Here is a 72,089-nt window from a genome sequence, read left to right on the forward strand (position 1 = left end):
GGATGGGAAACAGAGTGCCAGGTTAGAAAAAGGAGGGATGGTGAGGAAGGTAGATGTCAGGGCCAGCAAAAACAGGCAGGAGCAAAGTAATAGATATAACAGGATGGATAGTTTGAAGTGTGTGTATTTTAATGCTAAAAGATTTATGGATAAATGTGATGATCAGTACATGGAACTATGGTTTTGTTGTCATTACGGAAACTTGGTTGAGAGAGGAACAGGAATGGGTGCTTAATGTGCCAGTGTTTTTATGTTTTAGAAAAGATAGAGGGAGAGGTAAAAGAGGGGGTTGCTCTACTAATCAGAGGCAATATCACAGCCGCACTCAGAGGAAACATAATGGAAAATTCATCCACTGAGTCTACATGGGTAGAACTCAACAACAGATAGAGTGCAATCACTCAGATGGGATTGTATTACAGGTCCCCAAATAGACACTGGGACATAGAGGAACAGATCTGATGGCAAGTTAAGAAGAGGTGAAAAAACAGGTATGTTGTCATGGAGGACTTCAACTTACTTAATATAAACTGAGACCTTTTAGTGCAACTAGTTTAGATGGGGAAGAATTTGTTAGCTGCATCCAGGAGGGTTTCTTAAATGAATATGTAGATAGTCCAACAGGAGGAGGGGCTTTACTGAGTCTGGTGTTGTGTGATGAGCCTGGTCAGGTGACTGACATTTCAGTGGGTGAGCAGTTAGGGTACAGTGAAATTCTTAAGTTTTAAGATAGTTATAGATAAGGATAAGTATGGACATTGTGGGAGAATATTAAATGGGGTAAGGCATATTATGAGAGCCGTAGGCAGAAACAAGGAAGAGGTCATCGGGAACAGTCGTTTTTAAGCAAGTCCACTTCCGATATGCAGAGGGTGTTTAAAGACCAACTACACAAAATACAGGACAGGTATGTTCCAGTCAGAAGGAAGGACAAATATGGCAAGGTAAGATAACCTTGGATGTTGAGGGTGGTGATGACCTCAATGAGGAAGTAGAAGGATGGGTTAGCAAGTTTCCTGATGAAGATTAGGGGTGTTGTGGATAGTCTGGATGGTTGTCAGAGGTTACAGCGGGACAATGATAGGATGCAGAACTGCGCTGAAGAAGTGGCAGCTGTTCAACGCAGATAAGTGTGAAGTCGTTCATTTTGGTAGGTCAAATTTGAAGACAGACACTCAAAGCTGCTGGGCAAGTTGACAGTGTTGTTAAGAAGGCGTATGGTGTTTCAGCATTCATCAATCAGGGGATTTAGTTCAAGAGCCATGAGGTAATGTTACAGCTATATAAGACCTTAGTCAAACCCTACTTGAAGTACTCTGTTCAGTTCTGGCCATCTCTCTGCAGGAAGGATGTGGATACTCTAGAAATATTGCAGAGGAGATTTACAAGGATGTTGCATGGATTGGAGAGCTTGGTTGAGTGAACTTGGCCTTTTTTCCTTGGAGCGATGGAGAATGAGGGGTGACCTGATAGAGGTATATAAGATGATGAGAGGCATTGATTGTGTGGATAGCCAGAGGCCTTTTCCCAGGGATGAAATGTCTAACAAGAGGGGGCATAGTTTTAAGGTGCTTGGAAGTAGGTACAAGGGGGATGTCAGTGGTAAGTTTTTCACACAGTGTGGTGGATGTATGGAATGCACTGCTGGCAACGGTGGTGGAGGTGGATACAATAGGGTCTTTTAAGAGACTCTTAGATAGGTACATGGAGGTTAGAAAAACAGAGGGCTATGCAGTAGGGTAATTATGGGCAGTTTCTGGAGTAGGTTACATGATTGGCACAACATCATGGGCCTGTAATGTGCTATAGATTTCTACATTCTGTGTTCTATATTCTATGAACTTAATGAAGAAGAAAAAGGAAAAGTATGTAAAGCTTAGGAATCTGTCAGGCCTGCACAGACAGAAACCTCCCAGTCTCTACCCAGCTAACAGGTGTTACCTGCCTCTCATTTCTAACTCATTGCCTGCAGCCTATTTAAACCCAGCTCTCAGCCACATTCCTTTGTTCACTCATTGAACAAGTGAGCCTCAACCAGTTACTCCTAGCTTTCAGTTACCTTGTTGCCTTGTTCACGTTAAGTATCTCTTCTCTCTTGTTTTATGGTCCTTCGGTGTGTTTTATTGTGCAGTTTATTGGTAAAGTATTGTTTACTGCTAAAACCGCCTCTGCTGATCTGCTTTTGGATCAAACCTCCTCTACATTTCCTGACAGAAGCTAGAATCAAACAGAGCCCTTGGGGATTATAAAGCAGCCAGAAAATAACTCAAGACAGGAATTTAATCCCATGGCATTCTCTACATACACTAGGAACAAGACGATAACTAGAGAGAGGGTGGGACCACTCAAAGATAAAGGGTGGAATATTTGCTTGGATGCAAAGGATGTGGGTGAGGACCATAATGTGCACTATACATCAGTATTTACCGAGGAGGACATGGAGTATAGGCAGATCAGTGCTAAGCGTATTAATATGCTCGGGCATTTTGAGTTAAAGTTTGAATCTCTTAAAGAACATTAAGGTGGTAAGTCCTTAGGGCCTGATGGGATATACCACAGATTACTGAGCAAAGCAAGAGAAGAGATTATGAGGCCTTGACCAACATCTTTGTGTCCTCTCTACCCTCAGGTGTGGTCCCAGAAGACAGGTGAGTAGCTGATATTGATTCATTTTTCAGGAGGAACCAGTGTTAATTCTGGAAACTACAGACTGGCAACTCTCATGTCAACGGTTGGGAAGTTACTAGAGAAATTCTTAGGGATAGGATTTATAAGCATTCGGAAAACCATAGCCCAATTACAGAGAGCCAACATGGATTTGTGCGGAGCAATTGTGTCTTACTAACTTGATTTGTTTTTTGACAAGTGTGATTGATAAAGGTAGAACTGTGAATGTTGCCTACATAGATTTTACTAGGACATTTGACAAAATCCCTAATGGGAAGCTCAAAGAGAAGACTGAGATGCATGTGGGGATCAATGCTGAATTGGCTATTTGGATTCAGTACTGGCTTGCCCATAGATGACAGAGGGTGGTGTCCAAAGGGACTTATTCTAGCTGGAGGTCTGTGATTAGTGATGTTCTACAGGGATCTGTACTTAGATCAATCTCTGCTGCTTGTGATATATATAAATTACCTGAGTGAAAGTATACATGGGTGAGTTAGTAAATTTGCAAATGATGCAAAGATTGTTGGTGGTGTGGATAGTGCAGAAGACTGGCAGGATATAGTTCAGTTAGATATGGGTGGAGAAATGGCAGATAGTGTTTAACCTGGCCAAATGTGCAATGTTGCATTTTGGTAGGTCAAATATAAAAGGACAGTACCATGTTCAGTGCAACACCCTTAACAGTATGGATGAGCAGAGGGATCTTGCGGTCCAAGTTCATAACTCCCTGAAAATGGCTGCAGATTCATAGGGTGGTTAATAAGGCATAATATGGCATGCTTGCCTATACTAGTTGTGGCATTGTGTTCAAAAGTCAGGAAGTTTTGTTGCAGCTTTATAAAACTCTAATCGGGAATATTGCATACACTTCTGATCACCCCATTATAGGACAGATGGCAAGGCTTTGGAAAAGGTGCAGAAGTTTACCAAGATGTTGCCTGGATTAGAGGGCATATGCTATAACAAGAACTTGGACAAATTTAGGTTGTTTTCTCTGGAGCGGCAGAGGCTGAGAGAATTTCTGATAGAGATTTATAAGATAGAGAGGACAGACAATATCTTTTTCCCAGGGTTGAAGGTCTAATACCAGAGGACTTGCATTTCAGGTGAGAGGGTGTAAATTTAAAGGAGATGTTAGAAGCAGGTTTGTTACACAGAGTGGTGGGTGCCTGGAATGCACTGCCTGAGGTGGTGGTAGATGCAGATACATTAGGGACTTTAGGAGATGTTTAGGCAGACACACGGATATGAGGAAAATGAAGGGATATGGACATTGTGTCAGCATAAGGAAATAGTTTAGTTGGCCATTTCATTACTAATGTATTTGGCTTGGGCCAAAGAGCCTGTTCCTGTGCTGTACTCTTCCATGTTTTCTATGTTCTAAAACAGAAAAGACTCAACAATTCAGACAGCATCTGTACGGAGAGCAACAAGAGTTATGTTTCATATCAATTACCTTCATCAGAAATCGACAAAGGAAAAAAAGTATGGTTGTTAGTTTCCAATGGTCCATTTTCCACATTCAAATTGTAAACGCTGATTCTAACCTGATAATCCACATTCACAAAAGTAAATTCAAAGTTTTTACATTTGTATTATATCACTCAGACTAAAGAAGTCCTTCAAAAACTGGTCAAATTGGGCATAGGTTTCTGAATGACAGCTTGCAGAACATTAGCAGAGATTCATGAAAAGCTCATTTGTACCATATTTTAGCAAGAAACCATGGTACAGGTGATTTTATTAGAATTGAAGGGTTGATAATTGGACAGGGTATGGAATCAAATTTAGAATCTAATTTATTATCACAGACCAATGTCCTGAAATGCTTGTTTTGCAGCAGTAGAGTACAAAACATAAAAATTACCATAAGTTACAAATAAATAAATAGTGCACATTAATATATAAATACTTAGATTTTAGTACATAGATATTTAACTATTGCAGATTGAGTTATAAGCAGAATAGCAATACAATGTACGTTGTCAATAGAGTATATAGGAAGAGACCTTAATGCGAGGATTGGGTAAAAGGGAGAAGGTGCTGAATTATATTAAATATAATTATAAATAAATAGGGTAAATTACAAGGAACATAGTAATGTTACAATAGTCATGAGTGACTTCACGAGTTGGCTTTTTAGAGCAGCTTGTGGTCAAACCCACTAGAGAAAAGGAGATGAGAGCTGGCCAAAGTTGACTGGAATGGGACACTAGCAGGGATGATATTAGAGCAGCAATAGCTGGAATTCCTGGGAGCAATTCAGAATACCCATGATTGGTTCATTCCAAAGAAGAAGGAGCATTTGAAAGGGAAAATGCAACTGTGTCTAATAAGGTCAAAAACAGCATAAAAAGCAAAAGACAGACCATACTATATAACAAAACTTAATGGCAAGTAGGAGGATTAGAAAGCTTTTAGAAACCAATAGAAGGTAACTATAAAACAATCAGGAAGGAAAAGATAAAATATGAAGTTAACCAAGAGGATACCGAAGGATTTTTTTCAGGTATATAAAGACTAAAAGAGAGGCAAATATGGACTTTGGACTGCTGAAAAGTAATGCTAGAGAGGTAGAAACAGGAAATGGCGGACATACTCAATATGTATTTTGTGTTAGTTTTCTCTGTGGAAAATACCAGCAGCATGCTAGAAATTTGAGACTGTCAGGGTAGAAGTGAGTGTATCACTGAGAAGAAAGTGCTTGGAATTAGCTGACTGGCAGAAGGCAAAGTGTAGGAGTAAAAGGGTCCTTTACTCTGATCTGTTACTGGTGAATAATGGTGTTCCGCAGGAGTCATTATCGGGTCCACCACTTTTCACATTATATGTTAATGATCTGGATGACAGAAACTGAGGCTTTATGGCCAGGTTTGCAGATGACATAAAGATAGGTTGAGGGACAGGTAGTGCTGAAGAAGCAGGGAGTCTGTAGAAGAACTTGGGCAAATTAGGAGAACGGGCAAAGAAGCGGCAGATGGATTACAGCATTGGGAAATGTATGGTCATCCACTTTGACCGAAGGAATGAAGACATAGGCCATTTTATTTAACGGACAGCAAATTCAGAAATACAAGGTGCAAAGGAACTTGGGAGTCCTAGTGCAGGATTCACAAAACGCTAACTTGCAGATCGAGTCAGGAGTGAGGAAGGCAAATGCGATATCATTCATTTTGAGCAGATTAGTATATAATGGTAAGGCATTGGTCAGACCGCACTTGGAGTATTGAGTGCAATTTTGGGGCCTCTATCTAAGAAAGTATATGCTGACATTGGAGCTTTGAAGACTGAAGGGGGATTTCATTGAAACCTACTGAATTTTGAAAGGCCTAGATAGGATGGATGTGGAGAGGATATCTCTAATAGTGGGGGAGGCTAGCACCCAAAGGCACAGTCTCAGAATAGAGGAACGTCTATTTAGAATGGAGATGAGGAGGAATTTCTTTAGACAGAAGGTGGTGAATCTATGAAATATATTGCCATAGATGGCTGTGGAGGCCAAGTATTTGGGAATATTTAAAGCAGAGTTTTATAATCTATGGATTGGAAAAGGCATTAAAAGTTGCAGGAAAAAGGCATGAGAACGGGACTGAGAGGGAAAATAAGTCAACCATGATGTTAGAATAGCAAAGTAGTCTTGATAGGCTGGATAGTCTAATTCTTCTTCTAAATCTTATAACCTTTATTTTATTATTTCATTTAGAGATACAACGTGGAATAAGCACTTCTGACCCTTCGAGATGTGCTGCCAGCAACCCACCTATTTAACCCTGGTCTAATTACAGGGCCATTGACAATGACCAATTAACTACTAACTGGTATGTCTTTGGAGAGTGGGAGGAAACAAGAGTAGCCAGAGGAAACCCCCACATTCCCAGGGAGGAGATACAGACTCCTTACGTATTATGTCGGACCTGGACTCTGTATTCTGACAGCCAAGCTGTAATAGCATTGCACTAACCACTATGCTGTCATGGCACCCCAATCTAGTCATTAGTGAAGCAGGCATGTATTAAGGGTTAACCTAGAACAACTATCAACATTTTACCCTGTATTTTAATAGCAAAAGCTTCATAGGGATCATCATCACATGGAGGAAGGCTTTGATTAGATTTGAAATGAGATAAGAGCCTGGCAGCAGTTCCAGAAAAGGGAAGGGATAACCTTAAATCTTGAAATCAGGGTTTTGTTGCTGAGTCTGAAGATAAGGAGATATGTTTGATAAAGTTGAAAACATTATGTTAAGAAGGAAAAGTGTCTGGAAATCCTAATTATGTACACTCTACTTCCACAAGTCAATGGTTCAAAAAATAATCAAAGGTTCATTTATTATCAAAGCATGTATCCATATACAACTCTGAAATTTGTATTTCACAGATAGCCACGAAACAAAGAAAGAACGTGAGAGTCATTCAGAGAGGAACATCAAACCCACCCCCACCATACAAAAAAGAACAGCTTCCAAATCATCAACCCCTCCACCCAAAAAAACTTAGAAATAAAGGTAGTGAACTGAGGATACAGACAAATATTTGGGAGTAACATACACAAAATGCTGGGGGAGCTCAGCAGGCCAGACAGCATCTATGGAAAAGAGTAAACAGTCGACATTTCCGGCTGCAGCCCTTCATCAGGACATTTGGGAGTATGGTTTTGGAGCCTTTAGAGAAGCATAGTTTCAAGGTGGGTAAGAATGCCTGCTACATAGTTTTCAGATATGATAAAGAGGGGTTAAGGAAAAGGAGAGGGAGCAAAATTGTTTAAGCAAACAATTAAAGCTCTGAGGAGGGCTGATATGCTAGAAAGTTCAAGAAATAAGGCTCTATGGGTTGAAATGAGCAACAATTAAGTGGCAGTCACATTGCTGAGTGTGTACTTAGCCCCAACCATTCAGAGGGAGATAGAAGAGCAAATGTGTAGAAGTGTTTCTGAGAAGTGCAAAAATAACAAGATAACAGTAGGGGATAATAGTAGGGGATTTCAAACTACCTGACAATAATTGGGACTATCACAGGGGTAAGGATAAAAAAGATGCTGAATTCTTGAAATGCTTACAGAAAGAACTTACTTTTAAATCAGTACATAGCAAATGCAAAAGAGGGATGATACTTAATCTTTAAGGGATTGAATACAGGCAGGTGAAAAGGGTTGCAATGGAAGAATACTTAGGAGGCAGCAAACATAATTCATTTACACTCAGCATTATTAGAAAGGAATAACATGAAAAGCACTATGATATGATATGAAGTATTCAATATGATAGTGTTCTCTCATTCAGGGGTTAGCTTTAAAGTTGGATAAATTATTAAGCCCAGATAAAGTGTTTCCCATGCTCTTAACAGATGCAGGGAGAAAAAAGTTCACTTTCTGCCTAAAAATTTCCATTCTTCTTTAGTAACGTGCAAGGTATTTGAAGCAATAGGTGAGGTGCCAAAAGACTGGAGAGGGGACTAATGTTGTGTACTGATTTGATAAGGGATATAATGTCAGGGAACTACAGGCTAGTGAACCTAAAATCATTGATGGGAAAGTTATTGGAGGGGATTCTGAGAGACAAGTCCTACAAGTATTTGGAAAAACCAGCACGGATCTGTGTGTGGAAAATCAAGCCTTATGAATTTGATTGAGTTTGAAGAAGTAACCAAGAGAATTGATGAGAACAGGACACTAAACATTGGCTACATAGACTGTAGCAAGGCCTTTGATAGGTCCCGCACAGCTGGCTCATCCAGAAGGTTAGACGACCAAGGATCTGATCGCCTAGTCATAGGAAGGGTGTTATTAAAGCAGAACAGGTGTAGAAAAGAATGATGACAATACTATCAAGACTGGAGTTTGAGTTACATGGAGAGACTGCATAAGCTAGGACTTATTCCCCTGGTGTGTGAGGGGCTGAAGGGTAACCTTATAAAGCAGAGGTGGCAAGCCGTTTTGAGAAAGTGTGCCCAAATTGGCAATAACTTTCTAACAAATTCTCTAGTGAGCCATGGCAATTTTCAGCAGAGATTATCATTTATTAAAGAACTAGTAACAATAATTGTGGACATTTTTTTAAAAAGGAAAGGTCCTGTTGCTTATTATATGTAATCCATGTTTTACTATTAATAAATGTATAGCAAAGAAAAACCTGAAATAATTCTTTAATACATTCCACTGAGTCGTTTTCCATATTGAGCAACAATTTTTAAAACCTCAGAACCAGCAGCAACTAAGTTGAAACTACCAGAGATAAAAGCCATCAAAATATCTGACTGCATTTATTTTTGTTGTTGTTGTTGATTTCTCAAGAAATTTGTTCTTGCTCGCTTTTATTGCGAAACCATGTATGAATAGTTTCATAATGCCACACTTTGGAAGCTGTCCTACACACCATTGTTTCAGAACGTAAGATGCATAATGCTTTATCAATCTTTTTAATCATGCCAAATCTTTCACTCCACTACTTTGAAAATCTCTGCTGTTTCTCTCATAAATTGAATGTTGTTTCTTTGCCGTTGTATCTGACATTCTGAACAAGCTGAAATGGGTAAACACAATTTAAAAATATCTCACTGATGAACTTAAATAACATTGTTTTATTAATGTAAATCAGATATGTTTTTGCAAAAAAAATGTTCATGTAGAGTACATAGAGTATTTACTGTTATTATCACTGAATATCCAATATTCACTTGCAAACAGCAAAAATATATAAGACAGATAATTACAAGCAGAGAAAACTCAATGCCAACTGGCCCAACTGTTTGCTAACCAAATACTGATGTGTACACCAGAATCTGCAAGGATTTCCAAATGTATCATCCAATGTCACGTGTTCTCGCAACCATCTAACTGGCGCCAAGCTGGCGTGAGACATTTCCTGTGAAAACATCTCACTGCTCTTGGTTTGTAAAAAAAATCATTTGCTGTTTCATGTGGCAGTAAAGATGATCATTATGCATCTTTTTATTATGGAGGGGTTTAAAGAATCGGGGGCAGCACTGCATGCCATATGCCAACACAATTTTTGCGTGTGACGTACCATCTTGGGCACAGGTGCCATAGATTTGCCACCCCTGTAATCATGAGGGGCGTAGATAAAGTGGATGACCACAGTCTATTTTCTCAAAGTAAAGGGAGGGTAAAGAGTTAAAGGGGACATGGGCAGCAGGTTTTTCCCACACAGAGTGTAGTGGGTATTTGGAACAAGCTGTTAGAAGAAGTGATAGAGGCAGATACATTTTCAACATTTGAAAGATGTTTAGTGAGGTACATGGACACAAATAGTTCAAAGAAATTTGTCTAAATTCCAGGTGCAGAGGAAACTAACAAAAATGTTGTCAGTGCTGGAGATTGACATTTAAAGAAGAAATTGACTGGTCCTTGGTTGTTTTGTTTCAAATCAAAAACGCTGAGGGAAGAGTTAACACAGGACTACAAAATTGTGAAGGCCCAGCGAGAGTGAACAGAAAGGAATGATTTCCCCTGGCAGAGAGATTAACTAAAAAATATAGACTCTAATTAATTGGCAGAAAGATCAGGAGAGAGCTCAGGGAAAAGAATTTCAACTAGGGAACAGTGAAGTCTGAAACTCACAGCCAGATAGGTGACGGAAGCCCAAACACTTACATTATTTTAACTAGATCTTGATAAGCACTTTAAAATCCATAGCCCACAAAGTAACTGACCATGTGCTGGGAAACAGGAGTAATCTAAATATAGCTTGCCTCCATAGTCTGTTTAACTTGGACATGAGAGTCAAATGGAAAATTCACTGATTTAATTATGCTTTACTAAAATAGTATATATAAACAATAATGAAAAGTTAACCCATACGACTCTGTATGATTAGTTTCACAAAGTGTGAAATCATGTATTCCAATAATTTCATTTGTGATGCTACTATTAATGCAAAAGGTTATTTTCAAGTGTAGACTCACCCTAATCATTTTAGTAAACTTGTAATGGGAAAATTTAATGACCAGTCTTCCAACCACATTCCCAGTAGCCTGAAGACTGAAAGAGATGAGGAGTGTAATTTCAATTGAGGAAAGGATGCATTTCTATTCATAATATTCTTTTGAATGTGATGAGCATAATATAAGAAATAGCAAAGGAGTAAGTCATTCCACCTCTCATTGCTAATCATGAAATTAAACTCCAGATTTTTCACCGATCTCTATATGCATTTATACCTAAGGATTCCAAAAGTTAATCAAAATCATTATCTTTAGGAAAGGAGGGTGCTATGATACACACCAGCTTCCGGAATTCAGATGCTCTGATTCTCCGGAAAATAAATAGCTGGCACAGCCCCTTTAAAGATTTAGTCCCGCCCCACATGATGGGCCAAGTGGCCTAAATCTGCTCCGATGTCTTATGGTCTAACAACTGACTACCTATACCTCTGGGGCAGACAAATTCAAAGAATTACTGTCCTCTAATTGAAGCAAGTAATTATGTTAAGCAAGGTGGACTACAGGATTGTTAGACATATCTGAAAATGAAATGAAAATGTCTTTTTAAATTCCAATAATACCAAAGAAGCAAATTATTTTATCTTTTAAAATGCTGCTGTTTTAGGACTCCACCATAAATAGATTTGCTGTTGTTTTACCATATGTTACAATGGAAACAACAGTTCAAAATTGTGTTATTTGAAATGTTCTGAGGCCATTGAAAATCTGATTTTTTTTTACTTCCTGAAGTTCTTTGTTTGCAAAACATCAAGAACTATATATCGTGATTAGTAAGAAGCTCTTCCACAGTGTTACCTGCATGCAGGATATGAGGCATAATCAAGCAATTAAGTAGAATTTGTTGCTACAAAATTGCATTATTTAACAAAAATCATAAAAACAACATACGTGCAGTTTAACAAAATCAATATGCATTGAATGTGTGTTGATTTTTTCTCACTTGCTAGATTTATGTTCACAAATGTTAACTTAATGCTAAAATTATGAAACTAAATGCTTTAGTTATGTTCCAGTGACCCACATAACAAATCTGAGAAGTCATCCAGATGATTGGAAGTTTGCCACAGTGCATTCTCTCTTCAAATACAGAAGCAAACATGAATTCTAATTTAACTCATCTTTTTAAAAGAAAGTGCTGAATAGTTCCATTTTTTAAAAATCAAACTCGACAGGCATTAACAAACGTATTCCAGATAAAACTTTATACATACAGCACTAACTGCTCTCACCAACTAGGTTTACTCCCCCTTAGTATGGAACATAATAATGTCAATTTAGTTTATTTAAAAATCCCAATTAAGTGCATTACTTCATGATCAGGGGCATTCATTCAATTGGAGGTTGTGCTGCAAGTCAATTGAAAAATTTGGGAGACCAGCCCCAACTCATGATCTAAAATTCAACTACTTAATTCATGTGATTTCTTGTGATATCAGATCTTTTAAAAGAGCTTGATTCATTTTATTTAATCATCTCCAAATTTGCAAACTGGAGCAAAAATCTGATAACCCACTATTTCACTATTCTGAAATTTCACTGGCCCAGCAGTCCTCTTAAATACACTGGGCTTCTGTTCCTTTCCTCCCTTTAAGTCACAAGGACCCTAATTCACATGTGCCAATGAAACTCACCAGCGAACCTGTTCCAATGTACCATTTAAACTGACTAATTGACAGGAAATGTCTAACACCTTAAACAAAGTGAATTAAAAGATTGTTAGAGTACAAAAAGAAATAAGATCTAATCGTCCAGAAAATCTACCTGTTCAATACCACCAAGCTCCTGAGCATACAAGATTACTGGAACTGTACAGTATTCAATGAAGCAAATTGATGTCAAATGAAAAGAAAAATATATATCAAAGTTATGATGTTATAGCTATCAAGACATAATAGATGGTAAGTCAGAATTTTTAGATTAAGAAACAGGTGAGTTTCATAGGTCAGATTGTATTACCATTAAAATCCTGTACTGTTACATGTAAATGTATTATAAATTATAAATGTATGTCTGGTCATCAGCGTCCCACAGTAACATGTGGAAAACTTGAGTATGATAACTTAATTCCACAACAAGAGTCCAAAAGAATGACTCTCATCTGCAATGAGATGAATCTTTCTTGATGTACATTCTGCGCAACATGAATAACAACTTGTTGCAACTTAAAATGTTGATGTTTAATGTTATAGCTCTAATTGGAACACGAAATACAAAACTGATACATCTGAGCTGTAGGGTGACATTCCTCTAAGATGAAACTTATTCAGCTAACCTAACATTTAAGAAAATTATATAATAACGTGGGTTTTGTCTGAACAACGGAAAAGGACTTTTTTAAATAAAAATGTTTGTGTATTGTTTTGAAAATATTTGCAGTTCAAGAATAAGATTAAATGAATACTTATAATATTTACTTGACATTTACTATTATGAATTGACTATTGTAAATATTGATATAGTTTTTGAAAAAAATGTTGACTGCCTTACCTTAGAATTAAATCGTAAGCAATTGATTCATCAAGATTAACCAGAGAAGATATCACCTCAGATCAAATGTCACTGGATGAGCAATGCATGTATAAATGAATATTAGAAAGAATATTAAAGCAGGATGCCGGGATCATTGGATCAAGAACCTCATCATTAACAGGCCTGTTAACCTTCCTAGTTCTAGCTCGGGTTGGAATAATGGAGTTTAAGAACATAAAGCGCCATCAACTGCAGTAAAGCCAGACTAGGAATTTGAGCAGGTTACCATCCATATTAATCCACCCACTTCTTCTCTAACTTACTGATCACAACTGCATGGAGAAAGGAGTTCATGCATTGTGCTGTCAGAAAATCCCATTGCCTAATAACAAAATTAAAGACAGTTCATGCTTAAATCTTATTAAGAATTGCCTCTTGGTTTGGGAGACAGCTACAAACCTCCAACAATGTCTTCTGGCATCTCCAGAGTTCATTGGCAAATGTCACGCAGTTCTTTGGAAGACAAACAATCTCCATGTTCAATTGGGCACAGATTTCTGGATGCACAGTTAGTTCATTTATCCATAAAGATTAATAAAAAAAATCTATCCAATGATCAAGAAGTTATGTACTAATATCCCATATTTTTATTGTTTCATAATATTTCAATTTCTGTTTTTATCAAGACAGAATCTCATTTTTGTAGGTTTTGTTGCGTTCTCTATCAGAGTCATGATGTCAAAGCATCATCACAGTAAAGGCAGCCATTTGGCCCATCAAGTCCATGTATAAGCTCAGCACAGAAATCCAATGAGTCCTATTCTACTACCCTACTCTTCATAGCCCTGCAAGTTTCTTTCCTCAATTTTCTTTTTGAAATCATTAGTCCTTTTTGCTTTTACAAACTCATTTCATGGACTATTTAAGGTAGCATTGGATTTTTTTTCTCTAATTATTGCAGGCAAAGACACGTCTGGGAGAAAACCTTAAACAGAGTTAGGCCAGTCCGGACAATCATTGTTATTATTTCTGCTGCCTAATTTCACCCACTTGATCAGATCATAAGAGCAACTTTTTATTTCTCTTGTCTCACTCAAAAGATTGGCTAACTTCCCCTGGGATGTAATGAACTGCCAGCTGCATTTTAAGTTGTGTTTTAATTGTGCTTCATTCAATGCCTGTTGGAAGTAATGGGTGACATCTTCCTGGAGAAGTGTTGCTGGACTTAAGGACCTAACAAGATTCTCCCTCCATGTGTGTCAGATGTAAAGCTACTGTTTCTGCAGCTGTTTTGTTGGAGAGAAGGCATGGCAGCACCAGCTCATCTAATCAGTCTGAAATATTAACTCTGTTCCGCTCTTCTCCTGTGCTAAACATTTCCAGCAGTTTCATTTATATATATTAAAAATCCAGTATACACACACAAACTTAACTTTGCATTCATGACAATTGTTTCTTATTGTTTTTGGCTTCCTTTTGTTCAATTGAGTTTGATGTCTTTATGACCTTTCCAGAGTTGATGATCCTTATCAAATGCATATGGAGGGCAGGGTGCGAGGAAAATGTTCTTCGTTTGCACTGAGTTCACCACATTCTTGGGTTGTTAACCGTATCCTGCAAACTCCACTGGATAACACAGGATATGCCAGAAGGTTAGATCCTGCTGTAAAATAAAAATGCAGATTCGAAATAAATATTTTCGTGGAAGACTGGAATGATCCATAAGATCTTGTGAATTAAGGCCGGGGAGAAGCTCGAGCTCGCGGTTGACGCTCGCCGCTGGCAGAATTGGGCGCGTGGAAATTAGGCGGGAATCGACCAACACCGGGTTCCAATCACGCGCAGAACGTAGGGTGGAAAATGATTGGCTGCAGTGGCGCCTGGGATTGGACCATCTGGCTACAGCAGACCAAGGGTGTCCATGCGATTCAGGTGGAGGGGCTAGAACGTGATTGGACCGCGAGAGGCGCAGGTATTGTGTACTTGTGGGGCTCGCAAGTGGTGCCACGGGTGACCTGGAGAGAGGCGTGCACCTTGCAGCTTTACTCGTTGTAAATGTATTCTTTGCAAACGAACAACAGCCTGCTGTTGAATCAAATCATGCAAAATTGTATTCTGTTCCTATCAGTTCGAAATATTAATAATGAGGTTCTATTTCAATATTTCATTATTTTAAAATTTACATGCACAGTGACAAGGAAAGAAAAAGTTTATTGGCAAAGTTGCCCCCCCCACGAATAAAAATAAACAGAATCAGAATATGCAGAGGGCAATTGAAGCCAAGTGCACGTCGAGTATAGGCAAGTGAGTTATTAAGAGTAACCTCTCACCCGGAATCACTGGCAGGGAGATACAGAGCGACCGTGAATAAACACAGCAAGAAAATAAAATTACCCGCAACAACAGTATGGATTATCACTGCAGGCTTCTAACCAGCACCACATGGGCAATAAATCTTTATATCATATCGTTCTGGATTATGTATACTTAAAATCGCAGATAGCTATATAGAACAATTCCGTATCTATACCTGTTCTGCTTTTTCCTCCTGTCTGCATATTTGTACGAAATAATAATTTCCACCGTGTGTGTAAACGTTTCAACTAATTTGGTCGCAAATTCATAGACAAAAAGAAATGCTGTTCATAATTGAGCAATATGTTACTTGCTTATTTTATAACTTTTTAGTTAATAACAAGTGCCATCGCCGTAAGTGTTTAACTGGGCTCAGCATTAAAGCAATCTCCACATATACCGTTGTGAGGTTTCGTCATCGTGGTAGGAACTTCCTTAGCAACAAGCCCAAACTAAGCAATTTCGCAGTTTAAGCAATGCACCTCGCACTGGGAAATATATATGTTTTATACTTCGATTGTGAGTTTCCAGAGGATGTGCAAAATGTAGTCTATAGCAGACTGCGACCGCATAGTTGTATTTCAAAGACGTTTAATGCCAGTACAACACATAGTCAACAATATGAAAATGCAACATACGCAAATAAACATATACAAATAAAAATGCCTAACTCCGAAATAATTTAGTCGAAAATTCTGATGAATTGCTTCATGTTTATTTTTACATTACATGCAACTCGTCATTAATCAATCATGGAAAAATAACATTAAAAATCCTTGGTGCCTCACAATCTGTAATGTTCATTGCCTGATAGATTGGGGAGGGGGGGGGAGAGAGAGAGAGAGAGAGCGAGAGAGAGAGAGAGAAACAGCACAACAATTAACAGATTCGTCAGTCCTTTCACTATGGGTTGGATGTTCTGTTATGCGAAATTATTTTGCAGTTATTGCAATCGTCATATTTTCTGAATATATAACGATTAATAACAGTTTCTATTGTTTTCACCGACGACTACAATGCATATAAAATGAGTGCGTTTATAAATCACAAATTTCAATTAGCTACATAGTTACTGATTCCCTAACTGGTTTTTCAATAGCAGTTTGAAAAGTAGTGCAGTTTCTGTTTGTTGCTGTCTCGAGTTTCTGCAGGGGAAACAGTCTGAGAAAATGACTCTATACCAACGGTGATGCATAGTTTTGAAATTCGAACGTAGAGTTAAAGAAAAACGTAAATATATTCTTCCTGATATTCAGGCACTTGTGGGTAAACTTGTGTAGGTCTGCAAGGTGTTGCTTTTCGAAATTCTGGTTGGATACCCACAGAAGAGTAAAGCTGGATCTTTTAAAAATAAAGTATTCGTTATAAAGAACACAATCCATGTATATTTTAAAACAAGCGAAAATCTCCTTGGTGAATATAAGGGATTTTGTCATCACATCAGATTTTATAGGTTATTTCCATTATTAGGTTATGCGGATAAATAAGATGTTAAGGAATGCTTTAAACATTGTGCTTACGTCTGTATGCAATTTTTGGATATTTTAGTAAATATACAGTTCAATTACTAAAGACAATAAAATTGCTGCTGAAAATAGGATATTATAGCAGCATCAACTATTTTACCTCAGTCGGTAATAGCAATATTCATTCAACTTTATAACCGTCTGTTAATTTTTACATGCCGTATTTATTAGAGTTACAATTATTATTTTTAAATGTTTGCCTAATACAGGCGACAAACTACAACATTGTTTTATTGGGTATCGACTAATAGCTACTTTGGGACCAAAATCAGCTGCCGAAAAGTAAAGAAAAGCAACTCACGACGCCAACGTGATAAATAATTTTGTATTACCTCTAATTGATTCGAAATCCTGCCGAGGCAAACCCGCGGAAAATCCTACATTAAAATATCAAAACACCATAAATTCATCTTGCTTGCAGATTATTTACATGCGCTCCTGTTGTTGGCGTTCTATATTCTCAATATTTAGTAAAAAAAAACCGGTTTGTAATATTGTCTTTTTGATCACGGCAGCTCAAACGCAACCGATGTGTTTCAAAAGGTATTTCATATCTTCAATTTAAAAATCAATGTAAAATGCATATGTTCATTTACGTAAATCAACTGCTTAATGCACTTTGATTGTGTTGTCCATTGCCTAATAGATTAAGTGAGGAGAAAATGCAATGTAAGAAATCACAAATTGTCCAATCCTTTTATCATGAGTTGGACTTGCTTCTTTCTGCGAACTTACATTTATAGTTATAGCAATCGGCATATTTTTTGACCACGAAACAATTAATAATATAGTCCACCGTTTTCACTGAAATCCATGCTATAATAACATGGGAGCGTTTAGAAATCTCGACAACTAAAATGAAATATTTTTAATCGATGTTAGAATTATTAAATGGTTGTTATGAAAGCGAATGTAAGTTGACGTATTGCTTGGATTGGACCTAGTGAACAGTCAGATTGAATAGACCGGGAGATTATTTATTGTTCTGACATATGAACTGCAATAATTCCGTAAAATACCAATGATAATCGTATCATTATCGCATCATCATCGGCTATGTAAATACTCCTACGTACCCACAAACATGGTTAGATGCAGCAAGAATAATTTGGCTCACTATATGATTTAAAATTTCACTTTGTCTACCCCTCGATGACAGTAGTCATTATTTACATAGGAAATGTTGAGGTATCTATCCATCGTAGTTCTGCTTTAAAGTTGCAATTGTACATTTTGGAAACGTTTTATGAAATGCTGGTAAAGTCCAAATAAGCTCCCCGCGGACCCTTAAACTACAGACAGAATATGAACATTATCCCAACATGCTAAGAGATTTCAGGTCGGTGTTTTTGAATAGCTAAGTGACGTTCACATTTCTTGCACAAGACGGCTGAAAATGCTAAATGCGTATATCAATAAATTAAATATCTTGATTTGGCTAAATGTTGTACATCGAGGAAATGAGGAACGTAATTTAACATTTCAATGCTGCTTGCGTATCAATTGCTATTATAAATGTGTATGCGGGGACATTTAAAGTATCATAATTTATGCAGATTTAATTATTGTAGTATCGCATTAACCTGTATTAAAAGCTGCCATAAGTGACTGGCAACTAATTTGTCCTGTTCGGAATCAGTGGACAGCGTTTGCTGTAAGGTCAGTAGAAGGTGATTATAATAAATATTCACCAGCACGTGTAGCACTGTTGGCCATATCTCCACAAAGCGCACTGCGCATGTACTACCACTGGCTATTCCACAACTCACTGTTACTCCACCAGACAGAAGTATCAGATTTTTTTAAACAAACACAGATTTCTCTATGGTGCAAACAAAAGATCATTTGAGATAAAAAGCACGAAAGAATAATTTAAATATATAGCGGCAAACATATTTTTTTCTTTTCTTTTAACCACTACGTCGGTGAAACTGTAAACTGTTTGTCCCTCCTAGTTACCATGGCGGGATTTGTAACGTGAAATATAGCATGTTTTTGATACTAATTCCACTTAAACCTTCCTTTTTGTGCCGAGTGCGTCATCTGGAAACTCCGTGCGATGTCTCCGTGCTATCATTCTATCGCTGGAATAAATATTACAAATTGATGACAGCTTCCAGCTGCATGTTAAAAATAGCAGCGATATTCCACTGGCTGCTCGTGTTTCTTTATTGAACTGCACAGCTCTCGAGACCCCATGGCAGCCAACTTGCTTTCTTCGAGTAAATAAAAGGCAAAAGTTCGAAACTCCATTTTAAAGGCGGGTTGCGATTTACAATGTTTAGTGAGTGACCACAGAAAAAAAATATACATACCGAATTCTTTTTTTTACAAATACCTACCAATTATCTTATTTACCTGCATTGATTCTAGTTGTCGACAATGAAACAGGAGGCTCCTATGACTGGTGCTGTTTAGCAGAGATATGAGCTGATAAAATATGAACAGCGTGAACAACATCATAAGCCAGTGAAGAGTTCTTACAAACCGAACCCTCCTACTCCAAAACTATGCAGACCAATCAATCCATACAGACAAGGTTAGGACATAGCAATTATTAGTATCATGTGCCTTTGGTTACCTTGCCGCCCCCCCCCCCCATACAGGGACAGGAACCGTTAATTAGGAACACCGATGTATTCGCTTTATTAAGGACGCTACACGGAGATAAAGGTTTTCGGTGAAATTCCGACCCTTTTGTTAATTTTGCACCATTCCAATATTAGATCAATAACAATAAGGATTCGTGCAGGGAAACCGAAAATAAAGACACCACCAACACGGTCTCATGTTAGTAGAACACGTCTATTTTTGTTTTTTTTTAAGTCCTGTAGAAGAAAATGTATTGGGTACTTTCCGCATAGAGCAATAAATTGTACTTTCTAGTTACACCACACTTCAATCACAAATAGAGGTGGATGTATATTTTTCCGAAACAGACAATTGAGAATGTGATCCTCGGTTTCACTTTCATAGTGTTACAGAGCATTGAATATCAAATCCTCGCTCGCCTCAATAACTGATAAACCACGAAACAATAGCAATAACCATTTGAGTACATTTTGAATTTAAGCAATAAGATAATATACCATCGGCCAGTAAGGGTGCTCCTCTACACCCCAGGCCCATTTGTGATAGTCCGTACAATTAAAAACCTACTATTGTGTGCAGCTAATTGGCTATTGCTTGCAATGACTTGAAATTGAAACTATACTCGTTGGTGCTTAATTTCCATTTAGGGAAGTTATATGTGCCAAACTTTTGTTTCAATCTATTCGCCAAACAGACAACATACCAATGGGATTGGAGAAGCGGTGTAATAATATCGAATATCGTATTTGCAATAAAAATAATTTAAAGAACAAGTAAACTTAAGAATACAGGGAGTGAGTGGACAGTGCGTTTGACAGATGCCCTAAGTTGGAGCAGGAAGACACATTATCGTGCAGGGACAGCATTTCAACCTGCAGGCCAGATTCAAAACGCATTGCGCCTTTCACGCAACCTTTATCTTGCTAGTAGTGAGCTTCACACAGACACTAAATCATAAATTCTGCAAATTCGTTTCTTTTACTCACTTATCAGAAATTATTACGACAACATTTACATTTCTTACTGACAATGCTTTGTCTATTAACGGCAGTGCAACCAGTTAAAAATTGTTTACAAACAGTAAGCTCTCCTGTACGGCATAGCTAGGAGTTGGGGGAGGGGGCTTACAATGTTGTGCATTTACGTAACCCATATTAAATACTTCCATGGAACATCCATTGAAATGATATTTTAAATGGGCTAGATGTTTATTCGTGTATTTTAATTCAACACTCTGATTTCGATGTGCTCCCCCCCCCATGCTCCAGAAATGGGCAAATAAAAAAAAATGTAAATGCATCTATGCGTATGCATAAATGTGAATGGCCTTTTTTAATGTTATTGCTCTGTGAAGCTCCAGCCCACCGCCGCTTACTCTGCCTTCACAGTGCTTCTTCCTGCAAGGTGGCGCTCTATGATTTGCTTTTACTTTGAACACTGCTATGGCTGACTGTTATCGGCTGTTGTAAGATTATTTTCAAAAGTGCTATTATTCAGTAACATGCAACTCGGTTTTAAAAAAATGTCTTGAAGCTAATTAATTACTGAAAAAATACTGGACGAAACTTCTCATCGCTGGGCAAAATCAGTATTCGGCAAAATGCCTATTAACAAGTTAAGGCTATTGTGGTGTTATCAAATACAAACATCACATTTCAGAGTATGATTACTAAGCTAATGTTTACGAATCTAATTGCATTTAATGCTACATTACAATTCCTGGAACAGATGAAATTATATTTTTTTGTCTAACCCACCTACTTACCATATAGCACTGGTTCTACCAACCACAATCACTAAAAAAAACAGTTAAACTATCAATCTCATTTCCCGGAAGGTCAGTTTCTGTTGTGTACTCCGTGGACATCACGGGAATTCGTAACTTTAGCTAGCATCATGATTTGTGTTGTCTGTTGATATGTTGTCTGCTTAATGGGGCGGTCATGCAAGCTACAATGAAGAACAAAGCCTAACAGTTCCAACAAGCGTAGCTAAGTTAGTGGAAGCAATATAGCCTGCAAATCTATCAAAGTAAATAGCAAAGGAGACAATCTGATTTAGTGAAACAGGCGTTCGGCTACAGTCATTAAGCATAAGTAATTTAGATTTTTATTTTTTCCTCATTTAGTAATTTGCTATCAGAGTATCATCGAATGGAACGGAATTTTTTAGACTGGATGGGAATTAAATAAGTAAAGACGCATAAAGAAAATCAGATTACATAAAATAAATTGTCTTCTTGTAGATTTAATTTTGCACTAAGTGGTTGGGTTTAGAACCGTTGGTTATAATTCACTGTAAAGAACATAAATTAAGAATGATTTCAATTAATGCCAGCTATTAACGATTATAATCGCAAAGATATGAAGCTACAAAGGCCTTACTTAATTGTGAAAACACATGCATTCACCTTTGAAAAAAGTTTGAGAAATCTGTCATTATTGAATATTTAAAAGGTGTTTGTAATTATTATTGATATATTTTAAATACAGTGTTTTTTTAAAAAAAAATTTGCAACGTTGGTGGAAATATTTATCTACGTATTCCCAGAAACAACTGCGACCAAAAAAAGACACATTATTCTTTCGCTAATTTCCTGTGAAGTCAGGCGGTTGTTACTACATCACGCAACAAATAATATCTTGCGCCAATATTTATGTCGAATTGGGGTATTCTTTTATTGCCTCTAATAGTTTATGGCCCCGAAAGCAAGTATGGTAATGTTATTTCAAAATATTTTAAAATAGTGGTCCAAAACCTTGATTTCAAAAATTTAGGCATGAATATTAATTAAGTGATTTCAAGTGATCAGAGGGGGTGTTTTCATCCATCATTTTATCTCAAAATGCACTTTTGTTAGCGTTTAACAGAAAAGATTCCAGAAAATATCTTCCGATTACCCCATGTTTCCTCGATTGTTTTATTCTGTGACATGCAATATTTTGCCGAATGAATAAAAATTCTGAATGCAGCGCATTGGATTTTGGAATCTTTAATATTGTACGAAATGTTATGGAACAGTTTGTAAACTAGGTTTTACATACGAATGCATTTTTCATAAATATCGAATATCTGTAACACGTAATACCGGTAATTTACGTACATGCGGATAAATATGGAGATTGGGAATATATACATAAATTTATCGCAACTGCGAAGGCAATGGACAGATAAATTTCTTATTTTGCTTTAATATCAAGTCTTACATAAAACAAAGTTACATTTTAACACGAAGTTTCAAGCTTGCACTACGATATTTTTGACATAACAAGCAACACTTTGAACACTTCACTACTCTGACTGGACTTTGGGACGAAAGGTTTGCACTGGATACAAAAAGCACATTAATAACAATAGTATCTGCTAACTTTCTGACGCTCAGTTGAGACAAATACAAAGTAATTCACATTTTGGTACACATCGACTATAGTAACTTTTTGCCATCCATAAACAAATAATTGCATTTTTCCAACCGTCGCCCAGATATGCAAATACCACGTTGACAAATCCCCTGTGATATGTCTATGTACAGGAATCAAACATTAGACTCTTAAACTAGTAATTCTATATTTACAAAAAGGAAAGGAAAAAAGGCTGCTGCCATAGAACACATGCAATTTCAGAGCTTTATCAGATCGTTCTTTAAATCTAGCACTTGGCAATGGCTAGAAAATAGCATCGTCCTACATGCATTTTAAAGATTCGCTACTAAACCTTTGAAAGGTTTTGGTTTCTTCCTTTATTTTTCCTTTCGACGTCTATTGGCAGCTTTTTTTTGTCTTTGATTCCTCGCGATCGTAACTTTGGAGTCTTTTTTGAAAAGTTTTGTAATTTTTTTGTATTTTTATGTAGGTTTACTTAAACGTACCATTCGTTAAAGTTCGATGAAAGCGTGCTGTGGTTGGATGTGTGGTGAACTGCAGAAGATGTCGGGGACATTGAACTGTTGGTCTGGTTTTCTGTGGAGGGCGACACGATGGTAGGGGGTGTTGAGGATTCGTAGCCAGAACTTGCCGCAGGAGAAGGCTGTGACCCTTGGGAGGATGCTTCGTGGACCTACAAAAACCATCCACCATATAAAAAAAATGCCTTATAAACAACTATAGAGTTTTGTGTGAGGGTTTTCCATTAAACACGTAAAATGTATTTCCATATAATATATCGCTTAACATTTTGAGGCCTTTTCGAATTATTTATTTCAATAATGTTGTATTCACCAAAAGTTGCTATGTAAACAAATAAAGCAAAAATATCTGATAGATTTTTCATAACTGTAGGCGATATTTAAATTTGACCTATGAAAGAATAAAATATATTCACTATGCAAGGTTATAAAATGGATATTGCTCCATAATTTAATCTTCACCGAGCTGTCAGATATTCGAAATGACTATTCTGTTTCCTAATACCCCCAGAATATTGTATTTATTAAATACTTTGCAATGCAAATTGCGTATTTTTTAATTACCTTCATGTGTTTTCGTAGAGAGCTGGGATGAGTGTAGGACTTGTCGCACATTTTGCAGAGGTACGGCTTGTCAGAAGTGTGCACGTGCATGTGCTTTTTGCGATCGCTGCTGTTAGCAAAACGCCTGTCGCACCCTTCGAACTCACATTTGAATGGCTTCTCGCCTATCAACGATGACAATTTTTATTAATACCATTTTAGTTCTTTGGAAATTCATTATTTACATATATATTGTATATGCTATATTGTGTGGAGGGGTGTGTGGGTGTTTATGACTGAGTAAGTACGTGTGTATACATAAAAAAAAGTACTAAACTTATTTTTAAAAAAACAAAGAAAAGCAGCCATCATGAAAACAAATACGTATTTTTGGATCACCCTCCCTCACGAATTTACAACTATGCTTCTGAAATCCTAAATAACTGCGACATGTTTAGATTATGTCCCAATCCTCTGGGCTTGAAAATTTATGAAAGATGAATAACACTGATTAATAATGTTGATCATTTACTTCATTTATATTATCGACAGTGACTAGTTACAAGACGCTGCAGCTGCCGTAGCGGCCTTATATGCATATATACATGCTTATTGTTTTTGTTTTAAATTGCAACAATACCTCGAATAAAGTTGAAAATACCTGCCAGACTATTTTTAGGATTCTAATTCTTATTTAAAACACTGACTCTCCCTGATACAAGCATAGCTTCTCTGACAGACTGAAGCAGCCTTTGTAACGCAAATGCTGAAATAGCATTTTAAACAGACAACGGAAATGATTATTTGCTAATTCTATTTACATTTTCGCTTTAATTAAACCGTTTCCAATTCTGTTTATTTAAAATAAGAGTTAGTGGACATCTCATGCAGTGAAGTGAATTGTTGTTAAGTGCCCCTGGAGGTTTTACAGTCGAGAAAGTGTTAAATCTCGACTTTACTAAATCTTTACAACTACCTAACCATTATGTGCCATTAACATCGACATTGCTGTCGAGTGCATTTGCTTTCACAAACGCACATTGTGAACTACCGGTAAGTTTCAACAGGATTATAAACTCTGGAAAATGTATGTGTGTAAGGTGGGCACATATTATACCCGTATGGATTCGGACGCGCGCTCATACACATACACAAACACGCACATAATATTTACGCGCAAATATATTTACATGAGTGGAACGTCTGTATCTACGAAAGTTGATTTCGCAGATTTTGTACATCCACTTACAAACATGCATATATAGAGAAAAAATTATCAATGAAAAAGCCAAACTAGGGGGAGTGAAAGCACAAGTATATGCTCTTTTGGTTGTGAATTTGTAACGAAACTAAGCAACCGTGGCTATTCTACTGTTTAGATAAAAAAATAAGAATCGCTGATAATTTAATTGAAAATAAACCCGACCACGACATATATTAGGTTAATTGAATCTCTTTGAAATTTTGATTTTTTTAAAAGAGTAACATTTGATATCGCAGAACCGCGGTAAATATATATTTTCTTGTATTTTACAGAACAGCAAACATAACAAGGAGCATCAAGAGTTAAGGAACAGCAAAGTGCTAAACATGTGAATTTTATTCTGATATACATAATTATTTGCACATGTATTCATAAAACTGTTACCGAATAAACGAGTGACTGATTAAACGAGTTAAAAGATAGAAGCGGTTATAAACATTCCGTAATATTTCATTTCTCCTTGATTTTTTAAATACATTTGCCATACCTGTGTGAGTTCTTTTGTGGATCTTGAGATTTTCTGATCGGGCAAAGACTTTGCCGCAGCCAGGAAAAGGACAGGGAAATGGTTTCTCGCCAGTGTGGACTCTGATGTGATTTACAAGTTTATATTTGGCTTTGAAAGGCTTTCCCTCTCTTGAACACTCTTCCCAGAAGCAGACGTGGTTTGACTGCTCTGGTCCCCCAACGTGTTCCACTGTTACGTGAGTAACCAGTTCGTGCATCGTGCTAAAAGTTTTGTTGCAGGATTTTTTAGGATTCGTCAACTGTTCGGGCTCTATCCATTTACATATCAGTTCTTGCTTAATGGGCTGCCTCATATAACGAAAGAAGGCCCCGGCCCCATGGTGTGCCGCCATGTTCATATTCATGGGACCATAACTGTGTAGCTGGGTCGAAGCGTAGTGGTCCGATCTAGGACTAGTGACCTGGCTGTATTGGTCTGCTCTGCCATACATGTCCCCAGAAAAGCCTAAGCGCATTTGCCCGTTCATTACATGTGCATTGGGAGAAGCGTGAGTCGTCGCCTGTTCGTGAAGCCCCGGGAAGAGTAGATGCCCCGCAGCGTCGGTATGTCCATGGGGTCCCGCAAAACTGCCCGCAGCCGCGGCCGAAGCGAACAGGCTGTGCCCGGCGCTGGCTGCCGCCGCTTCCCCAAAGCCCCGATTGCGAAACAAAAAGTCCCGTGTCGAGTTGAACGCTGCGCTGCTGTACGAACTCACATGGCCGGGGTGATGACCCAGAGCCGCGGCGTAGCCTGGAGCCTGCGACGTGAAGGCAGTTTGACCCGATGCGAGATCGTGAGTGCTGGGGCTGATTTTAAAAGCACCCATCCCGTCAGCGAAAGGATTTATCCCCAGTCCCACTTCTCGGTCGTTGACATCGCCTGTTGAGTGATGTCGGGATGATCCGAAGGTAGTCACTCCTAGAGTAGGATATTGAGGTCCAGCGTCCAGAAGCATCGTCTGGCGATGGAAGTAGAGAAGAAATAATAATATATATAAAAGCAAGCTACAAACAATTCACAACGAAACTTGCTTAATATGAAATAGTCTCTGAGTCTGTTTGGAGGACTTGCAAAAACTCCTTATTTTTTCTCTCTTCTCTCTCTTCAGCGTGTGGGAATTTGCTGAAGATATTTTCCCCCTCTGCAAACGCAAATCATGCAATATTGTCTTTTGCGGTTTATCTTCCTGGGGAGAAACTTTCACCTCATCAGCCGGGCGGTGAGCTCGAGAATGATAGCGGCAATCATTCCTGCAGATAAATGAATTGAAAAGACAACACCATCCCCTTGATGAATGGGAGTTGGGGGAGGAGTCACGTGGCGCTTGGCGTCTGTGCCTATTGGCCAGGTTGGCGCTGCCCCGTTGTGCCCTGGCGCCAATCAACGGCTCGTGGCGCACATCCCGCCTCCTGATTGGCTCACTCGCCTCATCAATCCCAGGTATTGTGCGCGCGTGACAGTCGCTCCTGATAAATTATTGCCGTCCAGATTTTCTTTCTTTTTCTCTCCTCTCTTTTTTCATATATATAATATGGAAAGAGGAGGAGGGAAAGGGGGTGGGAGAGGGAACAGAAGAAAACTCTTGTCTTCTTCGACTTCACAATTCAGTCACCCCTTGTCAGACTGTTTGAAATTCGTTAATGTGCCACAACTCCAGACTAGAAAAAAAAGCGGGCGGCTTCCTTTGTTGTTCAGTAGCTTTTTGATCGCCGATGAAAATTCACTTACCCAGATGAGTGAGCAAAAAGAGAAAGAACACTCTATTGAATTGGGTTAGAAAAATGCATATGTTTGGATTCAGTACAAACATACAACACTTGGTTGTTTTCGAGACGAAACCCTTGATTAACCTGTCTTTCCACAAGTAAAAGGCGATTGAAAATATCTTGCTTGGGCCTTTTTTTTTACTATGGTGGCAATGAATTGCTCTATACATATCTATAGGTCCTCAAACAATTGCAGAATAGCTGCAATTTCTCCCATTTATATATCTAAAAACCGGTGCTCTTTTGATTTGATTACGGACAATGAAAGAGAAACTTGTTTATGAACATCGTCAGCGAAGCAAAATATAGCTTCTTTCCACATCATCTTTTAGTTTGCACTGTTCCATCCGCTGCCCAAATTTGTTAAAGTCCATTTACTGTGTCCCTGTAAAGTAATTTAATTATTTACGTGAGGCCAGCGGTTTGCATATTCATTAAGTCTAATTACATTCTAGTAATAGAAACGTAAAAAGCCAACAAAGAATCGGAATCGTTCAATTTACCTTTTGTTCGCCACTTCAATGAACTTCCATGAAGCTAAACCTCTGCGTTAAAGTCTTATTTTACGACAAAAAAAATCTTACCGCATCCTTCAACAATTGTCTCCGTTAGTAAACCATCACTTTGGAAGGACACTGGTCTCAAATAGTTGTCTTGTTTCCTGCAGACTGCCCCCTTTCCAATTCAGCCTGTGGTTACCTAATTTACAGGAACTCTCTTACTTACTTACTTTTCAAACAAATGCCCTTTTAAAGGGTTCTCTATTAAAGTACAACAGGTTAACTGCGATTTTTTTTTTTGCCCGAAGGTATTGGTGTAGGCGAATGCCGGACATTGAATTGACTGCTTTAAGATGTTGCTCGGCAGCGAAGTTCTAGATATATTTTACAGCAGCGCTGTTGCTCAAGAAAGCAAGTTTATCATTACATAGTAGGAGCCTAACGACAATGTTCACACGAAGAGCTTTTAGCAGAAACAAATTAAAATGCAAGCTTCCTGGTCTCCCAATTTGCAGTTTTTTTGAGGTTCTGTGCTTACTTTGCCGAAAGCGGCCGGTTTTGATATTGAGGAGAGCACTAACATATTGTTTTAGGCACTTTAATGGTCCAAGAATTGTTCTTATGCGGGGATACAATTTGTGATTAATTGTAGACTATTCTAACGCGATGGGTCCCATACTTGTGCATAAATAGATTTTTTTCTACTTTAGTTGTACTCTGGGTATCCTACATTCTGAAGATTTAAATGGAACATAATATTGTCTTGCTGGGTGATTACAATAGCTAACCTCATAGCATTACTTTAAGTGATGCAATATACTGAAAACATTGATATTAAAATCACAGCAGTCTAGAAGCAGAGGCTGAAGCAATTTGATTCAAAAAGATTTACTGCTCATTGAGTGTGCAAATTCTAAAGGGACATTTTAAGAGTATGAAAAGTAAACGTTTCCCACAGCATTATCTTTAGACTACCTCTCCCAATATACAAAGAAGGACTGATTTTAAAAGTTGAAGGATGGTAGAAGTTATCAAGTGGGATTTGCGGCGTTCTCCGCAGGAAACGCAGGCTGCTTGAGTTCAAAGCCGCATGCACCGACGTGACATATAAGCCATTAAAATATCATCCTGACGGCTCATTTCTGCTTCATCATACATTCCCTAACTGCTTCCAGAAACCTTGAAAAGGCGAAATGAAGAATGACTACCTAGTTATCGCTACAAAGTAGATTTTTTTTTAAACTTCAGTTACCTGAATTAAATGATCGAAGACATCTTCTTCAACAGGTGGAGGACGGTAAGAGAGGCACGTGTATTCAAGTGACTTATACTAAACGACTCCTGACCCCTGAATTTCCATCATCTTTCATGTAAATGCAATTGACTAAAAAGAGAATAGAGATATCAGTCAGATTTTTGTTTCCTCAGAATAGCCCTTGTCAGGGGCCATCATGTTCTAATAAAAGCAAAACTAGGTGCGAGTGGCTTTGAATTATGCATTTCCATTCGAAAGCACTTGTGTGTACCGATATTATCCCTCGGATTGTTTTCGGTCGATGGATAGCAAAGCATTTGGTTCTTCTATGAAGGGAGGAGCGGGGGTGGAGGGACATTTGCCTGGAGGCTGATGTACTAGTTTACAAAAGATATTGTTTTTACTTGATTTAAAATTCAAGTATTTCCCTAAATTGAATTTAAAATTTAAATTTGATTTATAATTTGAAGTTAATATTTCAATCGTTTATTTGTGGCAAATGTATATTAACCGTTCTTCTCCTTAAAATATAGCTTTGCTTGTGCACACACTCGCAACTAGAAGTGTTTTGTGTCCTAATGGATGTTCTAGTATAGTGGGAGCTCTTCAAAAATTGCGCCGAGCAGTGCGTGCCGTTTATTAGCTTTCTCTTGTAAGCAAGCGCCTTAGAATTCTGACATAATGAACTGATGTTTGTTTCTTTTCTTCCTCTGAGCAAATATTGCAATTATTGGAATGACTTTTAAATGAATTCAAAAGTTAATTTGAATGTTTCTGGTGCCGAATTTCCTTGTGTTGACAGTTCTCTTTGATTCTGTGTGCTATCGCTTCGTTTATTATACTTATCTCTATTAAAACCGATTCGAATGAACTTAGTCAGTTGGCTTCTGCGCGCGAGGATGGCTCTGAAGTCGCCGACTTTTGAAATACCATATCGTTTGACCCCTGACCCGTGACCGACCACATGTGCCAAAGCCGCACAATGCCACATAATGCATACCTTCGAAAATATTAGCTGTCCTGGAACTAAATAATTGAAGTAGAAAACAACTGTTCAAGATGTAGTTGCTCCATATTTAAAAGAGCAACCGGAATTCACATACAATTTTGAATATTATCACACGACCACAAGGTACATACATACAAGTAGAAGTGACAGGATTTCGGTAGTGGGTACTTCAATGTGCTTTGCTTGGAAAAAAAATTACGATGCAACCGGAAATATGTTCGACTTGGATACTGGCTCGAAAGTAAAAACTCGTGAAAGCAAAGTTAATTTTCATTCTGGTATTCTGGAGATTTCCGGGCAAAATCCAGTATCAGATTATTTCAAACTGCGGTTTAAAATGTACCCAAAACATGGAATTTGAACAGATTTATTATGCTTTCGATTAGACAACTCAGTATTGAATTCAAGCTGCAGATTACTTTGAATTAAAATTTCAACCATCTGAGGTTTGCCTGAGAAAGTTCAGGGGCGGGAGCCAGAACTTTTGAAGGTCACCCTTGCTTTTACCCATTATGCGCCTGCCTGCTTTCAGATCTGTGCATCATATCACCGTTACAGATGCAAATTGTATATTGGGTGATTGGTTCATATCGCGTTATTTCCACATTCTAGAATTATTTCCAGTATATTTACCATTACATATGAATTTCGCATTACAATATTTAAAGAATATTTTATTTTTAGCCAACATAAACAAGTCGCGGGACTGGGTTTTTAAAAAAAGGGTTTTTTTTGTCTCTGGTTATATTTTCTTTTTTACTTAAAGTAGTCTTCCTCTATGAATAACTTAAAGGGGGGCCCGAAGTCTCAAAAACTGAACATCTGTGGATCAAGGGAAGGGCGAGTTTTGTATCTTTGAACGTTGAAAGAAAGCCTAACTTTAAAACTAGGTCTGCTTTTCTGACAAAGATATTTCGTCGGAGCGGGAAAATCACCTTAGTACACGACAGGGCGCAAAATGCTTCAAAGTTGCACCTGAAAATTCATCAGAATGTTGGGATTAGAAGTGGATGAAAGGGTGGACTAATTAGAAGGAGGCTGTTAAAGATTATTCAACCCAAGGTTATCAACACTGACGATAAATTCAAGAATGACACAATATTACATCCATGAGTTGATTAAAATATGCGTGGCAAATAATGCATTAGAACAAAATGCATAAAGAAAAATACCTTAAATCATAGTGGAGTAACTAACATGCTATGCCTACTCTGACTGTTTATTGATCTATAATTTATTTTAGAAAAGTAGATGTTTTATACAATATGCATCTTTTAAAAATAGCCAGATGAATTCACCCGTATTCAAGACAAAGGGTTGTTGCATTTTATCTGACATGATATTTACTGCAACTGTATGTTAGCATTCTTGCAGCTATAAAAACTGGATGAAGAAATTGATGCGGAAGCTATCAGTCAGTTGTGCGTTATATATTTCTGATATTGTCCACTGTATGAATATCTGTATCCCTAATTACACGGCTTATACTTTTAAACTCCCCTTCATTGCTGGGGCTTGGATTCTGCGCAGTTATTTATCTATTTGGTTATCTATATGTTTACAACATTACAACAAAAATCTACCATTGCACCTTCTTAAAAATCATAGTTGTGCAACATCCCCCAGTTGCTGTTCGCGCTGTCTTAGAATAAAATGCACACTTTTACAAAATGACATTCACTGCAAAATGTGACGTTGCATTAAGTATTCCGCCGGTCAGTTTATTTTTTTACTGGTACACTTACACGCGTCCATACACACATACACAGATACACATCCATAAACACGTGCACCTACACTGAGAAGGAGAGAAAAAGAACACTGACATACACGCACAATTTATGTTTCGAAGATAAGTTCTTCATCTATCCTAGTTACATTTTACTTCCCTTGAATTGAGGTGCTTTACTGCGAACTGTGACTTGCTAGACCCTGGATCATCTTTAGCATTGTTTAACCCAGGAAGAATTCCGAACATAATCAGTCCCAGGACCGGCCGGACATTCAACATAATGGAATTTCTAACTTGCATTTTAATAATACCACTCAAACGACTCAAAATGCAGGCTCGCAAATTGAAAATTGCATTCTTCGTGGAACTCAAATTCGCTTAACTACATTCGAAAGCATATTATACACTAAATGAGGATTTTTTAAAAGTATGGTAGTTACCTCAGTCTCAATTAAGCACTTCGAATATACGAAGTTGTGATTTGTTCGTTTGATAAGTTGTTGAAAAAATATATTATCTTCAAAATATATATCTGTCTATCTATTTATCTGTCTATTTAACTGTGGCTATCTGTCTATTTACCTCTATACCCATTCATCTACCAACCTAACCACTCTGTCTCGCTCTCTCTATATGTATGTATATGTATGTGTGTGTGTATATATATATATGTGTGTGTGTGTGTGTGTGTGTGTGTGTGTGTGTATTATATATTTGCAAAGACAATGGGATCTCCATTAGCATTGTTTCCGACCTCCAGTCTGAACCGTGGTCATTTACATTTTTTATGTGGTCACCTACTGTACAAATTAGTGACAGTGCATCCTGCAAGCAGCTGTTTGCTGTAGATCAACGTATTCTGCCTGGAAGTACCAGAATTAATATTTGACGACCATCGTATTGTAACAACAACCTTCGACCCAGTGTGCTTGAAGGCCATATTATTGTATGACACTTGCAGTATTTTATTTATTTAGCGACGATTTGAGCATAATGTTATTTGGATGGATGTTTTAGATCAGGATAGGAGTGAAGCGTTGATCTTGGTAAATTTTTATCCTCGCATAGATCAGGGTTACAAGTGTCTACGTAGAAGTGTTCAGTCATAATCATAGCTCTCCGATTCATTTCAGAAAATCTTTCCAGTATCACAACTATTTAATAATGGTTGGTACGCAAGTTAGTTGAAAACTTTGTGGGGTTAGTGTCACCAAGACTAGTTTTCCTTTAAGTGAATAGTTAGCTGTAATTCGGCAAAAACTGCAAAGTGTCGATCCTTTCTTCATAATTGTTCCGTGTTTGCAATAAAATACAAGGCACCTCTTGTAGACACATAGTCACAGTTAAAGACACAAGGACATTTTTCACGCAACTTCAAAATAAGACAATGTTTTAAATTTGCAGAATTCATAAATAGCGTTGCTCTAAATTTAGTTTGATTGTGGAATATAATTCGCAAACATAATACTTAGATTAGCTGCAGAAATGCAAAGTCGAAATTAGGCGTGGGAAGAGTAATAGGGCACTTGGTCAGAAAAAACATTCTACGAAGATACAATCGTATACGTAATGGTACAAGTTCTCCATTTTTTTTTCTAGCTTGTTTCCTTAGCTATTTAGCTCCAGTCATACGCTAGTTTTGAGATATAGACTCCGATGGCTGTCGCCGCGGTCAGCGCAGCAGGTAAATGAACTAATCACGTGTATCTGTTTCCGACGATGAAAAGTGTGTTGGATTCTCTCAATATCGTATTTAATTTAGTCTTTTTATATGTAGTGTGTTTATATTCTGGCTATATTAAAAGTGCAACTGGTGATCCTAACTCTAATTAGAGCTGTATACAGAGCTCCCATTTTTCTCTTCCACAGTGATAACCTGTTCTCACATCCCAGCTTCACTGGATGGGGAGAAAGTAAAGCTTCATTTGAAACAAATGCTCCCTTCCGTCTACCAACTCATAGCTGTAGAAAGCGACTATGCTGCCTCGAGTCTAGCCTTTTATTCCTTCAATTGTTATAAGAAATGCATGCTAGTACATCAAAGTTAAATTTTAAATCTGACTTCTGCAGAATTACATGTGTGAAAGTCAGATATGATGTTGATACTAACATATTGCTCAGACAAAACCAAACAATGCTATCAATTGGTGCTGCTTGAAGATTACTTTCAACAATATAATTAGCCAGACGAAAGTCTAACACTTATTGGTGCATGAAATTAATATCGTCAGTTACGAGGGGAGGGGCCTGTATGTAGCATCCTATATAGGCCAAGTACAGAATAAACATCTCATTTTTAAACGCAGCAAAGGTAAAAAGTAACCCTGTTTTCGGTACCTTAAAGTGCACCACACTGGTGTTACTAATTATCCGCGATGAATTTATCATTCACTACGTTATAGTTACGACTTTCTTTCATCTGGAATGTTATCCTTGTTTTGTTTAATATATACAGTTTGGATATTTTGCACATAAAAGATGCCACTCGACTTTTAATTCTTAGTCAAGCTTACTTAATTAAATATTTGCAATTGTATCTTGGCAAGATAGAATAACACTAAATTCTAGCGCCATATATTACTACCGTAAATCACTCACAGCTTGAGTATGCGGAGTCGATCTTAACAATTAGATAAAGTAACCCATATTATTTTCCTTTTTACAATGTTGTTATGGATTTCATGTTCCTCGACTTTAAGTTTTGTGGGGGGGGGAGGGGGATGATTTAATAGGGAAATCATTGCCCTTTCCCAGAAATGCAATTGGTTCATTGTGTTTGTTGACATGAATCAGTATATCCTTAGATTAGACCTTATGATTTAACCTGCAAACATGCACAAACTCACATACTTGCAAGCAGCCAAATTAAACTGTAGTAAAAATGAAGTATATCCATACTCATTACGCTTAACGTTCAGTGAGTGGGTCGAAAGAAACGAGTATAACGCATGGAATCTTGGGAACCTAAATAACGAGATTTCCAGCTCCTTTTCAGATAGAATTTGTGATCAAAAATTAATAATAAAAAGCTTGCATCGAAATAACGGCAAGATTGAGCTGTGTTTAAAAAAAGGTTTTCTCTAACTCAGTTCTATTCCAACACGTTCCTCGAAAAAAATTGCAAGGGAATAATTTGGAATTTGCACTGCTCAGTTGTTGTTTAACTAAAGTTGAGTACCATGCCTAGTTATTGCTTTCATTGCATTTTTTTTTGCTGTGTTTCATATTACACAAAGGTATAATCGAAGTTCCTTGGCATCTCAGTTGGATTTCCTTCGTGTTGATCCTGGAGTCTACAAACCTGGAATTCTGTAATAATTTCCTGTTTATAATGGGATACAGACAACTGTGAACTGCCCACCATAAGAGAGATATAAAATATATCTTGAATTATTCTGTGATATTTTAATCACATAGAAATAATCCGTAGATTGAACTAAGAGTAATATGTTCATTTCTAGATTATTTGGGACAAAATTTCCATTTTCTTCCAGCAAAGCAAGCAGTTTGTTAACGTTTTAACTCTTTCCAAATAAAGCAAGTGATTGTGTGAAAGGATCAGTCACATACAATGAAGAAATGAATTGGTGAATCAACTCAACCTTATGTTTAGGTATGAGTGTAAGTATTATCGTACCCTACAGATTCTACGCTTAACATACAGCTCAAACCGCTTCGTCTAGCTGAAATACATTTACATTGAAGTCTCAGTAACGTGAACGCAGCATTTCCAGAATATTTCTTTTACTTAAAAACCTATAGTAATGAAATATTCTCCCTTTTCACTCTTTTTAATTTCAAAAACATGAAACGATATTGTAAAATTAGTGGTCCACGATATTTTATCTGTAATGTTTCATGTGTATGTGGAATACCATTCCCACAATCACAAAATGTAAATATTATTTTACAGTCGCGTTTACTTTATGTTCCCTTTATATTTACGTTTACAAAAACATTTATATAGTGAAACGTGCATAAGATTTGTGTTCTCTTCTAGGGACTGTCAGTTTCTACTGAAAAATTGCTCGGAAGACAGCAGACAGACCGGGACTAAGGTGGGGGCTTGATCAGGTAATGCAGAAGCACATGTACAAATCCCATTTTAAGCCGGCAGTGTGAAGCCCCGAGGCTGAAGTATAAATGTGTCAGCATTCACAGATCTACTCTACATCCTCCTCTGCTACACGTTAGAGGGTCGGGTGATTTAAAAAAAACACAGAAATAAATGTATAGATTATTAGCTCGGGTTGTGATTCCGCGTGGTAGTCCGAGGGACTCGAAATATGGTAGATGCAAATAATACTGAAAATGCCAGCTTGTTAACGTGCTTGCTGTTTTTGAAGGGAAAACATACACCGTAGTGCAAGTATTATTGTATTAGATATCCAAAATCTTTTAATACCTAAACATGAAATTACTATTAGACGGTGAGTATAAGCTAATGACATTTTTTACTACATTGTCTCAATGGCCCGTCTTAGGCTCTGAAGGTTAGTGTTTACAAATTGAGCGAACCTTTCATTATAGTCAACATACATGCTATGACTGAAGAGAAATGTTTGAACAACTGAGTGATCTTTTCCACCCACCGCCATGGCCATATCCCTCCCCCACGTGTTCTCATCTGATCATACTTTTTAACCATTTTTTTTCTTTCTTGTTTCTCTGGATACATACCCCGCACGTATAATATTGCTCGCGCTTTTCGCCTCCTTATTTCTCTCCCAGCTTAAATGTAATTCTCTCCCCCCAGTAACCCCCGCCCCCATAAATTCCCACATTATAACTCCCACCTCCCTTTGAAAAACCTACCTTTTTTCTCTCTCTCTCTCTTGCACTGTAGGTCTGCTGTGTGCTAGGCTGTAGGCTTCAAGCCCTGCCGCAGATCAGTTTAGGACGACGGCCTAAATCCACCGATATCGCGGCGCTAGGTTTCCGTTCCCCTTTATTACCTTTGATGAATAATCTGAGGAGCCACAACGTACATGTTTCAATTAGTAGCCTGTCTTGTCACCCTACTCTTCTCACAATAAAAATAGTCTAAGCTACTTTTTTACGTAGATGGCAGACGTATGTACTCAGAGAGACTTAACCGGACGATCTCTACTGAGAGCAAGTTACAGATGCAGACATAAGACTGTATGTTGGGGGAGGGATTGTGACCAGCATTGCGTTCGGGTATTAGAAGAAAAATATGAAATCGTAAGGCTGTTATAAAGAGCAGGTTTCTGCATAAAAGTCTCTCATTCGTGTGTGCCCGTAGAAAGACACGAGCAAACTGCAATTTATCATCGCGTTATCTTTCTCCGTGTCTCCCGTAACACACGAGAGTTTACTTTCATTTCCACCGTAAGCGGCGCGAGTTTCCTATTTGCAGATTAGGCGCTGAGTACAGATTCTCGAAGAATGGTCTGGGATCGCCTTCGCAAGCTGTGTTTTGGAATTGGAAACACACGTTTTTGTTTTAAAACGAAACACGTTTGCATCCATGTGATGTAGGCGGTAATTCAAATCGCTTGACAATCTGTAGAAAAACAGTACCGAGGTAAAAAAAAATGCAAAGTCTAAGAAAATAAAAGTATTTCCCACAAATCTTTCCCCTCCCCCACCCCACCTTCAAGTCCGATCCAACATCCACCACGAAAACCCAAACTTCCCTGGACTCCTAGCTTACTGAATTACCAAGCCGGGACTGCGGGCAAGAGAACTCAATAAGTTATTACATGCTGAGAAAGTTTCATACTCAGTCCCGGGAAGAAAAAAAAGTTAACAGATGCCTCTGACTGGGAATCTCTTTGATCGTCTGTGCCGCTAAGAACACCAGCCGTCTGATTTTGTCAAAAAAACATAACACGCCTGGAAGTCTGCTAGTGTCAGGAAAGATAAAAAATCACTAACTAATTTCCGGCCGGAGTATAGCAGGCCATAACCTCATTTCAGTTTAATGCCGAACTTGCTTTCTTGCCCGCAAAAACTAAATTCTTGCATAAGCCGCAGGATCTGTTGTGGCTAAATAAAGCGGTGTGCGGGACCCGGTGTTTGATGTTGCTAAGCAGATTCTGGTTTTTGACTGGCTCAGGGAAGGGATAAACTTTCCTACACTTCTAACTGTATACTTATTCGTGAAACAAACACCAGTGTAACACCTCATAAATGTTTAAATCCTGCCACAACACATCATCCCGGCCTTCTTTACCTTATTAATCCCTCCGAAATCAGAGTGGATCTGCATTCATAATCAGCGCATATAATTTAATTTCATAGTTGAAAATACGTTATAAACACCAGAACTGTTAAATGCTGCACACATTTGTGAATGATCAAAACATAGAAAGGGGCTAACGCCAAATATTTGGACTTTATATTTTTAAATAATCTCCCGCTCAGATAAACTTTTAAAGATCTCCGATTTTGTTACTTAAGCTATAGTAGTTTAGAACAACGAAGAGTTTCAGATTTTTCTACTAAAATTAATATGTTGCAAGAAAGTAGAAAAAAATCCCACGCCCTTCAGCCAGTGATTTTTCCATGTTCCCTTCACCCCACACCACCCCCTCCCCTTATCCATTGCCAATCCCTTACTCTATTCCCCCACTCGCTCACCCCCCCCTCCCCACACCATCGAACACCGGCTGAGTGTAATACGCATGTGCCCCGTCTGGGGTCCGTAACTGGCACTGTCAATCATTGGGAACTGACCAATGAGATCGCTTGTTGCTCGCGGAGCTCGACGGGCTGCAAAGCTGTTCATGAATCTCAATTCAGTTTCTCAATGCGTCCTGCTGCTGCTATCCGTCTGCACTCTCTACACCGAATGACTTTCCACGTTGGCAAAGGGCGAGTTTCTAAAGTTCGGTAACTTTTGAAAAAAAAAGTTTATTTTATTATTTTCCTGCAGTCAGGCATTATAAGCATGGACGCTTTGGGGAGCCCGATGGTGGATCCATCATTCGCCAAACGAAACCCAGCGCTGAGATTAGTAGACTTGGCAGGAGCTCACCACCATCCCCATCATCACCATCCCCCTCAGAGCATGACAGGCTTCCCGGGGTTCAGCGGCCATCCCCACTCAATGGCACACACGCACCCTGGGGAGAGTAGTGGAGAACCCCGCCTGGGGCCGAGTCCATTCGGGCCTGAACACATGGGGCACCCTGCAGCCGCTGCGGCACTTAAACTCAGCCCTTCCCATCCCCACCACCATCACCACCATCATCATCACCATCATATGGCAGGCCACGCTGAGGTTGTCTCCAATCCAACGGCAGCTTTTGGCCCAGCGCAGGCGGCAGCAGCAGTCAGTTACTCGGTCTCGCACTCCCACACCAGCTACACTGCCCAGGCTATCACGGCAGGTAGAGACTTTCTCATCCGCAGAGACCTGACATCCTCAGTCATGCCTGGGCTCACAGATCAATATCCTGGCACAAGTTCTCACCACGGAATGTTTGTATCAACAACAGGTAGCTATCCCGGACACCATGGTCACCCCGAGGCTGGAAGCCACTCTCTATTCCCTGGACTGCATGATCAGCCTCCCCATGCAGCCCCAACTGGACACCATCTGAACGGACAGTTAAGACTGGGGCTACCTGGAGACATGTACGCCAGGTCTGAGCACTACAGCCAAGTGGCAAGTTCCAGGAGTGATCCTTTTGCTTCTTCCCCTCTACATAGCTACGGTGGCATGAACTTAGCTGCCCACCACGGTCCAGGTGCTTTCTTTCGCTACATGAGGCAACCTATCAAGCAGGAGCTGATCTGCAAGTGGACTGAACCGGACCCTGTCACTAAAAAGCCATGCTCAAAAACTTTTAGCACGATGCACGAACTTGTTACTCACGTAACAGTGGAACACGTTGGGGGACCAGAGCAGTCGAACCATATCTGCTTCTGGGAAGAGTGTCCAAGAGAGGGAAAGCCTTTCAAAGCCAAATATAAACTTGTAAATCACATCAGAGTCCACACTGGCGAGAAACCATTTCCCTGCCCATTTCCTGGCTGCGGCAAAGTCTTTGCCCGATCAGAAAATCTCAAGATCCACAAGAGAACGCACACAGGTCAGTACATTTAAAGGATTGTTGTTTCGTATTTATTTTATTTTCGGTATCCGGAAATTAACAAAATAATGAAATATATGTTCGATTTATGACCAGTGGGATTTGAATACAAACGCAAAATGAAGCTGCTCTTTATGTGTCTTGGAAGATAGCCTAATTTTTAAAGCACTTATATAAATCACCGAGCTCTGAGAACTTCGTAATTTCGTGGATAATAGATAATTTAAACTGTTTTTATTGTAAATAGCCTTAAAGTTGCAAATTATGAAGCTGTCCTACTTCATTTTTTTCCTAAAATTAAAAATCACTAAGTTTCTTTCTGTCAGACTCAGTTAAAAGGCTTTTTTTTGGACAAAGCATGCCCCCCTAATATCTATGGACGTTATGATATTAGGGTAGATCTAAGGGAGAACTTTTGCAAATAATTTACAATTATGAAAGAAAATATATTGTTATTTTTCAGGAACCCCGAAACATAAAGGGACTAATTTAAATATGTTTAATTTTCAATTTAACATTATCCACTAGTTCGGAAGTGTAGGTCTTACCATCTCTAACGATCATTGTTTATAAATCGAAACATGCTATTAGCTCAACAGTAAGTAAAGCAAGCGTTCAGGCCTAGCTTTCGGAGGAAAAATGCCTTTTGCAGAACCATTTGTGAAACTTGGACATGTGTCAAAAACATCTGCTAGCCCCACTTAGCCGCAAGTAAATTACATAGATCGAAGCTTATTCCAAGCTGCTTTTGAACTTCCCAGGATAAACTACAAGTAATGAAGCTGGAAGTAAAATTTTCACACTCTCTAGGACAGCTTCTATTAATTGGTTTTACAGCAGCAGTTCGATACGTCGCTGACACGTTTTGTGTACTGCAGTCTGCTTGAGCGCGGCCTTGCTCGAGTGCAAAAAATTAATGTACACCCACGAAATCCAATCCTACCCCCCCTCACCATCTCACCACCGGTCCCCATCGCCGATCATCCCATACTCTCCACCCCCACCCTTACCCAACACCCGGTATCCCTTAAACGCCTCACATATTTCAGTGCTATAATCTATTCGGTGGAAGCAAAACATGTTTATTGGTCGGTTTTGAATCCCTGTATAGTTGGCGGAAGGGAGAATGGGGGAGGGGCAGGGGACGAGGGCGCGAGGGGAGGGGGTGTGGGGGATGGTGAATGTTTGGGGTGGTGAAAGAGAGAGGGATTCTCCGTGAAATCAATAGACACAATTTAACCCGAGGCACTCATCTGCACTGAAACTTCTATTCGCCCCGTCATCATGAAACGTGGGTTAGTGTTTTTCCCAATCGATCGAAGTGCACTTCCAGCGTACTTCGGATCAAGAAGTGGTTCGTGACATTTTTTTCAAGAAGAAGAATCTTGGGTAGATATTAAATTCAAAATGCATTTTCCCCTATACAATGTAAATGAATCTGCACAGATGGCGTCGTAAATTGCTGCACGTGGGATATAAAAAATAAAATTCATGAAGCATTGTCACAAAATATGTAAAATAGATACTTCAGAAATATATTAAGCAATTGTGTTATTCCACCCCACACTTCTAAATCGTGGAGTATATGGCACTTGTAAATGCTTGCTATGCTCCTGGTGCAGGGCAGGCGCGCTGCCTGTGCGTATCTGACACTTGATAGCATTGTATTGTGCTTGCCTAAACAAACTTTCCCAGCACTTCATCGACTTCAGCTCAGCAGTTCAGAGTGTTGAGCACTTAATTTACAAGAGCTTTTCATTCGACCGTCCGTATTTCTAGTAATTTAAAATAATATAGGAACCAATAGAAGAGCTGAATGCTTTGTAGCGCTGGATGTATGCACATTCCCATATTTCAGTTAAATAGCATTCTCCATATGTTGCAATTAATCACTGTAATTATGATAAATATTGCATTTCTCTTCCAGTTTAAAATTGAAAACACTATTGTTACTAAATTCTTAAATAAAAAATAGCAAGTATAGTAATTCTATTAACAAAGTAATTATCTTGTAAAATATTCATGCCGTTTGATTGGCTTCAGTCCTTTATAGGCAGGTTTTATTGAATTGAAATCCCGTCCCTTTTACATTATTTATTTCAACAAGCATGAAAAGATCGCCTCTGGGTAAACAGGGACATCAGTATTTTTGTCACCTCACTTATAAAATATTACCATATAAAGTTTAAATCCGGAATTAAACATGGATATCAAAATAATTTATTAGAACCACAAACAGCTTGTAGAGTTATCACCAGGTAGCCATCTTTTCCTAAGTTATCTAATGCAAAGTTCGGGCAGGCATTTAACACTTTTTTGCATGTATGTATCAGCCAAGGCTAAGCTAGCTGGTGAACTGACAGTTAACAAGGATTGGCCGCAGTTAATCTTACATTACTCACTCTTTTATACACAGCATTAATAGTAAAGAAGGAGAAATGTGTAGCCAGGAGGAGCTTGGAACTCTCGGGAATTGTCAGAGCAGACTTCATTCTCGTAGTGTCGGACGCTCCAGACACGGCACAATAACAGTGTTTATGCGTCTGGGCTTCCCCATGGGCCCACTAACTTACTACTAGCTTGTACTACACTAATATCGTTGATTGGCCGCCTCAACCTGGCAAGTGAAGGTCAAATTATTCTAACGGCTTTCTGAACGTTTGGCTAATTACGGTGTAATGTTAAATCGACATTTTGAGAGTTCGCGGGAGAGAACTCTGTTGCAAAGCACGTAGATTTACGCTGTGGCCACCGCTTTTTATATTTACTGCACATACAACTCTGTATTAGTCTAAGATTTAATGATATTGAAATGTTTTATTAAAATAATTGCCAGTATAATTTTGTGCCGTTCCCCGCCTTTGCTACGTCAAGCATTTATTGTAAATCACAAGGAGAATGCCTAAATGATGGCTAGCAGCCAGAATAAACTATACTCCAATCTACAAGAACGTGACTGCAATATATCATTATAATATATCAAGTAGTAATTTTAATATTTATTAAAACACGCTTTGGTGAGTAATGTGTACTTTTAATAGCGGTAGATACCACTTTAGCGTCAGTAATGAAACAAAAATACCTTAACGTTTGTGACTCATCACTCTGCCCTTTGTGGTTTCCTTTTAGGTGAAAAACCCTTTAAATGCGAATTTGAAGGCTGTGACAGACGTTTTGCTAACAGCAGCGACAGAAAAAAGCACTCTCATGTGCATACAAGTGACAAGCCCTATAACTGCAAAGTAAGAGGTTGTGATAAATCGTACACGCACCCCAGCTCCCTTCGTAAGCACATGAAGGTCCACTGCAAATCTCCTCCTCCAAGCTCGGGTTATGAATCCTCCACCCCTTCGCTGGTATCTCCTTCTTCGGACTCAGGTCGGGACCCCCCAGCTCCAGCTTCCCAGCTAGACCCCATCACGTCTTCCCACGCAGCTAACCTGAGCGAATGGTATGTGTGTCAGAGCACGGGAGCAAGCAGTATCCCAACTCCTCCAAGCAATTCATCATCACCTGGACCAGGAGAACATTCTTACAGAAACTCTGATCCCAGAACTATTCTATAACAAGAAACAGGACTATTTGGACATGAACTCACATAAGAAATCTCAACTAAAGTTCTGTTCATTCGATGTTTGCAACCCATACTTACCGCAAAATTTGACTTGAAATACTTGAGTTTCTGGAGGCCCAGCGCCTAAGTAATGTGAAAATGATGTAATGCACTGGCATACACCAACTGATGCAGACATGTATTAAAGAGGAAGTATCCTTTATATGTATCTGTGTGTATGTATATATATGTGCGTGTATGTATGTATGTATATACACACACACACACACACACACACACACACACACACACATATATATATATATATATATATATATATATATATATATATATATAATCTTACATAAGTTGAAATCAATAGTCAGGAGTAACGCACCTTTAGCTGCAAGGTATTTTCGATCTCTTTCAAGTGCCCCCATCCCAACTTTATCCCTTCCTCGTCCTACTAGCTTAAAGGATTGTTTTCATAAGGCCAGATACTTTCCAATGTTTCTTTGAGATTTTCCTACTTATTAGGAAAAAAGAAACAAACTGTGATAACGTTTTGTCAAGGGACTCTTATTACGTTGCCGTTTGAAAGACAGGAAAGCGTTAGAAGACACACCTGATGTGAATAGTAATGTACACAAGTCTTTGTAGGTCAAAACAAGATGGATACTGTCTGTTTAAAAGCCTGTCTAATCTTTAAACGTTTTTACAAACATCTTCGTATTAGACATTTTACAGAATATGCCTGTAAATCATATAAATATTGGTATTGATATGCACCGTAAGTCTGTGTTAAGTAATTCGTCTTGTTTTCTTGTTTGTTTTTCTTGCCATAATTTATTTAAAATGTTACAATTAAAAAAACATTTTGTATCAATGAACCAAAGTGTTTTATCACAGGGCAGTTAGATAGTGTATATTTCTTTCTTAGAATATTTTAAATCATTAGTGTGTGTTCTGTAAATTATAGTGTTTTATAAATGGAAGTTTGTACTTTGTAGGATAATTTTCTTTCTGTATTTTTGATCCTGTTTTGATATACATGGGTACTGGTTTGTAATAAATTGATAATAATAGGAACAAGGTTTAAATACATTTTAGGAATTGACATATTTGTTGTTAATATGTATAGTAAAGCATTGGTTCTGTCCTATCTCTGTGACATATATAATTAATCACTTCTGAAGAACAAACTCTAACTCGTTGACTTGGTCATGTTTTTTTAGTCAGGAGCAATACATTTCATAGTACATCGTTTTACGCCGCAAGTATGTTATTCAAAGCGCATTTTCCATTTGAAAATAAGTAACATCGGCGAAGCACGTTTACTTTCTATGGAACCCTAAACATAATTGGTAAAGAAGTTGTAAGAGCGAGGTATTGTCGCGGTGAAACCCTACTGTTTAAGCAGAAGTCGTTCGAATGTGTACTGAAACCACTTTGTATTTTGACAATGTACGAATGAACTGTGCATAGTTTCCTATTGTATTGTCAAAAATTCACAAATAAATGCGTCTTGGAAAATTAATAAATTTTGTAAAATAAGATGAAAAATGACTCTTTGCTGCACTTTACAATGGGAAGCTAAAGCCACGTAGTAGTCACAGATGTTACTACTAATGTAGTTTTTTTACAGATGATTGCCGATAGACAAGATAGAAATAAGTGATTCCTAAACAAACATATATATGAAAACATTTAATCAGCAGAAGAAAGAATTGATAAATTACCACAGTGCACAAATTAATTTTGTATCAGTTTAGTGCAAATGTCCCCCTGTGACACATTTGATGAATCAAAATCTATATTTGACAAAAATAGTAATCCTTCGGGAATCCCAACGAAGTGCAAAATAAACTTTGTTACTGAAACCCAAGTTGCGGTTAGTGATTGAAGTATGCCATCATTTCCCCCACTCGCCATTCCTCAAAGACATACGTACGCACAAAGACCTGGAGCTAAAGGATTGCCATTAGTAGCTATCGCAGCCTGGTCGTTTTCTCTTTCACGTTTTCCGGTAAGGGGCCTAGCAAATGGGGATGTAACGTGTTGCACAGTAAGCGGACTAGGTTGCTATGCAAGATAAATAATATGGGGTTAATATATTCGTTTCTCCCTTAGAGAAAGCCTAATCTACTATATATTCCAGTAAAGTCTGGACAGCTGTGAAAAGATATTAATAATCCAATCATCTTTTCCTCAGTTTGCTCTTTTGCACCGCCTGTGTGTAAGGCTGTCTGACCTCCTTCACAGCTTATTAAATAAGTTAGTTTGTTAATTTTCCCTTAATTACGTTTTCTTTGAGACCTAGAGCTGAAACCATTGCAGGACACAGAAAAAAAAGAAAATGTTCATGAAACGATTTTTTTTTAAATTGAGGAAACATGTCTTCAGAAAGATACAGTATTCATGTCTTAAAAGTGTTGAAATTCGCGTGAAAGTCATGGTGAGCATTCGAACTTATGTTTTGACCAGTAATAAATCCAGAAGATTGGGGGAACCGACGAATAATGTCCACAAAAGTTGAGCAGCAGAAAGGAGAGAAACTTTCCACATATTTATTTTAATTCACTTTGGTAAAACTGTGTGTTTCTTCCGTTTAAAACGGTAAAAAAAAGTAAAACAACTTTTGATTAATTTTGCAACCTCTCGAGTATCTGGTACAATTCTTGCATTCAATTTTAAAAATTGAATCATTACGCTGGATAGCCATTCACCTTTTTTTATTTACTTGTTGCAGATGTCCGCCCAGTTGCTATAGGTAATCCAGGCAGCTTCAGCTTCGGCTCAAAAGCCTGAATATCCTCGTGGAGACATCAAAGCAGAAAAATCTACAAAGAAGTATTTCTTCGCAACGGTGAATCTTCATGGTGAGTTAGGATTTCTATGGCAATAGACAAGTCATACTTAAATACTGAAAGCCAAGTCTGGAGCTAGTCCAGTCTTTTCATTAAGGACGGAATGTTTACTTCTTTAAGAGCCACATGTAAGCAAGTTTGTGTGTGCATTTACACGAGTGTATACATATATTTGTTTTACGGCGTTGCTACTTTAAAGAGTAAAGAAAGCCTCGTGCGAAGCGTGAAGTATAACAAACATAAATGAAACATCAAATATAACCCCACAACCTCCAGCGAAGAGAAGGGGGCTGCTTGAGATAGAGTGTCAATTAACTTTTCTTTCCTGTTTCTGTTTGATATAGTTACTTAGGGAGCAAGTTCAACTTTCTGTAAACTTTTTTTAAAAAGCACTAGGAGACTCTTTTCCCCGAAAAGAACGAGAGGGAAAATAAAAGACACAAGGACTCTAATCAGACTCGGGCGGTTCAAAGAGCTGGGTTTTAGAATTCCAAAGTGTGAGTTTTATGGTACATCAGCACCGCACACTAGGATCGCTATGGTAATGAACGCAGCAATAGCAAACTGCCTTCAAAGGAGGCACATTCGATTCGAGACACTCTATTAAGATACATTTGCGTTGACCTTTGGTTTCATGCTAGGTTAGTACAGTCAATCTTCACTTCATCATAATCTTTAATATTTTGGGGTTGGGACGAATTCTCAGGCGGATTAGGGATGGTCTGAAGCGAACTGGTTTGGCTTCTCGGAGAGGGAGCACAGCGGGTTCGATCTGGGTCCTGTGAGCAGATAAGTTGGGAATTCGTCTTTTAGTAATTGTCTTGTTGTTTATTTTATACAAGTACCCAGTGAATGGCGAAAAATAAACACGGTGAAAAATAACCAAACAGTCGAGTCCTCTTTAGTGAAAACCCTTGTGGCTGTATAAAAAGGATGGTACATTCTCTATTCAGGGCAGAATTCTTTGAAGTGGGAGTTATTATCTAAGAGATTCTTCCTCGTCGTCTTAACGACGCTGATGAAACGGAAAGCGTTCTTTGTCCGCGATTTGTTCTCCTCTCTGTCAAGCGTTTTCTGTCCGTTAGTTCTGAACCGTTTCTAAAGAGATAAAAGATTGAAGGACTTGTATTACTACCTTGAGCAGAGAGTGTTAGAACTGTTGATACATTTTAGAATAAAGGACAATTGCATGTCTATGTAATACTGCCGTACCTGTTCAAATCCATGCTCAAAAATGGTAGTCCATTACTGAAACTTCAGATGTGTGCTGCTGATATAAAAATGTCATAGAAATAGAGCGGTGGTTAAAAGGTCATAATCTTTGGGCGTTGAGTACAGCATTTACCTAACTTTTGTTTTACATTTATACATTCATGAACTGAATGGTTCCCGCGTTATTATCGATCATTTAATTTTCCTTTGGTCATATAATATAATTGGGGAGAAACATTAATCTCGGGCTTTACATTTCAAACTACTACACGGTCGCCATTTTGTTCAATGCAATTTACTACAGTATTGCAGGAAGATTTAGTCGCAGTGATCTCCATTATCAAGGAGCATATTTTTTTTCAATTAATTTCTCTTGTCCAAATTATATTAGCAAAATAGTTTTATAGAACATTGCCTTTCAAGTCTTGTATTTAGCTTTAAATTAAAGATGGGAAAAAAACTTCACTGAACAACGTGTCAACAAAATTAAATGCAATCGAAGAAATAATATCGTTTGTTTAGGATATTCAACAAAACACCGTAATAAGTGACAGCCTCTTAGGTTCAGTTATTTTACAGGGTCATATTGCACCCAGGACAACCAGAAACACAAAAAAATGTGGATTTCTTTCCCCTTGTTGTTTACTATCCCTGAACGGATTTAGGGCCGAGTTCTTCCGAGTAAATAAATGTACTTTCGCCTTGCTCTTCAATCGGTTGTAATGCCTACATCTTTTGTTTGCTGTTCACTTTTTGATTATGTAGGGTTTTTTTTAGGGAACACGGCAAATGGGCACTATACAAGAAGTGCTAGGCATTACATTGCGCCTGACACCACTAAAAAGGAATCTGTTAAAAAGCATTCAACCTGAAACAGATTCTTTCAGCGGTTTTTTTTTCACAAAACCGTGTTTAACAATATAAGCTAGTTTTAATTAAACTATTCATAGCTCCATCCTTGTCGCCTTCGAAACTGGCCACAATTCCGTCCTGTTAGTTTTTATGTTAAAGTCCACGCTAAGTTAGGCCCAAGAAAACAATAGACATTAACTTTTAATCAGGAATTCTTTCGGATGGGATTATTATAGCATTGTGTCACAAATCAATCTTTTCCAAATTTGATGAAATAAGTTAGCAGTCTATTCGTTCCGTAACTAGCTGTCTCTCAATATGACAGACAAGATGCAATTTTCAGGGAAGCAATCTTCTAATGAATTTATTAACATGATTACAAAATCTCGCCTCTGAAGTCCACGAAACGCTTTCTTATTTTGCATAGACATTCAGGGAACTTAAATCGGGACCTGGATTTCAGGCAAATGATTTATTGTCAATACATTTCAGGAAATTATTGGCAACTACATTATGTGTACTATGTTTCTTAATACAGTAACAGAAAGGGTGCAGAAAATCAAATCGAATTGCTGTCGCAAGTGCGAGATATGTATTGTAATCAATAGTTACCCAGCCCGATTGTAAACTGATGTCTCTAAAGTGATCGAGTCTTTATTTCAATTGTTGCTCAAATAGAACGAATCTCTTAATGTGGATCCTAAATGTCTAGGGGTGATTCTTCCCCTCGTAACTAACAAGCAAAAATTAAGGATATTTATATAAATTTTAGATGCTATTTTCAAAACGTGATCGTCTCATCTAAAATATTGTTTGATTGCATTGCTTAACTTAAATTGTTTTTGTTTGTAGTTATGTGATATGACATCTGGTGAAGTGCTTCCTTAAATCAGGCACGCGAAGGTGAAGTAAATGGCAACTTACCAAAACGAGGGCAAGATTTCAGCCACATGATTTTGGTTAGTGCGGGTTTTATATCAGTCGAATGTCACGGTTTTGATGAACATATTTTAAAACATAAATGGGGCAGCAAGCAAATAAGTACATTTATTTTATTGAACACAATTTCACGAGTATCGCAGTTCGGCCAATTTCTTGGTTAAAACACAATAGAACCTAAAATTATACGCATGCGCTCACTTTTACACTATAGTTAATGGTGAAATAAGCAAGCAATTTTTCCGGTGACTTAACAATTTTTTTCTGTCGTCTCTAATTTATGAACCTTTAAGGATCAAATGGATTTTAAGTGATCGAAAATCGAAATTTAACCCCATTCGCTATATATTCACATGCATGCTTACTTCAATATTTGTCCAAAATGGTGGTCAGGAAAAGCGAAGAGGTGACAACACTTACTAATTAATCCACACAGTGAAAGGCTATAATGCTTGACTGAGGATATGCAGATATTACACTTGACTATAGTCAACAAGAGATGGAAAGGCACGTTGGACAACATGTTGAGAGACGTGTGGCCATCATTAGTGGTTCTTTTATTGACACTGGCTTTGCTTTCTCATCGTTGACAAACCATTTTGGAGGGATTCATCCCCTGTTGCTTCCTATCATCCTCCCCATCCAAGCTTCTGGAGAGCATTAATTAACGTCCATTCAGTGATCAGTTGTGACAACAAAGCAATGCATATATAAGGACTAGTATCCCTAAACAACAAAGCGACCAGAATACAAAACAATGCATTGGATAAAAAAAAGTAATCAACTCAAATATTTGTTCCTGAGATTTTTGTCTTGCAAATTTGACATTCGAATTTCGATTTTGCACGTGAATCAAAAACATGGTACCCTTTTTTTCTGTGATTATATTATGCAAAGAACTTGACGTCAGAATTTATAATTGAAACTGAATTTCAGCAACAAATCACCGGACTTTTCGAAGCAATATGTGTAAAAACATATTGCGTAATACTAGACAATATCGGTCCATCGCGTTTATACAAATTAGACGAAAGGTGGATATAACGTTGAAAATAGTGGAGGTTTGATACTCCCCTCCCCCCCAACACACACACACACCTAATCTCCCCGCGCCCTGAGTTTCTTAAGATTGTTTAAGATTTCAACAGCTTCTTGTCGTGTCGCCCTACAGCTTTGAGCTAAGAAGTGGATCTGCAAATTGAATAACGGGGTTGGGGGGGGGGTGTATGGGGAAAGATCTTATTCTGCATTTGCAAATAAACCAGATGCAGATTTAAACTATAACAAAAATCACCGCCATTGTGATTTAAAATGAATTTCATGGGAAAAGCTGACTTCTACTAAATGCAAGTAACGTTAATAGTGAAACAGGCTCTTAGGGAATGATAGGCACCTATGTCATATTATACAATGATCGTCCAAAGACATCAGATTGCAAGTTGAATAAATTATTGGTTAAAAAAACATGCTCAGTATGCATCAACTGAACACGGTTAGATCCTACAACATTCGCCCTTTTATTTCTATATTCTTTTCAATGTATAACAAGGGAATAGTCACAACTTGTTTAAAAACAACACCCGCCACAAGGTAATTTGAATAATGTTGCTTAATAACTTGGTTATAGTAAAACTAATAAGGAGCAGGACTGACGGAAGTTCGCTCCAAGAAACAATATTTGTCCGAAGCAATCACCCCTGGTAGAGATTCTGACGTCGTCTATGTCACCCACATGACTTATTAAAATCGTACAGCTTCGGTCAACCTTTGAAGATGTGGACCATATGTTGATTTATACAATTCATAATAAACCGTAGTAACATCAAGTGCGGTTGCTAAATACGAGAAGTAAAAGCGCAGAAGCGGATAAAGACAAAGCAAGGCTCTGTTTAACCGACTAGTAACATTGAATTGAGTCTCTATAGAATGCAAAATACAGTTAAAATCTATTTACTCACCCATGCAGGCAATAAACGTTTCAATATCTTTGGGGAGAACATTCTCTCACCGCCATTCCAAACGCATAATTATCACCTTTATTTCAAGAACGCCGTTGAAGTTTATTCATGAAACCTATTTATATAAGAACAAGAAGTGGCACGTGTCAATAATAATGAAGGATCTACTTTCGGCCCTTCCGTGGAAGAAGTTCTAAGATATCATCTTCATAACAGGAGGTGCACTAAAGTTTATACAATAGTAGTCCCTGCTTTGACTACTTAAGTAAGCACATGTGCATACCCTCAATAAAATATCCAAACAGCAACCCAGGGTTTGTTGCTTTGTTGCAATTATAGTGATATTTAAATGCAAAGCTATCCAAATAAAAGATGTACGACGTGAACATAGGATCTATGTAGACTGTCACACAGCTTTTGATTATATATATATTTAACTTCGTGTTTTTCGATTTACATGACAATAATTATTGTAACTAATCTTGCTGGCGTTTAGCACCTCTACTAAATTTCACATGCAATAAAATGTCGTGCTTTTTATTTTGAAAACCACACTGAGACGGATCCTTAAAACACGTTCGCCAGGATTTATTTTGCAGAAAGGCAACTGTGAAACTACATCATATAACCTAAAGTAGCCTACATTTTCATTTGGCTTCTGAATGTCTGTTGAAGACATGATATAACTTGCAATAAATGAAGTACAAGAAATATAGCTTTGGTTTACTCTCGATAAATAACCCCAGCACTGGTTTCTTTTTCATATAAAAATCAAACAAAGACGCAATCATTTTTGCGGCTTTTTTTCGCTCTAGCATCAATAGCTGTGAAGAGGTGATGTGTAGATATTCAAGTTTGTATAACTGAGTACTTCTTCGAGTTTCGTTCAATGCACTAGTTTAAACTACATGTCCTCACTAACGTACTTTTTGTTTCAGAACCCCCTCCCCTTTACACTTAAACGTGACATTTAACCCTAAAAGTGATAGAATCAAAATATACGCAATAAATGCACTGCATAATAGCTGAAAGATTCAACGATTTTATTAAGTTAATGTTTTGTAAGCTTTCAATAAATAGGTACAAAATTCTGGTGTGCGGTTCTAGTTGTAATGACGGTTACTGTGTTTTATATATTAGTTTCTGACAAACTTGGTATTTCTCTAAAACGGGAAATAACTCTGAAATCCTTTTTTCGGGGTACGGAGTCGCCCCTATCTTTCAGGTAACGCTGGATTTGGCGACGTGGCATATGATGATGTTAATTTCCAAAGTTTAGATTAATAACATGTAGTGTTCCAGTATTCCTCGTGCATCTGGTGCTGTTCCACACAAATCAATCAAGCATGCAAACGTCAGCTTCGCAGAAATGATAAATACAGCCAGTCTGGTGTTTATAAGGCATGTTTCAACCATTAATATCTCTCAATATGATTTTAGTGCAACAGTAGCTCAATTTCATATTCAACTATATAAGGGGAAATGAGCAATTAAATGTGCCAATATTTCATGTGCATTCTTAGGTAGGTGCATTGATGCGTCTGACATTACACATAAACAAATTGTATGACGTATTTGGGAACTGGCAGAACATATTATGAGCATACTGGTTGCAAGCGAAGCAACAGCAGCATAATTCTAATAATTTCGCACCCGATATTATAGCAAGTTAAATATTCTCGTTTTGACATTTTCTTTCTTTCCATTCTTTGGACAAATAATACATTTTTTTACCAAGAGATTGAGGCTTGCACTTATATCTGAATGAAAAAAAACGTTATTGGGATTTTGATACAGAAAATGCACACGTTTGTAGTAAGTGTCAGGACGAAATAAAAAATTAGAAACTGAAAAAAATCAGCGGCACATTCGGTAGCCTGGTAAGAAAGTTCACATTTATATTTGGCGACATGCAGTCAAATAGTGAAATTCCACATCAGGGGTAAAAAAAAAGCCTGGTTTCTTCGTTGGATTTTTAATTACGGTTGTGGGTAAGGAGATTATTGTCATCCTGCGTTCATAAAAGAATCAAGCTCCCCTTTAGATTTCTAATTTCTGGAAAATAGAGGCTGACCTTTCAGAGGCTGTTATAGAAATACAGAGGTTCATTTGAGTGTGAAATATCATTTCATTGAAAAATAATGGAGTCGGTAATCCCACTTCCGGAAACTGTCCTGAATTATTTAACAAGACTCCTTTAATAGGGGATTAGCAGAAGCCTTAGAAAAAAATCTTTGAATTCTATTCAATGTCTTATTTTATGTTATAATTACTAGATATAAAGATGTACAGATTAGTATGCAGAAATCGTCCTGACAACACGCAGGTGCTATTCTAATCATTCAGCTTTCTTAATTAACGAATCATGTAAGAAAATAGAATAATAAAAACATTTCCGTGAAAGCTGAGGAGGTTTTGTTAGAGGCTCTGTGAATAATGCTTTTAACAGGGAACTCAAGGGTCAGACAGCAATGGACTGACTTACGACCTTTTATGTGGAAACAATCTTTAAGATTTAACTCACGGCTTATATGCTAGGGGGACTACTTTTTAGGAAATTGTATCTCTTCTAGATTCAGCATAACTTCGTTGTGTCTAGTCCGATGAGAAACGGAACTTATAGTAGTCTACTGTCAATGTATAGAAACTGTACGAACCCCTACTGTGTATCGCAAGTTTAGATGTTGAAAGCTGCACTCTACCATGTGCGGCTCACCTTAGGCAAAGTTTTGTATAATGGCTAAAATAAAAGTTGTCTTCCTTCACTCGCTAAAAATATAGGCGCCAAACTTCGGCATGCACCAACCACCGCTAACAAAGCTGGCTTTAAATATTTCCTTCAGGCTGTGAATCGTTCACGTCTTGAAATGTTTGAGGTGGCCACCAGGTAGAGTTGCGTTACCCGTCACAATATACTTGAGAGAAATGAAAATGGGAGAAGTCGCACTTCAATCCATAAAACTATGCTGAACCACACACGTTTTCTGTTTATAATTATCCTGTATACTTTTCGGGTTATTTTGGTTTTTATTGTATGGAACAGTTCTGAATTTAATAATAATAGCATCGGAAGCGTTCTTACAATCATTCAAAGTTTTTAGAGTTGCACATATTTATTTGTACATATGCTTGTGTTTATAAGATGGATCTAATATTTGGTTATGTTATAATATATCCAAGTGTGTGTAACAATTTAAATTATAAAGCACTGACGTACAATCTGAATGATTAGTCACAATCTCCCCAAAATGCATGTGAGTAGTATGGTCACATGACAAAAATCACAAGAATGAGACGATCTATATTATTCACAATAATATTAGAAACAATTGCAAAGAGGAATTGTCTAACGAATACAACCAGCCGATATACCAGTGACTGCCTACGTAGGATTTATCGACACATTCATTTTGATTGTCTTTTTTTGGAACAAACTTGACTGGCTTTTGCAATCAGTCATTTGTTTCAACGCTCCCTTTTCCTTTCCATTAGCGGCACTCACCTCTTTTCCCGTCTGACCACTCCCTTCAGCTTCCTTCCTCCTTCTATTCCCCCTTCTATTGCACGCGCACGCGAGAAACACCCCACCCCCATCAAACACGCGGAGAGACAGATAGACAGACACAGACTCACACATACACACACACACACACACACACACACACACACACACACACACACACACACACACACACACACAGAATGACAGAGTCAATGCCCAGTTCTAAGATTAGTGCAGTGGGTGTAAATGATAGGTTTTTAAAGAAGCAATGCAAAGTACTCCAGTAGTTTTCGAACACAATAAATGTATTAGGATATCAGCCGCACTCCAAATGATCACGCGTTAAATTATTTTGCTTTCACGGATGAAGAGGCTTTCTACAATGTAAATCAAGCGCCTTAGTTATTAAGTCTGAACACTAATCTCTAACAACCTTTACATAATGTGGCAGAATGTGTCACACTATTTCGCACCTGCACTATGAATAGATCGCTCTTTTCAATATAAGACACGCTTGTTGCCCTTGTGTTCCAAAGCAGTTGTCTGAATAAGTCAAGCGTCCCGAATGCCCATACTTGCTTTTCTCTTCTTCCTTTGATCACAGAAAATTTCTTCTAATTTGTCCTTTCCTTTGTAACAACGTTTCCAAATTAAAATAAACACTTTCCAAAATATTTTAAAGAATAAAAAAAAATCAACAGAAAACAACTAACATCTCTTGGGAAATATTTTAAGCCATTAACTATTGTAAGGCTGCAGAATGCAAGAAAGATTTTACATGTTACGATTAACATTAATGTTTGAACGAACATAACTTAGAATGATAACTTAAGGAGGGGAACTTTTTTTCCTACAAGTAGTTTGGAGACATTTTTAGAAAAAAATGATTGTGACCAGTCACCCTCTGTTTAATTAATTGCGCCAATTAAAAGAACAGGGTTAAATAAAACCGTACACACAAAGGATTAAGGGTATAGAAGAGATTTCGCACAACAGTACTGGACAATTTAGTTTGAAATTGGGCTGCTCGGAGAGCTTTCCCGAATACCGAAGAAAATCCATTAATAAACTGAATACATTGGTCAATTCCCTGTTTTTTTAAAAACTTGTCAGCAAACACCAAACCATTTTTAAATATTCGCTGGCAAACATATTTTCCCGGGACTATTGTCGAGATCTGACTCTTTATTATGCGCCTCAGAGGGAGATGCAAAATTATAAACTAAAGCGGCTTCTACATCTTTGATTTCAAGACATATCATGATCAATCTATGTCAGTAAGTTCAATTTCACCTCACTACATCTACAGGGGATTTTTTTTTGTGTGCAAGTGCATTTTTTTTTAGATAATCAGACTAACTAGTAGTTCACCAAGGGTATTTCATAAAGTTTGTTTTTTCTTGAAGTGGTAGATGTGCAAATCCCTACAGGATAAACTCTAATGGAGTGCCCTAGAACGAAACTGCAAAGGTAGCAAGCTGAGTGATCCGGGGTTCCTCGAGGTCAGACTCTAGACCACTGGGATGTAACAAAAGTCATATTCTAAATCGTGGAAACAATCTGTGATGTAATGCGTACAGAAAAAAAAACAGCCAACATTATAAATGTTTTTATTAGAACCACCAAGGTATAAATGCATACAGTCCATACTTTACCATATTAACGTGCTTTTGTTTGGTTATTTATTTTAGTTTTGGTTACGACTCTGCTATAATAGTTTTGAGTCTCTGATATATTAGCCAGCAGAAAACCCTATAGAGCTGGTCACGTTTGTGGCTTCTTTTATTTTGCATCAGGTGTTCAGTTGTCTCTGGAAAGATATCACAACCTACTTTCTCGGTTCTGCGTGCAACAACCGCGGGGGTCTATCACAACCCAAATAAGGGCGAATGCGGTGGAAACAACTAACTAAATTAGCTTCACGTCAATGTATTTCTCGACTTCATTAATATGTAACAGGGTTGCCTGTTAATCTCCTAAACCTGTGTTCTCTCTCTAAAATGGCACTCTGGGACAAATTGTACATCAGATCAATCACGCCTAATGCAGCAAGGTTTACTGAAGAAAAAAGCTATTTACACCTTCAAATGGAAGCTTTTCAGTTTTAAGAGAAAGGGTCATACATCACCAAGAACAAATGATTATGAATTGGTAAACGCACCCTCCAGCGATTAGTTCTTCGACACTATTTATCATTTTTTTTGTCTTTTAAAATCATCTGGCAGTCTCGAAGGAAGCATGACGATCAGGAAGAAACTAACACTGCAGGAAAGTTTGTTTTATGTACGTACTATAAGCCATCAAAACCCTACTGTCAAAAACAAAACGAGTGCCACTCTGTCCCAGCACAAACAAAAGTGTCCCTCGGCTTTTCAGTTTTATGAACACAATGTTGCTATACAAGAATATCCATGTCAAAATTGCTTGGTAATTAAGATGAAAACATTGAGGTCTCTGTTTTATATATAAAACAACAAATAAGGGTAACAGATAAGTTGTGGATTCATTGATTTTTAAAGAAGTAGACCGGTAGCATACATTGACGCTCTATATTTCAAACTATATCAACTTCCATTTTGTTTCGCTGATGTCAGATTCACCAAGCCAAATGTGATCGAGTTGAGGAACTCAAGTATAGTATAATTCGAAGAAAGCAAATGAAAAATGGATAAAGGGATTGAAATAGGTGAATTACCTTAACGGTGTTGGACTGACTACATTCAAACGACTACGCCTACGATGTCCTGGAACTCCGGAAGAATTGTGCATTTTGTAATATATCAAAATGTAGCAGCGTAATCCAAAGACCCCGTGCTGCAACAAGTTTCGCACAAGCCTAAGTGTATATCCTGGGACAAAATATAAATTGGCAACTCCGGCCTATTAAAGATGCAGAAATAAATTTATATATCCAGAATTGTTAACAAGTATTGCGGACACCATGATTCGCACTTTCGACTTAAAATGGAGACTGTATTGCAAAGTAAAAATGTTTCTGCCAGTTGCTCACTTTCTAAATTAATTGAACATTAAGCAAGACAATTGGTCTAATTCTGCCGCGCTTTTCTTCTGTACATTTTTCGCGAGAGTGGATTTCACTTTTATAAGGAATGCAATGCATAAAACTGTATTATGAATTGAGTGTAACATTATATATGTTAACAAACATTGGGGCAGTCCGAGGGCTCACCTCCCTGCTGTTTAAATGCAGGAGGATTCTGATCTTTCTGCATCTTAAATTGACCTCTTCCTCCTCTGGCCAGTATCGTTACACAGCCATGCTTTTGGGATAAATATTTAAAATAACTGTGTTTGTTTCAATATGTTACAGCCATTCACCAAACAAAGATGGACTTCAGATGGAGAATTAGTTGCTCATAGCTTTCGATAACCTCGCCTCTTTCAGCGCCCCGCCCACAAAGTACAGTGCATTTGATTTATTCAAAAACGCATTCGAAAGAACTAAGGGTTACATTTGGTTTCTAATGAATGGTTTACAATAATCACACTTTAAACTAGGCGTTACACACCCTCCACATTCGACAATTTCAGGATCAGTAATAAAATGTTTCATATGTTTTTGGCATAAATCGGTTTTCAATGTGTGACAAGTAGGTATTTTCTTGAAGTATCAAATTTAATATATCTGGTGAAAAAAGGAGATAGCTATAACACCCCCAGTGGGAAGTCTTCTCTTTTAGTTCGCCATGGTATAACTTTTAACAACAGGAACATTGAAATTTTCAAGAGATTACTCAATGAGCTAACTTCCTCCTCAACTGTGTTTATCTGAGACTGGGGTGAGGGGCTATACCTTTAGATGTACTAATGACAATTTTCGGCTTATGCCATAAATTACATCCCATAGCTCTACTAAAAAAAAACACCCAAGTTTTCTTTAGAAAACAAATATATAGGTTTTAAACATATAGACAAAGTTTTGCCACAAACATTTGAAAAAAGTAATGAAGTAATTCGTTTATATTCGTTAAAGTCGCTGCGAAATTGTTATTGAATCAGAAACTCACTGCTCACCAAATTTCTCTTGTATGATGGTAAGTAGTTTTTGTTGAGACGTTGATTCCAGATAATCTCTATGATACCGCTATAAAATGCAGATTTAATTCGTTCACGACATAATTAACCCACGGCAGGTGATGGCGGCAAGGTATTAATATAACATTGGTTTGGAAGACGGGAAGAGTTTTGCCGAAACAAATATGGTCCATTCAATACACGCAAATAACAAACGATTTTTAAAAAAGCCTAAAATGCACTTAATGCAGTTTATATTTATGTATATTTTGCAAATAAACCTCGCTTTCAATAATTGTCTTTACCAATTTTTAAGAGCGAATTTTATGAATAAACATTACAAATAAGTAAAATAGTTTTATTATCTAAACAATCACTCATCCATATGTCAAAATGTTCAAGTTATTATATTCGAAATACATTAAATCTTCTTATTTAAATGACATATTGTGTCAAGTTAATTTTACAACGATTATTAATTTCGTAACTCCTGTAACCGATGTTTTCCGGTTTAATGCGATTTATTCATATTTAATTCTTAATTTTTTATATGAACAGATTGAAAAATAAGGTGCATGCAGGTTAGCAAAATTGTACTTTATGTTCTAAATATTTCTTGCGTTTAAAATGAGGTTGGGTAAAATGAAAAAAAAACTATTATATTTTTGAGCGAGTTTTTAAGAGCTTTTAACAAATGATGAGGATGGGAGATATACTGGAGTCTCTGCATATGGAGTCTTAGTCACCAGACCTGTTCTCCCAGTATTGTTGAGAGATACCGGAGCAGACTCCAAGGAGCAAATGCGCGGAACATGGTGGAGACAGGTGAGATGTAAAGAGGTGGAAATAATACCTGTGTACTCGTCCCCACCTTATGCAAGATGTGACAAGAAACGGATAGCTTTTTCCTTTCATAAAATACTTCACGTTCTTTTATGTCCACTATTTCACACTCCAGTTGCGAAGAGTGTTATGTAAAGTGAAGCTATTGTTCCCAATATATAAATTCATCTTTGGCACTTTACGAGACATCATACAATTTGGGTCATTGAGTGGTCTCCCGCAGAAAAGACATTATGTCTCCCATATTTACATACTTTCCAATATTTGTCAAACAATCATAAATTATAAATTAATGAAATGTTGTGGGGTCTTTGGAGATCCGACTAATGAAGACATTTACCTTTTTCTGATTTTCAAGTGTCTATTTGCAGGTTTAATGACATCTAGGCTATCACGGCTTATTAGGCTTTATTAGATTTTGTCTTCACTCCCGCTGTCACTCAGATGTCTCTGCGTCAATGTCACCTGCTACAGGTACAAGAAGAAAAAAAAACATATGCAAGCCTTTCTATTCTAAATTGTACAAAAGCGAATGCTGGAGATCCAAATGTCTTGGAAAACATTAGATTAAAATTCATTTGATAGACCAGCTGCGGCACTATATGCACTATTTCCTCCTCCATCTCAATTTAATCTCAAAATTCATGCTGTATAGTTGGAATATAGAGCTCTTCCCCGCATGACATCTATGGACACAACGGCTTACAGCAGATTTCTATTAATCAGAAGAACAAAGTACAAACACCCAGAAGTCTTGAAATACTGCTTTGCAAATCGTCTTTTCAAATGTCCAATTTTAGAAATGTTATGATCATTTAATATGTCTTTGCATTGATTGCGAATAAGAGGAGCTACCATGTTTTTTTTTACAATCTAAGAATATTAAAATTAAATACTAGGCAATGTCAATCATTTTTTATGAGTAATTCAATTTCAGTAACCAGTTTTGCTGGGTTGCCTCGCAACAAAGACTCGAAGATATAAAGAACTGGGTTGGAAGCTAATGCAATCAAGTAGTATAATTCGATTGCTTATCTTACAAATTTCATGAACATGTGGTAAAACAAGTACTCTGTAATGTGACTACTCGAACAGACTCTGATCAAACCTCCAGCGCAAGGTCCACATGGGATATCGTTGGTGACTACTTGAACCCAGGCATTCTCTTAATTTAATTGCCCCCTCTTGCGATCCAGTTGGAAAGAAGAAAAAGTAAACGTCCCCATTAAATTATTAATCTCCTTCTGTACTAAATAAATCACAATATCATGTGAGAATATACTTTATGTCAACGTAGTTACCTGCATCAACCAAACCTTCCAAAGCATTTTTGACGTTTGTGGAGAGCAAAACTTCAAGTTTCAGTCTTTCAGATGTAGGGTTTTGTCTCCTTCGGATTAATATAAAGGTGTACCAAGTAACATGAAGTAAGTGGAGTTGCAAATCCAACTCTTGATGAATGCAAATTTGCACGAGTTCTGTGCATTGCATTTAGAATTTCAATTTGCATTGACCGTTTGTTTTTAGAGTTTGCTGTTTATTCCCAAACAAGAAATTACTTTTAATACACAGAGGAGAATTGTTAAAGTGCATGTTGGTAAAGGGAGCATGTGTTCTGTAATCATCAAAAATTGATATGTGCCGCCAGTAAAGTAATTATGCACCATCCCGAGAACATGAGGACAGTATATTGTTAATCCACTTGCACACCCGTTGACTTTCAGCATCAGGCTGCAAATAGCTTAATTAAGTCATGCACGTGGAATATAAGCATATTGTTACTTTATATTATGCACACTATATCTTAATTTATGGGGCAATTAATGTGCGTGACAGAATGCGGGCGAAAATGTTGACTGCGGAGACCTAAGTTGCTCACAGCTGACAATCGTGTCAGGATGTCTAAGAACAGCCACATCCATACCTGCATTGTAAAGCTAATCTGTTTATTTTATTCCTTGATGTTATTTGCTTTCAGTCTGTGAAATACGAAACTTTTAGTCTGCATGTAAGAAAAACAGCAAAAATCTCTTCATGCATCTGAGCTAGATGTGGCTCCCTCTGTCGACACTTGTGTCATGTAAGATAATATGTGAATAAAATCCTTCGTAACTTTATGCAGAGGTCGACATCTCTTTGATCCCAATCATCAAACGTCGCACATTATCGTCTAAATGCTGTATTATAACCGCATACAAATAAGGAGAAAAACGCCATGTCTTTATTACCCATGTCCCGATTTCAATTAGTCAATGCACCTTGTCTATGTTTTCTGGGTTTCTTATGAGCGGGACAGGTATGCATATAGTGCATTTCCCGCTTTTTTTCTGAGCGGGGGAGGAGGGTGGGGCGAAACAATTCAATTGTATAATACAATGATTAAAGAAGCTATACATTTGTAGTTTGAAACAAATACGTTACAAAAGGGTTAAGCCGAAGCCGCTTTCTGAACAGAGTTCAAACGAATAATAATTATATTCATCAGGTGCGATGGGTTAACTTTCTGCAGCAATTTTTCCGGGGCCGGAAGTCTATTTAATCCAGACGACTCCACCCATATGAAATTGTGAAATTAACAGCAACTACTGGTAAATACGTGGCATCAGCGATTTAATGAAAACTGTATGCATTTGACTTTCATCGGATTTTTTTTCTCAAATAGCTACATTGATCTCAAAACAGCGTGATCTTTTCAAATGCATTTAGAGGAAATTGTGCGAAAGAGCTAATATATTTAATCAGAATACGCAGTGGAAAGGAGAAATACCCTTGGCAAGATCTTGTCAGTACACATTTAGTAGTATAACTGGTCTGCCACTGCTCAAGTTCAAGGTAACAGACAACTTGTTCACGGAAGCATCTGACGCTTAACATTCAGTTCCTAGATACGTGCAACACGTTGTTATTTATACGTTATTCTCATGTCCAAGCATCGGATTCAATTTGAATCTATTTAATTTTTATATTTCTGTCAGGAGTGCATAACAGGGAAAAAAAAGAGCAAATATTGCTTTCAGGGGCATTCCAGAAGCAAGCAGTCTATTGTTTTTAGGGTCATGAGTTGGACACAAGTGTGAAATTGGTTTAATATGAAACAAAACCTTGTCACGTTCGCCACCACTATGTGTTATTTATACATTTTATCAAAGTGGAAGAAAGCAGAAATTCGAAATTTAAAATACACCTTTCACTTTTTTTGCCTGCATATTTGTAAGTATCTAATATTTAAGATTGATTTTGGTAGTCTGAGTAATAAAAGTTAAGCAATATTATTATACAGTAGGTGACAGTATACGATTTATCTTGCGCACACAGTTCGGATTAATCAGTATCGAATTTAGAGGTGTTGTCAGGTGAAATGATTCACTTGGCGGAAAGCGAACCACTGATGGGGCTAGATTTTTTATTTCAAGTAACTATTCCCGGTTTAGTATACAGATATTTTAGTGCCTTTGCCTCGAATAATTTTAGTTTTACGTGCTTGGTTTAAATGCTGAAGGAAGCTCGGATTCCAGAGGCAGCCGTGCAGGAAAATACGAGGGCCCCGTGTAGGAGGCCTTTCACTTCCCAGTGGAGTGCAGTATAACTCTGGCTGGATAGCATGTGGGTTATGAAAATCTCATATTTGTTTAAACATTACTACAGTGGATGTTTTGTCAACTCGAATCTAATATTCGTTTTCAGCTTCTTGGTTTCCCTGCATGTGCTTGCAGCGGGTTGTGATCAATGCAACTGGCATCCATTGGAACTGACAGTATAACCCCAATCTCACAGCTGAGTTAAAATTACAGATGTAACTATTTGCAGCAACCTTAAAATGTAGTACGTTTCCACACACGCTTTAGACAAATAAAAAGATGTGGTACCCAAAGTCAATGCTTTAACGTGACGGCATTACAAAAATAATTTCATTTGGCTCAAAAATATGAAACTAATCGTCATGTTTGTGCATTGTTTGCATCTATAGAAAGCTCTCTATATATTAACTTGCATCCACTTGTATGTGTGTTTGTGATTTCTGTCATATGATGACTGTTCTGGGCACCCGAATTGTCGGCGGTACATCGGGATATAGTTTCGCTGAAGTTTTAGGTACAGAACGACCCTCTTTAGAATAAAGGTATAACGGACAACAGGTGTAAGGCATCTTTGTCAATCTACTCTGAAGACATATGCAAAGTTTTATTTGAAACAGATGACATTTATTTGAGGTTGCGGAAATGAATCCGAATTTTTCAAAGTCGTAATGTGAATCATTTGAATGACAAGGAAACTAAATTAAAACAGACTTTGATCATTTCTGATAAAATGTTGTTTTATCGAATGTGAAGCTCAGGATTAACTTCCATGGGGTATCACATATCCGAAATGCAAATTTGCGGAAAGAGTGCTAATAATATTTTTTTTTCTATTCGATAAACCGATTTTGTAAGTTTCGAATCAACATGAAACGATATTATTTTAGGTTAATCCCAATTTCCCAAAACTAAATGAGACTTTATCCGCAATTGATTGATTAGATCGCTTTTGATCATTTCACTATGAAAATTAAATAAAATTAGTTTCCAAGATGACTTGATAACTCTGATGTTGGAAAGTTATTTTCTGCCCTTTCGGATTGTCCAATTTCAAGGCAGCTGCCGGGCCTGTTTACCTTGGAAGGGCAGAGATTTACCACAGATATGACCATCTGGTTGTTTTTTCGGCTGACATCTTTTCATCTCTCGCCTATGCTATGGGCTGCAGCTTAAAATCTTTACCGGTTCTTTAAAAAAAAATAATTCATCAGAAGCGAAGTTTCCCTGAGATTTTTAAAGGGCCAAAATAATAAGCCGACCACTGTGACATTCTCTCAGCTTAGGCCATTTTTCATAACGCAGCTGATGTCCTTTGTGTCGCTTTTGGGACTACACAGATGAATAACGAGAAATCTCTTTAGGAACTGTCTTGTTTTTCATATATGCTTAATAGTCATATATTAACGGAGGGTATACAGTATCTGACTTTCGGATAACTAATGGGAAAAAGTAGTGATTTGGTTCCCTTTGAAGCCTTTGTCAGGACAACTTTTTTTTCTTCCACTAGCCTCAGTAACAAGTCGCAATGCATGTACAGAAACTACACAGGTGGCGCTGAGAGGATCGGGGTCACTGAGTTATAAAGACCTGTTCACAGGGAAACAGTTTAATACAGAATATCATCCATACCCCCTACCCCACCCCACAAAAAAGTTTTTTTTAAAAATTAAGTCCAGGAGGACAGAGGACACAAGTCTGGAAAAAAGATAAGGCGGTAGTGACCGCCTGGATGAATTAGTCCCAACTACTCTCCTAAAAATGAGTGTCAAAGTAACCTGCACTAATTTCTTAAGGGTAAGTGAATTTCCCTATAATTTACATTTTTACAACAAATTATTAATATAAGTGATGGATGTATATGATGTCTGGAATAACCAATATTATATAAGAACGATCAGACTGCCATCATTATATATTTAGAAAAAAACTTTGCATTGTCTCGGTACTGCAACAGGAGGTGGGAAAGAACTCTTGTACTATTGAGAACTTTCTTCCCTGTTCTTCACATGGCAGGTATTATGAAAGTTTCCTTCCAGCGCGATATCAATGTTTGCTTAGTTTTATTCCCCCATTTGGAGAAGGTGTGATCATAATGGAGTGAATTTACTTCTAGGTTTGTGGGAGCACGCGGCAATTTATGGTTCTCAAAGCATACCACAGCCAAAGCACATACATTTGATTTAATCGTAGGTTCGCGCCAGCTTGTGAGCGGCTGTAGACGGGTCACTTGAGGCTGTAATTAGCTTTACTGCTGATGGACATACTCTGAGGTCTTAGGCGGTGGCTCTCCCTTCTAACTTGTACACTTGCGTAAGTGTGAAGCAGGACATTGCAATAAAGTAGCGTTAATTAAAGATCTTGCTAACAAAATCAAGGGAAACGACTTGAAAGAAGTTAGCCTCAGCAGCATCCGGCGTGTACGTAATCCACATCTACAAGTAACGGGAATAATAAAGCGTTGCGTAAACGAATCGGCAGTGGAAGTATTCTGATTTCGATCCCGAAGGAAACATTTTGCGTTTGTAAACTCCCCATTAGGCAGGATTACCCGGTATGGATTTTTAAAAATATATTTCCAATGACCAAATCCTATCAATGCAATTCCACTTCATTTGCCGGTACTCTCCGCAATATTAGTGTGGCACATCTTTAGTGGAGTCGAACACGCCCCACCCTTTCTCTTACACCGAGAAATTCAGCATATTTGTCACAAGTAGAGAAGAACAGTTTATTTGCATCTCCTTCGAATACTATGAACGACTCAGGAAGCACGTGCTTTTAAAATAATATATCGTCTAGTTGCGTATTATTTCTATTAAAATATTAGGCGTATTTAGAGGGAATGGGAATATTGAACAATTCCTGTAAAAGGATTCTGCCATTTTCCAAAATACATGCATAAACTTGCAAATTTTCTTTTTCCGCCAATGACCCAACGTCCTGATAGGCAGTCATATTTCACTATCGCAAGTTAGTAACTTCCCATTTGATGGCACACGACCGACTTTCCCATAAACCTCTTAAATGATTCGATTTATAGTGAAAGCGGCAGGGAATTTCAGCAAAAGACCTCAAAGACTCATAAGGCTGTTTGGGGAATGAGATGTGCACAGGAAAGAAAGGGGATAGTTGGTGACGCTTCGATCTCTTTCGTCTTTGTTTAAACGTCTCCGTGTGAGACTATTTTTAAAACAAATAAAACAATGAAAATTAAAGACTTTAGTCTATTGTTCTGAAGATCCGTGTTCACGAAGGCAAAGGGCAGCCCATCATGAAAACTCAATTCCACCAAAGTCAGAGATTTTAAAGAGGCGCAAATTATTGGTTCCATTCAATCCAAACTGTCAACACATTTGTTCCGCTTATTAGAGGTGAACTTCTGCAAAATGAATAAATGTGTCGACGTCCTCAAGCCGAATGTGTAACTTTATTGAAAGAAAGGGTGAACGATAAGATTGGAAGTCGCGGTGATGTTGTAAAGGAAGCGTTTTCCAAAAGGTTCGCCAATAAAACAAAACAAACAAACCTTATTTATAATAAAGCTGTCTCCGTCACATCGTCGCAGCGTGAGGCGGATATGGAATAATTGTCTTGTATGAAGAAAATCAGTTCATTTATTCAGTGGCATACAAAACAAAGGAAGCTGTTTAAAATGTCTAATTTTCAAAAGAGGGTAAACTATCCACGTCAAGTGACTAGAGACGCATTTGGTAAATACATTTAAGAGTGTGTTTACTTTCATTCTGGAATAAAGAATCAATTTGTCCATCACCCTTTACGCGATTCCAAGGCAATACATCAGCTTTTCTCTGTGCTACAAGTTAAGGTGCAATTTGCATTTTAAGTCAAATATTTGTCCAACGAGAAAATTGGGAATCAACTCAGATTCATTGCATGCTTGAAACGATTCCATGGCAAAAGTAAATCGCAAGCCCCCGGGAATGGATGGCCACGCATAGGTTACTCTCAATGTAGAACCAATGCAAACACTTTCTGCAACCAAAAGAGGGGAAGGTTAAAGTTAAAATAATTAGGTGGGGTGGTTGTGGTATTGGAGGAATCAGAATCAGAATCAGGTTTAATATCACCGGCACATGTAGTGAAATGTGTTAACTTTGCGGCAGCAGTACAATGAAATACATGATAATAGAGAGAAAAGGAAAACTGTGAATTACTATATATATATAACTAAATAAGCGGAGTAAAAATAGGAAATTAAAAAAGTAGTGAAGTGGTGTTCTTGGGTTCAGAAATCGGATGGCAGAGGCGAAGAGGATGCTCCTGAATCATTGAGTGTATGCCTTCCGGCTTCTGTATCTCCTTCCTGATGGTGGCATTGAGAGAAGTGCGTGTCCTGGGTGGCGGAGGTCCTTCATGATGGACGCCGCCTTTCTGACGCACCGCTCCTTGAGGATGACCTGGACAACACGGAGGAGGGGCAGTGATCTTTTTCCTCCTCTCTACTGACCACAACGTTCATAGCAAAGCATTAATGGCTTTTTTTTTAGAAATATTAGGTGTGTTGAATATGTCTACTTTTTTTAATAACTACGAGAGACCAATTAATAGGCTAAACTCAGTAATGCAAGAGCTATGCTCTGGACCGATAGGAACGGCCACAATGAGCAACACCACACACTGATGTCATCCCGTGCATTATGCTTCCGAACTTGCAGCAACAATGAATTACTTTGCCAAACAAGACATGGTACACAGATGTTAAAGCACCTAGAGCCACTGATCCCCGTTTAAATCTAAACATAAAATTAAAGTGTTATTATAAGTAGCAGGCAGTTTAATAGATTCAGGATCTTATCACCTGAATCTACCTATAACTAGTAGTGAAACTAATTAGCTTCTACGATAGTATAAACTGAGCCCTGAAATAAATACCGTATCATTACCAGGATTTTACACTCACTATTAAGTCTTTACCAGAAACAATCCCATAACGTCCCCTTTCAAGTTAAGTACTAAGGGAGATATTGGGCTGTTGACCGAGCTGATCGTGAAGTAGAATATGATTCAATGGCTTGAAAAATAAACAGACACTAAAGGTAATGCGTAAAACGATTTACTATTGCGATTTTGTGTATGATGAGAACCACTCACGACTTGTAAGTTAGCAGACCACACTGAAACTACAGATGAAGAGGGAATGCAGGACAGCGTCACACTAACCAAATAATACAGGACAAAAACAGGGTATAGAATTGCAGAAGAGAATAGTTTCAAATAAATGATCAATTAAGACAGTTGACCTATGGAGCATCTTCCTCAGCAAGATAATTTAGCTTACATAAATACAGGATGCATCTACCATATAGCAAACAAAAGAGGTTGCAAATACACAGACATATAAAATTAATATTTATGATACGTTTAATGTCTCTCAGTTTGATAATCATTTTTTGACAAAGGAAAACAAATTCTATCCCCTCTTTCGCGGTAGACAAGTTTATTGTGGACCATTGACACTCCCATTTTGGCGTGAAAGATAGAATATAATAATAAAGTATATTATAATTTATAATGGTGTAACTCAAAATGTATGTTCCTTGACCACTTCTAATGTAAATATAATTACGAAAATGTCGGAAATGTAACAACTCCTTAGTTTCAAAGCTTTGTACTGTGTATATTGTTACGGTTACCTAATTAAAATCAACATGTTAAGGAAAGAAAAAAACGTGAGTAAATACTTCAAAATTTCCACAGGAGGTTTAGAAAATGCCTAATTGCAGGGCACCGCGACTCTCCTTACGAAGAATACTCAGATTAAGTTATTATTTTAATTTATACTTAATCAAACTCAGCGATAATTAAACAGAATTTACTCCATAAAATGAATTTCAACCACCAAATTCAAGACCGTGCTGCAGATATTCCAGTTAAATTATTAAGTAGTATGCACAAAAATATATAGTTATAATCCCTTTCCAAAATTGAAATTGTGCCCCACCCCCTTTAGTACTATTAACAAGAAAGTCAAAAGTGTTTCCAATATCCCACTAATTTAGTCTAAACGTCGAAGAAATTCGATATTATACTGAGTTTCTGGAGTGCAGGTAATGCAGTTGCAAACTCCCCAACTCCTGATTACTACACTTTTTTTTTGCGTTGGGATATTCTGGTTTGGGGGGAGGGAAAGGGATATTCATGTTAATGAAGAATATAAATACACATACAAAATGCAGGCAGACATGGCCCCCAGATAAGGTCAATACAACTGTGTATTCCAGGTCCTTGAAACCTAACTAGACGACTAGATAGTTGAACCAGCATACACTTGTTCTGAATAGAAGTTGACCGTAGTTTATTGATTTGTTTGCACAAATGTTTGCCTAAAATACAATCAGTCCTGACAGGAGAGCCCCCATGCTGCGTGGCTGCAGAGATTTCAACAACCCCATTCTCCACAGCCCAATATTAAATGACTATTTTAGATATCAATAGGGATGGATAAATAACTGTAAAGAGGAGAGAGAGAGAGAGAGAGAGAGAGAGAAGAAATATGCTAGAGAATAAAAGTCAAATTTAGACAGACAAACTTTTTTTTGTAATTAGCAACTACAAATCACGGATGGGTGGTTACAGAGATTGGGGGTGAGAATACCTATAAATGCAAGAGCTACGGATTCATGCAGTTATCACTACGATCAATCCACCTACTAGAATATTTTAAAGAGAGTCAGGATTAAAAAAAACTGCTCTCGGTTCCATTATCCTTCAAAACATTAGGAAACACTTCAGCCCTCCCAATTCACACCGTTCAGAGACACGATTTGTGCTTTCTTTCATTCTGATGTATACTTATAATTACACAAAAAACTAGTTATGAGATATCGCCATCACTTTCACTAATCTATTTGTGAATTCAAACGATATTTGTTTATTTTCATTGTAGATCGGGGCTCCTTTGCTTGCAGTCATATACAGTATCTATTTTCACTATCCCCAGAATATATCCAGTTTTCAGAAAAAAAACTTTATACCATTCAGGAACATCTGCAAAATAACAATAGTTCACCTGCGTATCTTTCACCCTATCGTCCCTCTGCCTATCAATACTGTGAACAGCTTTTGTATTTCAATTATGTATTCAATCCCCCTCCCCTTCTCTCTCTCTCTCTCACACACACACACACACACACACACACACACACACACACACAAACACACACACACTTCACTTCTTACACTTAGTCCGTCCGCAAGTGTGCTATGCGGAAATCCTGGTCAACATGAATTGGTCTTGGAGGTTTGGTTTTTCATGCACACGCTCCGACTGAGCTCTTTGTTCAGTTCATTGGTACTGATTATTTTCCATTTTTCAGACCAATCATTTGGTGCCTCAAAAATGTGACTCATTTCAATAAAACATTAAGATATACATTTCCCGATTCACGTGGATACTAATGTTTTCATTTCATTTACCGCCTAGGTACATCAATGCTGAAATTAGGGATTCTCCTTTCTGACCTCATCATCACACTTTAACAGGAAATTGTCACATTCCAGCAACTGAGAATCAACAACTGAGATTAGAAGTATTTTTAATCGAGTAGTTTTAAACGATTCTAATTTCAGTACAATATATTGGAATGCTTATGTTAAGTTTGTGAATTATAGCTATTAAATATGAATATTAGAAATATAATATTCGTACGGAATGGAACAAACCAACGAACAGTCATAAGGTCAATTGGCTTACTGACATTTTCTCTTCTGAATATATCACACCTTGGTTAGCTTTTGAACGTCTTCTTGTGTGTTGATTCTTACAACTTTTGGAGCGGACTGACGGGTGAAGGAAGACATTGAATGATGAGGTTTGCATGGTATTCAATTATTACAGGAAATTTAATTATTTAATACAAATTTCCTCGTGTCGACTTAACTCATATTATAAAAGGATGTACCTTGATCATCTAGCCTTCAGATCTAATTTGCAATATACCCTCCGAAAGCAAGTAAAGTCTTGCTGCCCAAAGTCACATTAAAAATAAGCACTTAAGCAATGTCCTGTTCCAACGACATTGCACCATTTTTGCCTAGTACAAAATGATTTTTTTTCTCTCTTTTCATAGTGCTTTATGCTCTTGGTAAGGCTATGCACTTAAGAGTGAATAGAAAGTTTGCTACAGTACGCGATCTAATTAATCGGAAAAGACGATAGCTGCAATAATGGCACTCGAGGATTTCTTGATGAGCTTCTTTAGCACATAACTGGTTCGACTCTAGCTGAGAGATGTGCAGTTAGCAGATTAGCGGCTGCAGTGGTGAGGATAGTGATAATGAGTGAAGAGTCATACACTTAACAGAAATGGCTGCCATAAAATGAGCAGGGAATGTGTTGGCTATTAAGTATCTCTATCTCTAATCAATTAAGCCATTTATTACATATCTCCTATATGTTTGGAATATCACTACACACACGCACACACACACACACACACACACACACACACATATATGTATATAGTGAGTACAGAATCCCTGTGTACAGCAGACCACATCGCGTCTTAAATATCACCTGTGCAAATGCCATCTGAACATCACAAGTAAAGCGGACAGACATGATTTAGACAGCAAATTAATTAGCTTTTAAACACTGCATCTCTGGGCGTTGCTTT

The 72,089-nt window shown here is 37.7% G+C and overlaps 2 protein-coding genes and 1 long non-coding RNA gene across 10 annotated transcripts; 1 reads left to right on the forward strand and 2 right to left on the reverse strand.

The window, feature by feature from the left end:
* Nucleotides 1-22,552: 22,552 nt before the first annotated feature.
* On the reverse strand, nt 22,553-37,377 carry LOC134345165 (zinc finger protein ZIC 1). Its single transcript, XM_063045394.1, has 5 exons — nt 36,867-37,377; nt 29,308-29,439; nt 25,769-26,747; nt 24,039-24,202; nt 22,553-23,626 (listed from the first exon to the last, which is right to left on the reverse strand). The coding sequence occupies exons 3-5, from the start codon at nt 26,742-26,744 to the stop codon at nt 23,429-23,431; spliced, it is 1,338 nt and encodes a 445-aa protein (XP_062901464.1). The 5' UTR covers nt 26,745-26,747; nt 29,308-29,439; nt 36,867-37,377; the 3' UTR covers nt 22,553-23,428.
* On the forward strand, nt 27,209-43,990 carry LOC134345164 (zinc finger protein ZIC 4-like). Of its 7 annotated transcripts, none has more exons than XM_063045393.1 (4): nt 27,209-27,229; nt 36,052-36,109; nt 39,518-40,114; nt 43,244-43,990. In XM_063045393.1, the coding sequence occupies exons 3-4, from the start codon at nt 39,655-39,657 to the stop codon at nt 43,678-43,680; spliced, it is 897 nt and encodes a 298-aa protein (XP_062901463.1). In that variant the 5' UTR covers nt 27,209-27,229; nt 36,052-36,109; nt 39,518-39,654; the 3' UTR covers nt 43,681-43,990. The 7 variants fall into 7 exon arrangements, with proteins under 7 accessions (XP_062901463.1, XP_062901460.1, XP_062901462.1 ...); XM_063045390.1 differs by lacking the exon at nt 27,209-27,229 and adding an exon at nt 29,219-29,352 and having other exon boundaries at nt 36,052-36,125; XM_063045392.1 differs by lacking the exon at nt 27,209-27,229 and adding an exon at nt 29,219-29,352.
* Nucleotides 43,991-47,322: 3,332 nt separating this feature from the next.
* Nucleotides 47,323-55,129, reverse strand: LOC134345166 (uncharacterized). Of its 2 annotated transcripts, none has more exons than XR_010017620.1 (4): nt 54,998-55,129; nt 51,496-51,610; nt 47,747-47,801; nt 47,323-47,632 (listed from the first exon to the last, which is right to left on the reverse strand). It is a non-coding gene; the product is annotated as an uncharacterized LOC134345166 (long non-coding RNA). The 2 variants fall into 2 exon arrangements; XR_010017619.1 differs by having other exon boundaries at nt 47,747-47,804.
* Nucleotides 55,130-72,089: the final 16,960 nt, after the last annotated feature.

This window comes from Mobula hypostoma, chromosome 4 (genome assembly GCF_963921235.1).
Source record: "Mobula hypostoma chromosome 4, sMobHyp1.1, whole genome shotgun sequence".
Lineage (NCBI taxonomy): Eukaryota > Metazoa > Chordata > Chondrichthyes > Myliobatiformes > Myliobatidae > Mobula > Mobula hypostoma.

Coding starts and splice junctions, on each gene's coding strand:
- LOC134345165 (XM_063045394.1), bottom strand. CDS start 26,744: ATGCTTCTGGACGCTGGACCTCAATATCCTACTCTAGGAGTGACTACC. Junction 24,203..25,768: donor CCACAAAAGAACTCACACAG/GTATGGCAAATG, acceptor CATCGTTGATAG/GCGAGAAGCCATTCAAATGT. Junction 23,627..24,038: donor CTCTACGAAAACACATGAAG/GTAATTAAAAAA, acceptor TGGTTTTTGTAG/GTCCACGAAGCATCCTCCCA.
- LOC134345164 (XM_063045387.1), top strand. CDS start 38,968: ATGGACGCTTTGGGGAGCCCGATGGTGGATCCATCATTCGCCAAACGA. Junction 40,115..43,243: donor CCACAAGAGAACGCACACAG/GTCAGTACATTT, acceptor GTTTCCTTTTAG/GTGAAAAACCCTTTAAATGC.